Below are 72,089 nucleotides of genomic sequence, written 5' to 3'. Positions count from 1 at the left end.
AAATGAGTGACCTTGAGGAAGTAAGATTGCTAGATGTTTTCGTCAAGGGTGGCCGGCCATTTCTAGAGAGAAAGGAGAGTTTATGTTTTTCCAATTTCCCCAAAAACAACCCCTAATGAATTTTGGCTATAAAGTCACACTTATACCTTAATTCAGTTGAGTGGCAAACTTGTAAATAAGTCCAAAGCCCACTCTTTCTCTAAATGGTCGGCCTTAGGGTATTCATTGGGCTATTTGGGCCTTCGTGAATCATTATTCATTAAGTTGTCACACAACTTAAGTCAATGGACTTGACGTCCGAAGCCCATTGGGCCTTAAGGTCCAAAACTATCCCGAGGTCTTTAACGAACTTATTTGTTTGATTAATTAACATATTAATTAATCCTTGCCATAAATAATTAAACCATTTAATTATTCTTACTCATCTCTGTTGAATCTTCAATCTTTACCTTACACGGTGTACGATCCATTAGGTTCCTTTTAGCGAGGCAGTGGGCGATTCAAACTCTTTCAAATCGATTGTGAATTGAAACTTACTTTCAATTCTCCCGTTAGTGATAATACACTTTTAGGGCTTCCACAAACCATGGTTGACGCCTAGCAGCATGTCATGGTTACCCAAGCTAATCAGAAGAGGTGGAGAACCTATTCAGTTTTAGGATTACAAATGCAATACGGTCTTTCTCTAATACAATACTCTTGACCACATTGTTTGGTTTGATAGTTTATTCATGTCTACTATCCAATGTGAGTCTTGTGCTTATATGATTACCTTGAATGTGATTTGGAACGCATTCCAACATCTCATTCATACTCTGGCCAGAGATTCTAAATCATATCATAGAGTATTCTCCCTCAAACAATTTGAAGGTTAGAGATCCCTTGTTGCGCATTCACTTGCCTCCATGGCTAAGTGGCTTAACCCCGACGATGTCGTGGACACCCTCCTGATGGAGTGACTTTGACATAATCAAAGATTAAGGACCTAACCACAAGACAACTGTGATGCCTCAGGTCAAAGGACTACTTTGCATTATCCCAACCATGAGTTCTCATGTGACATGAATATGAGAACTCTTCGTTGATCGTGTTCAGTGAACTCATTCTCTATTGAGCACCTACGTACTTGTCTTGATGTCACACACACCAATGACTCGAGACTAGTCACTCTCCCTGAGAGAAGACATAGCACGTACTGATCTTAACGGACTGTCAATGCCCAATTGACAATCCTATGATCAGGAACGTTTAGGATGTGTCAACGAAAGAATGGTCTCATGAATCTAACTTCTTTAGATCGCATTCTTCCAATCACATATTCCTTGGACTTATCGTTTAAGCATATAACATTTATATGAGACGACTCAAACAATAATCTTTGCCCTTAATATTAAACTAGATTAGTTTAACATGTGAAATGTCCATAAAGTATCATCATATGATTGGTTTTAGGGCACATTTCCAACAATCTCCCACTTGCACTAGAGCCAATCAGCTTAGTCATCAGTGATGATACCTCTTCTGTAGTCATTTCATAAATGGCTGAGTAGTAGGCCTAGACAATGGATATCTATATGTTATCCATAGAAGCAACTTGAGAATAACGACGTCACCATTATACATGATTCTCAATCATGTGGTTCAGTCTCTCATTTGAATTCGGACCTTGATGAGACCTTGATTCCCTGGCTTGAGCTATCGCCCCATTAGTGTCATACACTTTCTGGTTGGAACCGAATGGAGAGTTCATAAATGAACTTTCCCATCCAAACAACAATGTTGTAAGCTTCTATATGGCAATATATTTTGCATACATGATGGAACACATTAAAGTCATTACTTTTAACGTTTCCACTCAAATATCTCTTTAGTCATAATAAAGAGATATCTCATTATCACTTCATTCATAATGAAGAGATATTCTATGATGGATTAGATTCATAATCTAATACATTTACGCTTCCATTACGTTACTCTGATTCTTCCTCATTCTTGAGGAATCCATCCTTAGTATTTCTTAAATACCTAAGGATTCACTTGACAGTTGCCATGGTTCTGATCCTGGGCTTGCACTGATATCATCTTGTACCGTTCTAGGTACAACTTATATCAATGTTTTCATACAATATGAAATACATAAATCACCTTTCTGCGTATGCATAAAGGATTCTTTTTACGCATTATTTCTTTGGGAGTCAAAGGGTACATTCCCTTTGAGAAGAACAACTTCCTAGTCTCACTAGAATTGTCATTCTAATTGAAGTTTATCATCATATGAGAAACTTCCTAGCATCTCTTGTCTATTTTAGGGATTGATATAATCCAATTATATCTTGAAATCTATCATTATAGATTTCCATCCCATGTATATAGACTATGTCTCCCATATACATTCTATCATTTATAGAATGTTTAAAGTCATAACTTTAACGATGAAGAATTCCTTTCATTTTCAAAATTAATATATATCATGTATATATATTCAAATTTAGGAATATGATTAACTCCCACTAATCTTTTGTAAACCTAGTAAACAAAAGATTCATTTACATCTTTATGAGAAATCAAACGATTTGATCCTTTTTCTCATAAGATGCTTATAGCTCCCACTAATTTGCTTGAGATTCATGATGGATGGATCTCTACAACTTATATGTCTTGAGACGATTTATAAATCCTTCTCGACTACCTTGGAGCTTGTGGTGTAGGAACTAGGTTGTTATATTTGTTGATCATATCAAACAAATATTGCTTATTAGCACACAACCCCAAATCTTAACATGTTTAAGATTTGTCTTTCTTTCCAACTACATCTTATGGAGTTATGAAAATTTTGGAAGATCTTCTAATTGACAATCATATTGTTTTAGAAGTATATATATCCTATATATGGGTAATAGATAACATCCAACGAACTAAATTTTATTCAAGTTCGTTCTTCTCCTAATGGAGAAATTCATTATCTTATGATGCCATTTTTCCTTGATATCTTTCAAGGAAACTCATCTAAAGTGTTATCTTTCCTTGGATCAAATCTAAGGAGGTAAATACTTTAGACGTCTTACTCATCTACTTACATTTCTTGAATTCTTTGAAACCTTTTGCAAAGTATTCGGACTTGTGTTTATTCAAAATAAACTATAGTCCAACCGAGAGTGATCTTCGGTGAATGTCATACAACATGAGTAGTATTATGTTGTGGACAAGTGCCACTAATATCTAAGTGAATTAACCTCAACAACTTTGTGATTCTTTCTTCTTTCCAAAAGAATAAAGATTCGAACATTTCGCTTCTATACAATTTTAACAAGAAGGTATTGGATCCGGATCTAACGATCCACAGCATCCATCTATGACCAACTCGTAACTTATGTTTTAGAGGTATCACAACTCAGTTGGGATTAGTCACTACCTTGCAACCTTTTTGGGTTTTAAGCATCATCGTATTCTAGACAGTTAAACTACCACATCATCTCTACTATAGAGACAACCAATTAAATTACAATAATCTAATTATTGATTAATAAAGAACAATGTTTTGTCAAACAAAACATTCATCCATCTCTACTATAGTGACGGATTTAAGTTCCTTAAAATTGGAATGTAAAGAGAATCTTTAGTATTTTCCAATTTCTTTGGTAGTTCATATGAGGAAGTAAGTTCAATCCGCTTTCGCAGAGATCTATATTTTATTCACTTTCCGAATGTGAAGTACTTTCTCTTCTCTCATTAATCTTCTACTTTTTATTAGCACACTTTTACAACAATTGTAAAACATAGTTACTAATACATAATCAAACATTCAAGTAGAAGAACCAACTGTTTTGAACTATTCAAGAACATTTTACAATACCTTCGAAAGGTGCGTTCTTGACACTTGCAAGACATTTCTTGCAAATACCCCTTCCAATGTCCATCCTTTCATAAAGAAAGTTTGTTCCCTTGGAGTTATTTTGCCTTCTTCATTTGACTTCCCTTTTGACTACAATAGTCATGGTCCCTAAACTCCCACTATCTCTCGTGAAACTTATTTCAAATGTGTTATACACATCAAACGATTTGGAGAGCGTGCGATTATTGTTCACTATATAGTTTACAATAAACTTAGTGAACCATTAGGATAGGGACACAAAGGTGAAGTCCTTGCCTAGTTTCCGTCTCGTTAAGTGGTTTAACACTTCAACACTCAATGATTCAAAATCATCATAAGTCCATATAAATGGACTATTTTTGTCAACCAACCATTATGTTCTAAACATAATAACAAACTTTCAAGAGTTGTTCAAGGCAACTCTCATTTCTTCATACAACAATTTGTAAGTGAAGAATCATGGCACATAAAGTGTCCATGCCCTTGTGCTTACTTCTCAAGTTCCTTGTTCGTGTAACAAAGAGACAAGCACTAGAGTTTGCATTGTCCTCTTCATGGTAGACTTATCTAACATGTTCTTCCATTGATACATTATCAATAGGAAGATTGTGAGGATGAGACTACTTAGGTACTTTTACAATCCATTCAAGACAATCTATGGGATTATGGTACCAAGTTCGGAAACTAAAGCGTTCGGTTTTTCTTTGTCAAGTTTTGGATAGCGTTTGCAAATATATTGGTAAACAAATACATAACGAATATAAATTGATTGATTTTAAGCTATTTGATTCGGGTCTTTAAATCAAAATAGCACCACCCACTATTTTTAGCAAATTCCATATCCCTCATCGGAATTCGAGAGTTTTGGAGGAAACTCTTAGTAGGGTATGGGAGGCTCACTATTACCAAGCCCACCTCACGATGATACGATATCGGCTAGCATTAATAATAATGAGAGAGTACGCTTTACTCATTTACAACTCTTGTAATTACCCATCTAGTTTGACCTCTAGAGAATGTGGCCTCACGATGATACGATATCGGCACCATTGCACTTAGTTAAGTTATTCCCACCATGCTTAGTTCATGAAGGGGTTCAAGAATAGCCTCACAATGATATGATATTGGCCATCCTCGTTGCCTACACTTACCTCATCATATGTTTATGGACTCCTCCTGAGTGTAAGCATGCACTTTGTACTCCCCCATGATAGGGTGAAGCCGGTGTACAAGTCACAAACGATTGGAGCCCACCACGGTGGAAGGCCACGAAGAGATATTCAAAGCATCTCTCGCTTATCAACTTAATAATGGTTTGTTGAGGGTTTTAGGTCTCATCACATAAATATACATTTTAATCCAATTAAAACATTTTGGTCCTATTACAACTATTGGTCCATATGATTGATTTAGTAGTATATAATACTCCCACTATGCTTTTAAAACGGTTTTTAAAGCAAGACTATATGGTACTACTAACATAAGATTTGCATTCATTGATGGACTATATAGTTGCCTTAGGGCCTTAGGATGACTATGAACCTTTGATTCGATTCAACACGAGCCTAGTGTTGAATCACGGTCTAGGGATGGTGATTGATTTTAGTTACGCGTTTAATCACATTAAGGCGTGTTGTCTTATTGGGCGTTGGACCCAACTACTCCAATTTCATGCATATCAAATAAAACAAGAAAGGAGTACTTCAAAGTAAATAAGAGCTTATGCTCTTTTACAACAATTGATCAAATCAAATTACTTTAAAGTAAAGAAGAGCTTATGCTCTTTTACAACAATTGATCATATCAAATTACAACCAAAATTTAATCTACACATTCCCATGGTTCAAACAAATTTGAAACGGCCTTTCACATAGCTCAATTATCGTAGGCTAAGGTTCATAATCACCCTTTCTTTAATTAATTAACGCTTTAACTAATTAAACTCGAATGCAACATTTTCATTTGGTTTTTGTATCCATAGAATTGATTTAAATGGAGCTAAATGAAATGAAAATCCAATTCTCATTTAAAGAGACAAAACAATTTTGTTCTCTACCTAATTTGGGCCAAAATGCTATGACCTCAACTTTTGGGCCATTTTGCAAAACTTAAACTTTTGGGGTCACTTTGTAAAAACACAAAAGTCCACTACTTCATGTAATTACAACTAGAACCCAAAAATTTCCTCAAAAACTAAAACTTCATTAAAGGAGCAAAACAATTTGTCCTTTTAGTGATTTTGGACCTTTACGTAAAAACGTAAACTTTTGGGTCAAACTACAAATACACAAAAGTATCAAAACTTTATGTAATTGCATAAAAGCCCCACAAGGACCCTAATTGAGTAGGGTGGCCGGCCATTGAAGCAAAGTATATAAAAAAATTTCAAAGTTTTGTAAGTGGGGTGTGTGAAATGGAATAAATCATTACACACCTACCCACTAAAATTTCTTTAATTTTTCAAAATAAATATCTAAGATATTTAAACATAAGAAATATTTCAAAACAAAAACTTTATGAAATAAATCAAAACTTTGAATCAAAACACCAAACCTTTTGTTCTTGGCAAGAACATATCAAGAACAATGAAGAACATCCATGAAAACCCATAAGAGCTCCATGAACATTCTTCACCCAAAAACATACCAAAACCACTCAAACTTAAGGGAAATAACATACAACCATACTAGGGTACATAGGGGTTCCAAAAGTCACTTTAAAACACTTTTAACAAGTCAAACAAGAACCCAAAAATCCACCCTTTGGATTTGGCCGAATTTCCCCAAAAACATGGCACCAAATTTTAGCTCCAAAATTCATGCTCATATGAACTACATCTACAACATTTGAGATGGCAAATTTTCTAACAAAATTTACATTCAAAGAAGCAAGAATAAAGCTTGTAACAATTACAACATTCAAATCACAAACTATACTACAAAACCCAAAAGGATTCACCAACTACTAGACCTAGGCTCTGATACCACTTGAAGGAAGATTTGTGAAAAACAAGTTCATTTGAGCAACATCAACAACATGCAATTAACAATTAAAAGGCGGAATCATGTTTATATGCACTCAAAAACAAAACTTAACCCATGAACTTCAAAGCCAAGTAGATAGGTGAACCAAGACTCAACTCAAAACAAAGTGAGTTGAGAAATCAATACCTTTGTAGATTCCTCTTTGCATAAGCAAAGGCTAATCACCCAAAGAGAGGGCCTTCATTCCTTGCATCTTAGATCCATGGATTTGGATGGATGAAAAGGTTTCTCCAAGTTCCCAAAATTGAGAACCTCTAAGTCTCCACACCAAGGTAAGATTGGAGAAGAAATGAGTGACCTTGAGGAAGTAAGATTGCTAGATGTTTTCGTCAAGGGTGGCCGGCCATTTCTAGAGAGAAATGAGAGTTTATGTTTTTCCAATTTCCCCAAAAACAACCCCTAATGAATTTTGGCTATAAAGTCACACTTATACCTTAATTCATTTGAGTGGCAAACTTGTAAATAAGTCCAAAGCCCACTCTTTCTCTAAATGGCCGGCCTTAGGGTATTCATTGGGCTATTTGGGCCTTCGTGAATCATTATTCATTAAGTTGTCACACAACTTAAGTCAATGGACTTGACGTCCGAAGCCCATTGGGCCTTAAGGTCCAAAACTATCCCGAGGTCTTTAACGAACTTATTCGTTTGATTAATTAACATATTAATTAATCCTTGCCATAAATAATTAAACCATTTAATTATTCTTACTCATCTCTGTTGAATCTTCAATCTTTACCTTACACGGTGTACGATCCATTAGGTTCCTTTTAGCGAGGCAGTGGGCGATTCAAACTCTTTCAAATCGATTGTGAATTGAAACTTACTTTCAATTCTCCCGTTAGTGATAATACACTTTTAGGGCTTCCACAAACCATGGTTGACGCCTAGCAGCATGTCATGGTTACCCAAGCTAATCAGAAGAGGTGGAGAACCTATTCAGTTTTAGGATTACAAATGCAATACGGTCTTTCTCTAATACAATACTCTTGACCACATTGTTTGGTTTGATAGTTTATTCATGTCTACTATCCAATGTGAGTCTTGTGCTTATATGATTACCTTGAATGTGATTTGGAACGCATTCCAACATCTCATTCATACTCTGGCCAGAGATTCTAAATCATATCATAGAGTATTCTCCCTCAAACAATTTGAAGGTTAGAGATCCCTTGTTGCGCATTCACTTGCCTCCATGGCTAAGTGGCTTAACCCCGACGATGTCGTGGACACCCTCCTGATGGAGTGACTTTGACATAATCAAAGATTAAGGACCTAACCACAAGACAACTGTGATGCCTCAGGTCAAAGGACTACTTTGCATTATCCCAACCATGAGTTCTCATGTGACATGAATATGAGAACTCTTCGTTGATCGTGTTCAGTGAACTCATTCTCTATTGAGCACCTACGTACTTGTCTTGATGTCACACACACCAATGACTCGAGACTAGTCACTCTCCCTGAGAGAAGACATAGCACGTACTGATCTTAACGGACTGTCAATGCCCAATTGACAATCCTATGATCAGGAACGTTTAGGATGTGTCAACGAAAGAATGGTCTCATGAATCTAACTTCTTTAGATCGCATTCTTCCAATCACATATTCCTTGGACTTATCGTTTAAGCATATAACATTTATATGAGACGGCTCAAACAATAATCTTTGCCCTTAATATTAAACTAGATTAGTTTAACATGTGAAATGTCCATAAAGTATCATCATATGATTGGTTTTAGGGCACATTTCCAACACAAAACTATTATGGGCTCCGAAACTCAAAACTAACTCAAACCCTAATACAAAACTTTTCATATGATTAATTAATTAGTTAATAAATCTTGACCATGCTTAATTAAACTATTTAATTGCTTATCCATCTCATTGGTATTTCTTCACATTAATCCTTACTCTGTGTAGCGAGGCAGTGGGAAATTGCAACTCTTAACGATTGATTATGAATTGAGAATAACTTTCAATTCTTCCATTGTTGAAGATTGGTGTTTGCTAATCTTTAAGGTTTCCACAAACCATGAGTGACACCTATAGTATATTATGGCTACCCAACCTAAGTAGAAGTGGTTGGAGAACCTATCCAGTTACAACTGCAATGCAGTACGATCATTTTCTAATTCAATACTATTGACCACATTATTTAACTAATACTTTGTTTCATTTTTACGATCCAATGTGATACTTCTCTATATGATTCTATTGAATGTGATTTGGAAAGTACTTTCTAAATCTCATTCATATGCTTTGGCTAAAGATCCCTTGTCGTACATTCATATGTTTACATGAATATGTAGCTTAACCTCGACAATGTCATGGGCACTCTCAATGGAATGCCCTTAACATAGTCCAATATCAATGACCTAACCACTATACAACTATGATGTCTCAGGTCAAATGACTACTCTGCATTATTGCAACTTACGAGTTCTTACAGGACATGTATGTTAGAACTCTCTATTGATCATTGCTCAGTGTACTCAATCCCTTTCAAACACTTATGTGTTTGTCTTAGTGTTTAAGACTTAATGACCTAAGACTAGTCATACTCCCACTTGAGTTAACAAATACTAACCTCAGTGGATTGTCAATGCCCAATTAACAATCCTATGCTTAGGAGCGTTTTAGGAATGAACAAAAGAGAAAGGTCTCATCAATCTAACTTACATAGGTCACTTCTCCTTTACGTTGAATACATTCTTCGAATTCTGTTATTGCTTAAACACATGATACAATAAATAGTGATCAATAATAATTTTTGTCCTTACATTAAACAAATGAGAGTTTAACATGATGAGGATTCCAAAAGCTATTACATCAAATGAGTGGCTTTATGGGTATACTTCCAACAAGGATTTTAGATAATGACTGAGATGCTAAACTAGACCTTTGGTCATAGATCCGTAGGATTTTTCGGTGGTGGGGAATACACGAGTCCGTGATACCTGTGCCTCATCTTCCAAAGGCTGCTTGAGATAGGTTGTGACATTGACATTAGAAGTTCAAGACCTAAGGAGGCAGTATGCGGAGGGTGACCAGATGAGCCAGATCTTATGCGCTCTCCAGTTATCTAGCAAAATGTTTTTGATGCCATCACTTGATTCTTAGCCATCTCAACCACCGGGAGATGCCATACCCAGCAGATTCCCAACCATTATCTCCATAGTAGCTACTTTGTATTAGGATACAACAACAATAGAAACCAAGCCTTATCTCACTAAATGAGGTCAGCTGTATAAATCCTGGAATTCCACTATGCTCAGTTTTGTGCCAGGTCTTCTGTTAGCTTCAAGTACTTCATATCATTTCTTAAGGTGTCTTTCTAAGTCCTTCTAGGTCTACCTCTACTCCTTTGCTCTGGCCCTCCGTACCATAATTGCAGCTTCTAACAAATCTGTAGGTCTTTAGTTTACGTATCCAAACCATCTTAACTAATTTTCTCTCATCTTATTTTAAATTATGATCACTCCTACTTTATCTCAAATATCTTTATTGTTAATCACATCCTTTCTCGTGTGCCCACACAACCAATGAAGCATTCGCATCTCTGCTACACTCATCTTTTTTAAAACTATACATTTGTGCTCGTGAGGTTCTTAGGAGTTCAAACATACCCATTTCAGGTAAGGAAACCTTCGTTTTCATGTCGAACCCGAGAGGTTCATTTTGGAGGACTGTTCATGCACACGTAAAATCATGTGTTTTTGGGAATTTCAGGCTTGTAGGAAGCTTGGTGAGGTCCTTAGGAAGCTCGGGGTAATTCGTTTAAAGGTTTTGAACGTCAGGATCGTGAGTTGCAGGTATGACCGGATTTGGTGGAGTTTTTCCAGCGAGATTCTGGTTTTAGTGCTTGAAAGTGGTAAAGATTTGTTCCTCTAGTTGTAAGCTTCATTTTGGTACCAATTTCATGAAATTTGGGTCAAAAACGAGTGAGATATTACGTTTAGAAAATTTCCCGATTTTCCGGCGACGGCGACGGCGCCGGAGGTTGGCTGGAGAAGACGACGGAATATTCCGTCAGTTTGGACAAAATATTCCTAACGGCGTTAGGTTAACTTTAATGGAATCTGTCAAACATAATGGAATATTCCTAACGGCATTAACTGATGCCGTCAGTGTGCCAGGCACGTGCCTGCGCGTGGGCAACGCATGTGGCCATGCCTTGGTCGGCGTGTGGGGGCGCGTGAGGCGTCGGAAAATTATTTTAAAAATATGGGGATGTTCATGAAGTTGAGTAGATCACGTTGGTGTATTCATACACCCCATTTGAGCCTTGTATGAGAAGTTATTACCTAATTTGGGTTATGTGCTTTAAATTAACGTTTTTATAGTTGTTTCGCATATAGGTGAGACCTATCCCGAGGACGAGCGCAATCACTCGAGGCAAGGGGGTTACGACCCTTCTACATACTAGTGAGTGGGCTTTTGGTTTTCGTATATACCTATATACTTGTGATTTTCCCAGAAAATGAAATGAAACATTTATATGTTTTAAATGCCATGCTTTGCATTTGCCTATTTAATTATGCATTAGTAGTTGCATATATATATATATATATATATATATATGTTTGGTGTTGCGAACGCATAGGTAAGTGCCATGTAAGTTATGGTTTATATTTGTGTGTTAGTAATGATTTGAGATGCATAGAGAGCTCATAACCTGCACCCCCGGTGTTAGTGCTCCCACCCAGAGTAGGGCATAGTCCTTCACGTGATGTTCACCTCCAGCACCACACGTTCATCTTGGATCCAAGTTAGGTGCACAATCCTGTTGTAGAGACCACTATAGGTGGTTCCGACTCGTAGGTGACCCGCGATTATTCACCTAGTCTTCACGTGATCATAGCACTTGAGCGTATTTATTTACACCCAGTCCTGTCGTACAGACCACTTTAGGTGGTTCCGACTCGTGTGCAGGTATAGTTAGTAAGTTGGAGATTCGAGCTCTAGATTCAGCCATATAGGTCACGTTAGGTGACTTCGGCTGACAGATTTCATGGCATTGATTTGACATTACCTGAGTACTTGCATTTTATTTAGAGGCATTCGACATGGCATATTTCTGAGCGTGATTTATATATATGTGCATATTCTATTTTTTGGGAAACTATACAGGTTTTACAGCGAGGGGTTAGTACTTTTAATATTGAAAAGCTTTGTTTTTGCCCACTCACGCTTTCTATTTTGCGCCCCTCCATGTTCTAGTTTGGATAGCTCTGTTGGTGGCTCTCGAGGGATTCACGGCATATCTGACAGATTATCACCAGAGTAGGACCACCTCTGGGTGTGTTTATTTAGTGTTTGTTCCCCCAGACTGCACTAGGTCTTCCGTGCTCTGAATATTGTTTTTCACACTTACGCTTGCACTTGTATGTTATCTACTTAGTGTATAGCTTGGTTTTTATTTATTCGTACTTTTATTATTATTTCTTAACTTCTGCACTGTGCACATGGTTACGTCACTCCCACGTGAAGGCCAGCATGCCTTGACTTCGGTCGGGGTGTGTCAATTTGTATTTTTTATGTTTCAATTCACTAGGTCCGATAGATTCGATACGATCAATTTGGTACAATTTGTATTTTTTATGTTTTAGTCCATTAGGTCCGATGGATTCAGTACAGTCAATTTGGTATAGTTTGTATTTTTGGGTTTTGTTATTTTTTATGTTTTAGTTCATTACGTCTGGTCAATTTGGTATGCATGGTTTGTTATTTTTTATGTTTTAATTCGTTAGGTCCAATAATTTTTGCATTATTGATTCGTTAGGCCTTATACAATAGTTCTGATTTACAAAATGCTATTCAATTTTTGTGTTTGAATCCCTTAAAGAGGTAATATAGGCAGACTAAAAATTACAATAAATTCATAAACAAAAAAAAGTAATTAAATTTGACATGAAATATATAAGCTGGTGTGGATATGATTCAAAGGACTATTTTTAGTTTTTCATTTTACATACGGTATTATTAAAAACATGATCTTTTTTAACGATTAAAATAAAATTTTTTATAAATTAATATTACCAAATACACGTTTTTGGTATTCAATTTTTGAAAAATACACCGTTTATAACATTGGTGATACCATAAATTGACCCAAAAAATACTGTGTGTACGCAAGACTAAAACCAAGGAAACCTCACCCCCGCACGAAACCCAATTTTGGCTGAAAGAGTAACCGAAGTAATTATCTCCGCAACAGCGAATCATGAAGCATAAAGAAGAAGCAGTGCTAGAATTTCAGTGCTTGTACTACTCCATGTATAAATATATTTATATTTATATTAAGTAAATAAATGGGAGAGAACCCTAGGAATGTGGCAAAGCCTGCAAGCTCTCAGAAGTGCAATCCTTGACCCTAGACAACTTTGCCAGATAAAGATATAAGATCATTTAACCCCTTGATCATCACTTGATCGCTTTTGTGGGTCCCCCTTCCACCCATTATCTTGTTCTATTTCATCAATTCATCCCTCTTCTGCTTTGTTGCATATCATGCATGCTTCTCCCTCTTCCTTCACTAAAATTTTGCTCCAATACTCTCTCTCTCTCTCTCTCTCTCTCTCTCCCCCTCCCTCTCCCTCCTATCTCTCTCTCTACCTTTAGATGGTGAGTGTTGGATCGTTCCTTCTAAAGCTTCAATTGAAAACCTAGCAGACTTTTTTTTTTTTGCCGTTTGATCGCCAATCACCGGACGAGTTAAATGGTGCTATATTTTTGTGTTATCATTGATCGCATGTACAGGCCACAAATACCACTTCAAGTCCACTTGATCAACTGGTAGATCGAATTTGTATCTTCCCAAATTTATTTTTATTTTCAATATAAATAATCATCAGTTGGAATTTACCGGCACAGAAAAGCATGGACATCAATATTGATTATGCAAGTAAGCTGTCTCTAAACTCTTCCGGCGGGCAGGATCTTAATCATGATCATGTTAGCATGGAAGATCCCATCCTCCCACATGAGATCTCCTCCTCCTTTGAGTATTCTTCTCTTTGGCCAAACTTTCCTCTCCATCTTCAAGGGCATCATCAAACCCCATCCTCCTCATCTACCCATCATCAGTATGTTCCCTCCCCTTTGAATATTCATGATCATGATCAACTAATCATCGATCACCATCATCATCACGCTCATCAAGTACTACTAGCCGCCGCTGCAGGGAATAATAATAATACTATGATGGAATTAGATGATCAAGAAGATGATCAAGACCAGGCCTCCGTAGCAACTGGTGAAGAAGAGCTTGGAGCTATGAAGGAAATGATGTACAGGATCGCCGCTATGCAGCCGGTGGACATCGATCCAGCTACAATCCGAAAGCCCAAAAGGCGGAATGTGCGAATCAGTGATGATCCCCAGAGCGTGGCTGCGCGTCACCGGCGAGAGAGGATAAGCGAGAAAATTCGTATCCTCCAAAGACTCGTTCCTGGAGGAACTAAAATGGATACTGCTTCTATGTTAGACGAAGCTATTCGATACGTCAAGTTCTTGAAGAGGCAAATCCGGTTGTTACAATCATCTTCCTCCTCTTCCAGTAATGTCAAAAACGTTAGTATCGATGGTCATCATCATCAGAATGATCAGCACCACCCAGCTGCAGCACCCGCAGCAGCAGCTCATGATCAGTGCAATACCAATATTATTAATGGCCCATCAACATCAGTTGGAGTTCCTACTGCAGGGGTTGGGTTGCCGTTGGAATGGCCGCCGCAGCATGGTTCCACCGCCTCCTCCTCGTTCACTAGACACCCTGACAACTAGACCAAGCCCCTACCACCGGATGAAGTTACCTTAATTGCAGCTGTACTACTAGTGCTGCTGCGAGCTTAGTGTGATTAAATAATATGATGCTATTAGAGGTGCGTGGCTCGGATTAATTATCTATAGTTGTGGAAATGATTGATAGTATTTGTGTTCAATGCTCAATTGTAATGAATTATTAATAAGAGAAAAATGTGTGACTAAGCACGTAGGGCAACGGAATATGTGAGTCGTGAAAAAAGTACTAGGGGTTCTGGCTAGCATTAATTAATTAATTGTATTTTGTACCAGCTAGCTAGATCGCAAATGGTTTGTTGGGATTTTGTTGACTAAGGGGTTCAGGAATAATCATAACGGTTTACTTGGCTTACGTACTACAATATATATTTATATATATAATATAGAAATATATATGAAATTATTATTGGCATTTCAAAAATCTCATTCTACACTCTTCACAAATGTATTTTTCTTTCCTAATATAGAAAGTTTGGAGTGTAGAATAAGATTTTTGAAGTGCTAATAACAATTCCCAATATATATATATATATATATATTTTTTTATATATGAACTATCAGTTTATTAGATAATTTTAACGAAAAATTTCCAGTATTGTTCACTTTAACGAAAAATCACATTTATTACTGATTCAGGAAGTTGGCTGGAGAACTTGTTTGCCAGATTATTTCCCAGGAATAAAACAGTGACAAAATTATTAATTATTGAATTTCTTCCTCTCTTCCTTTATCTTTAGAAACTAGCAGATATATGCACACGCTTGTGCGTGAGAGAGACATTTTTGTTAATGCATGCTTGATCTGGGAAATCTCTCATTCCTCCAAAAGATCTAAATAAATCATAACTCATTATCCTAAGATGCAGTAGAAAGAAGAGATCTAACATTTGTTCTACTGACATGAATTGGTAGAACTACTTTTGTTCCATGTACTAAGGAAACTAGAGATTCTGCCATTTGTATTTTCTCTATTGTTTTTTAGGCTCATAAGATATAATAAACCTTTTCCAACCAATTACCTTTCGTTTCATCTAGTATGCTTTTCAGTTCATAGATATTTACCTATCCACCTCCTTTTCTTTGACCATTTGCTTGTTAATGAGCTAGAGAAGAGCAGTGATTTCTGACACCCAAAATTGAATAAAATGTTCTAAACTATATGTAGGATTTTTAGTATCTATGCAAAAAATGGTTAAAATCACATAGAATACTTGCAAGGGTATAAAGTAGTCGTAATATAAATGCTCATGCAAGATCATTCTCTACAAGGATTGGATGCATGATTTGTATTTAATATAATCCTTAATTAAAAATACAAGTCGGTAAAATCATAAAAGAATAAAATGGATTTCAATAAACACTTATGGCGAAGATTAGGAGTTAGTGGTCACCATTAATAATCCTATGCAATTCTACCAATTACTTATGAATTTCCACATACATGCTTCAAGGGTTAGGTTTTCCTAATGCATATTTTGCTCGTGATATTCAAACGGAAATATATATCTAACATAAAATCCATCTGTGATATTCAGATCAAGTATAAACATGCAAGACTCATTAAGTTTGTGAAAACCCTTTGAAAAACCATTCAACCCTTGAGAGTGCAATGTTCACCTTAATTGAAATTACAATAACTAATCACAATAAGCCCTCCTCAATTTCAAGGTAATGTTCTAACAAAAATTTCATCAAATTACTTGTCTAAATATCTTAATAGCGGCAAATCACTAAACCAATTAGATAGTTTAAGCACGATAATTAATAATTCAAAGCAATTCATTAGGCAAATTAATAAAATCACATTTTATGCTAAGACTCGTAGTTTGGCCCTAGCAAAATGAATTAGTTACGCATAATTACACCCTTGTAGTTTGTAGTTTGTAGTTTGCAATTTGCCAGGGATTTAGTGAGTGCTCTTAATATCGCGTAGAGAACCCTAAAAGCTGGTTGGAAGCTTATATACAGCCCTTTATTCATAATCCTACCTACATAACGCCTTCTAAAAACTAGGAAACAAAATAACAAAAAGATAACTTAAAAACCACAATCCATATCTAATTAGGAAATCTGGACAGCTAGCAATTGTCTACGTTGCTGGACCATTCTAGCTCCAAATCAGGCCTAAAAAATCTTGTTTAAAAGCTTAGTGATATGTCACCTTCAACTTTGCAAAAGAGTCAAACTCCAAAAAACACCATCTTCATGCCCAAAAATCATAATTAAGCCTAGAACGTCAATCGCTGGACCTTAATTAATTCACCGTGATCATGTGCCTTGGAATTAAATGTTGAAACTTTGACACAACCTTTTGACAAACACAAGAACCCGCTTCAATTGGAATTACTGAAAAATTTCATCGTTTCATCACTTTATGCCCAAAATGGATTTGTATATCCTACATTTAAAATACACATCAAGGTATCAAAATTTTACCAAAACATACCAAAAAATAGGGTAAAATATATAATGTGGAATCGGCTCATCACTATATACTGTGAGTATGTGACAATCATATTGGATACATGTTTCATGGTCGGTAATGATTATTTATGGTACTACAAATATGCACAGGATGAATTCAAGATAATTTGCTCAGCTGGACTTTTTAATTTTGGTTAGAGACCCATGGGTACGGTACCTAGTCGGTTGATATCAATGGTTTCTTCTCACTTGCCTTTTGAACTAAATTATGTGCATATCGATTCATGATCAGCGATTGTAATCAACTTATGAGAAAATGTGCCAAATCTATAATTGCGCTTTAATTGACTAACCAATTACGTACGGGTCATGCTCAACCAATGTGCCTTTACGAGCGAGACTCCGACATTGCATCCCTCGGCCTAGGACATGGACAGAGCCAACGAAGGCTCACTGGGGCAGATGTCCCACTCAAATAATTCGTTTGTTTAATTACAGACTACAATTATATAATATACACATGTTATCTTTAAAGAAAATATATGTATCTAATATCCAACATACATTCATTTTACTTATACTCCATATCAAATATTATATGAGCAATAGTGCTCTTGTTCTGTCATTCAAACCGAAAAAAACCCTCTCCCACCTATATTTTCTCATCACTTTGCCACTTTCCACTACTATATTGAAATTTTTGTAACATTGAAATTGTAATACATCATCATTTGAAACCATCATTAATATCATATTGCATATAACCATACTATAATAAGATTTTCTTAGTTGTTTTCGGTTGCCCCCACTAAAAGAAATTTTTGACTTCATCCCTGACCCAAGACATTGTATAAGTGAGCTTTTTAATTTTCTTCGATACTACTTCCCATAAGATATGGCAAACCCTGTTGGGAGACCTGGGAATTCGTAGCAACATGGGCCAAATAAAATGTTTAAGAAAATGCAACACCATGGGTCCATAGACAATATAGAGATCTCGTGCGATCAAAAGGTTAAGTTGGATTTCTCAAAGTAAAAAAACAAAATAATAATAATAATACAAATAAAAGATAATATTTTAGGGCAAACCGTAGAATTTCCCAAAACAATTCCCGCCAAATCGAAGTAAGTACCACTCTTCCTTCCCAGGAAAACCTAAATTCCCTTTTCTTTCCCAAATTTGATAAACCAAGATTGGATTCCCAAAAGAATCCCCAAACACCAAGAAAAATGAAGGGAGGGACTATTCAGATCAACTGGCACGACACCAAGCCGGTCCTGACCCTAGATTTCCACCCAATTTCCGGCACTCTCGCCACTGGTGGCGCCGATTTCGACATCAAGGTACTCTCTCTTACCAGATTTCGACATTAATCTGAACAATTTCGCTCACCCAGCACTCAAATTGTCCATTATAGCTTATTTCTAAGTGTTGATTTTAGTTTGTTTCTTTTTGCTAGAGTGATTTCATTTTGTTAATTGTTGGACTAACTGTTTCTTTTTTTCCTGTTTAATATTTACCAGCTTTGGTTAATAAGTTCGAGCGAAACGGAGAAGAAACTCCCAGTAGCTTCATATCAAAATAGCCTTTCTTACCATAGTTCCGCCGTGAATGTTCTTCGCTTCTCTCGTTCAGGTAAGCGAATACCTCTGTCTCATTGTTGTCTGCTTTACTGTAGTGTAATGAATATGCTGTACTGTAAAATTATGATTGAGTTGCATAGCTAGTTTCCGCGAATTCTCACATATTAGATCCTGAAATTCATTAAATGTTAGTAATGCTAACTCCAGACTTGGTGAACAGAATGCATACTGGCTATGTATATTCTGAACTTTCTAGGATTATATTAAGGTGAAAAGGTGTTGTCAATTTATTTTATCTTCCAAGGGTAGCAGTTACTGTTTTATATTTTATCGTAGAACATCATTTCCATTTGTATAAGGGCTCATTTGGAAGTGCTTTTAAAATGATTAAAAGCGCTTTTGGTGAAAATGTTTTTGGAACCAATCCTTAGGAAAAAATTCAAGTGGATCTTGAAAAAGCACTTGAAGTGCTTCCTACAATTTATCCATGTATGATATTGGTGTGAACCTGTCATTGAGGGTTTTAAGCAGAAATGTAATTTCAGTTTTACTATTTAAGTGGTTAGGAATTGCATGGATTTACAAGGAAATGTAATTCGAGATTTAGTATTTAACAGTCAGGACTTGCACATAATTGCTTGAAACTCATTTCATGATGAAATTTGTATGTGTTTGTTTCCAACTGGAACACCTTTTTAGTTTTCAGTGAACGTTCATTTCTCTTTCTTTTCTATCTAGATTTCACTTTTCTAAAGATGATAACTTAGATGGAACTTGCTTCTAATGTGTTGGCTTTGGCATTTGTAATCCTCAGTTCTTGCCTCAAACATTGCTAATGAAGAGAATCAAGCTGCTGATGTAGAAATATGTTTTTGGGGTTACGTTTTCCTTCAACGCACACCTGAATGTATAAGACTAAAAGTTACATTTTCATTCCCATTTACTGATGTCAAATTTTTTTTATGCCTAATTTCCATATGTCATAATTTCAAGGACAGAAATACAACTTGCTGACTTAATTAAAGTATGAAATGACTGGCAGTGAGTTTGTGTGTGTATTTTAAACAACCTCCTCCTTACGGATGACTGGGATAATTTGGCAAATTTGGTTGAGTCTGATCGGGGAATTTAGTTGATTACATTGATCTGATTTGGATGGTTTTGAGGGTTAGTTTCTGGGAATTTTCCATTGATGTTCTTTTCTTCTGCATAGTTACCAGACTCTCAAATCCCCATTTGATCCACAAGTGCGACCCCAAACAGGTTGCTCCTAGGTTTTGAAAAATAAAATAAGCAAGAAGTTTCATGGTGGAATACAGCATGTACTGCAATGTAAAAGTTCCTATACTTTAAAGTCAGAATTTTGAATCAATGAGGATGAATATCTTCTGGGATGAAGAAGTTTCAAGGTTTAACAGCATCTCAACGGGAGGTGTTTTAATTTTAGTCAACGTTATGCTAAAATGACTGGGCAGTGGGCACTTTTGAAGTGCTTAAGCTAACTATACTAGCTATTTTAGATACTCACCAATTTTTTATTACTTTTTGAATTCAACTTTTTTATTTAACAATTATGTTTTAGTTACTCTAGCCACGCATGAAATGTAGTAGTATTAAAGCATTGAATAGCTAGGCACTAGGAGCCACTTTCTCTCTCCTTAAACATAGGAGTTCCGAGAGGTTGAGGTATTTAGGAACTAGATTCTCTAAATGTTGAGAGGTCTGAAGTTTGTACATTTTATAACAATTGGAAAGTACAGAAAATTGTGAATCTAATGAAGAAGAATGGCGTCACAGCTCCCAGAGTGTCAATAGAATATGAAATTATGGCATCAACTTTCCATTTTGAAGTCAGCTCTCATTGATCCCACGATACAGTACATGTGTATTAATTAAAAAAAGGTGTAGAACCAGTAAAGAGAATTTAGAAGTATAGAGGGGTTTAGAGAAGAAGAAGAAGAATGGGACAGAATAAGAGGAACACCAAGGCAATTGGAGATAATAGAAGACAAAGAGATTTATAATAAAAGAACAATAGAAGGAAGAGAGATTAGGTTTTAGAAGGCAGGGAAGGGTGGGGGCGCGTGCCGGGGGGGGGGGGACAAGGAAGGATAATTTCATTCATCAGTTCAGGTTTGTTCTTTTCTTGAATGTCTTTCTTCGATCATATTAGTGCTGAAGTTTCTTTGATTTCTCAATCCCTTCCATATCTGAAAACCAAACTCTGTCCTTCAGATAGCAGCTTCACTTTGTTGTATATCTGAGTAGTATTGCATTGGCTTGTTAATGAAGATTGGGTATGCAATAAGAGAAGTTTCTTTTCAAAAGAAAAAAACGAATAATTGAAGCTTGGGTGATTGTGTTATTGACATGTCTTCCCTTCATCATGGTTATTGTTGATGTTCCAACTAATATCACTTCTTCAATGATGATGCAGGAGAACAACTTGCCTCTGGTGCGGACGGTATGTGAAGCCACTAACAGAACTTAATTTATTTTATATGTATAACAAGACAATCCTGATTCGCCATTTTAGCTGATTCAATGTCCCTTAAGTTACCTGTTCCTGATTCATGTTTTTCTTGTTATCATCAGGAGGTGAGCTCATTGTGTGGAAGTTGCATGCAACAGAAAATAGCAAAGTGTGGAAGGTCCTAAAGACATTGTTGTAAGTTATGCATTACTAGGTGAATAATTTGAATTCAGTTTATGTAGTCGATTTAGTACTGGCAATCTGGCATCTTGGAGTTCAATTTCAGATGTATTTCAATCAAAATGTCAGATCAACTGTTTAGAGCTTTATTAGGCCATTTTTTTCTTGCATGAGTCCTATGTTCATGGCTGACTTTTCTTGAGTTAGATTTCACCGCAAGGATGTGCTTGACCTCCAGTGGTCTACTGATGGTGCATATCTCATCTCCGGGTCAGTGGATAATTCTTGCATCATATGGGATGTGAACAAAGGTAAGAAAGAGAATGGCTAACCAAAATAACTGTAGCAAATATCTGTTAATAGTTCATAAAAGATCAAGAATGATCTTGCCTGTTTCTATTCATCAGGTTCTGTCCATCAGATTCTGGATTCCCATTGCCATTATGTTCAAGGTGTGGCATGGGACCCATTGGCCAACTACGTTGCTTCCCTTAGTTCTGATAGAACTTGTCGCATTTACGTCAAGAAACCTCATTCAAAAGGGACAGGTGCTGAGAAGACAAATTTTGTTTCTCAGCATGTTATTTCGAAGGCTGAACATCCACTTTCGGATGATTCTAAGGTTAGCAAATAGTAAATCATCTATGCATTTCGTTTTTATCATAATAATACATGGAATACAAATGTCCTAAGCTTCTTGACGTTTTCTAATGCAGTCTGCTAAAAACCATCTCTTTCTTGATGAGACATTGCCATCTTTCTTTCGAAGATTAGCATGGTCACCTGATGGATCATTTCTGCTTGTTCCAGCAGGTACTACCTCAATAGAATGCTTACCGAAATGTGGACTTAGTTAGTGTAATTTTCTGTCCATGATGGTCAGTTGTGTTCCAATGGGTATTGTATGTTTGTTACCACCTCCCCCATTTTTGTTGGCAATTATTATTGTATGGATGACATCGCCTCTAGGTGAGGACTGTAACTAATTTAGTAGCATCCATTGGGTTAGTCTACTTTGGAGAAATGTAATTTGCTCCATCATCTTTTCGATGGACAATGTCATATTTATGGATCTCACTGTCAGTTATAAGTTGAGAAGATCTAGCTTAAAGTAAGGCTCATAAATCCAAATGCCAACTTGAGTTAGCACACATGAAGCTAGCCTTGGGTGGTCACCAATGATATGATAGCAAGTAGTTGTGAGGTTCAAGGGCCATGGTTATGGTGACATCTTGGGGCCATTGAGGGAATGGGCCACGTCAAATAGTATATGTGTCATATGAGTGATTTTCTTGTTGGTGAAGACCCAATGGCCTAAAGAATGAGAAACTTTGATACCATTAAATCCCGCATAGGCTATGGGTGGGTAGATTTAGGGTATTTAAGTAAGTTCAAGAATGTAATATTCATTACTTGTACTTTTCTTGATTAAGGTTTTAGCAATTTAGGGGTTGGTTTTATTGGTTTCTGTGCTTTATGTGCTGTAGGGCCTTAAGTATGTCATGCTATTGTTTTTTGTTTAATTGAATTACGATAGCTCAAAAGAACCCATTATTTGCAATCATATTGGTTTTCAGGACTCTTTGAAGTGAACTTAATTTTTGATGATTGAAGTACAAACCATTTTAATTTCCAGTGTTGGTAGATTCGCTCAAGACATGTATGACTTGTATTAGGCTATAAAATGAGCGTAGTGAGACTCTGGAATTTATGGACTGAAGCGTCTCTAGAATAACATACTTCGGTTTTAGACCTTTCCGACATGTGACTACTTTTGCTGGATTTTTAAGGGAGTGTAGGTGCTTGTTGAATTCAATCTGGCAGATAGTGCTATCTTGGTTTAGGGCCTTAGTTTGAATTTTGTTTGATAGGTTAAGCACCTTCTTAAGGCTCATTACTCAGGTTGATTTTGTGCTTTTCTGTCTTGAGTATAAGTATCCTAGACTGCTTTGGAATCATGGTAGATATGTACATGTATGCCTATACGTATGCAAATAAGAATATGCCTATAAGTGTATGTATGTATGGATGTATGCATGCATGCATGCATGGATCCTTACATAGTTTGAACTTTTAATGGGTTATAATTTTGTTTAGGATTGGTGCATATATGTTTTAAAACGATGAAAAGATGATCTGAGATGCCCTATTTAGGTTACTGTATGTTCCTGAAATAAGATGGTCATTTAGACATCCCTCTGAATCCTGACTCCCTACTATCCATAATTAGTTAATTACCACTAATGTTAGGGTTCATTACACCTTTTTTTGACGTAACAATCTTCCAATTTCAGGTTCCTACAAAGTATCACCCACACCAGAAACAGTAAATACTGCTTATGTATTTTCTAGGAAGGACCTTTCAAGGCAAGGCATCGGTGTTATTTTTTAGTTCTGAATATTGTTTCTCTTAAAATGATTCATCATCTATATTCCACCTAAGTTTTGTGTTGGGTATCATAGCATGATCCTGTGCTTTTCAGTGTCACGACTCACAATTGTCAAGTAAATTAACTAAGTTTGAAGGGAACTTTCTTCTTGCATTTATTCTCACATTTCATGTTAACACAGGCCTGCTCTACAGCTCCCTGGTGCCTGCAAACCTATTATAGCAGTTCGTTTCTGCCCTTTGCTTTTTAGCCTGCGGGGGTCAAATCAATGTACGCTTGGTGGTTACATTGTTATTTTGCAACATATATTGTAGCTTTGTTGATGGATTATAGTAATATGAATATTCTATGGTGAATTTGCAGCTGGGTTCTTTAACCTTCCCCACCGCATTGTTTTTGCTGTGGCCACTCTAAATTCTTTGTACATTTATGACACAGAGAGTGTTCCTCCGATTGCTATCTTTGCTGGTCTTCACTATGCAGCTATAACAGACATTGCATGGTAAACTTTGTATCAGTTGTCTGCAGTAAACTATTTATTTGATGTTTTAATTATGATAAGTTGGCCTCTGATGTTTTTTCTTCAAAAGGTCACCCGATGCTCATTATCTAGCACTGTCTTCTCAAGATGGTTACTGCACTGTTGTTGAATTTGAAAATAATGAACTGGGGTCACCTATCTATTTATCAGGTTTTCTGTCCTTGCATTTTCTAAATCTATTTATCACTAATTTTTGTATCCATCAATTCTTCCATTGCTTGGTTTATCCTTACTCCAGTTTCATTCTGCAACAGAAGAAAAGACAGTCGTGGGTCACGAGAAGAGAAGCCAAGTTCACAAGCCGGAGGACATGGTAATTGAAGCTATGCAAAATGATAGTCCTGTTGAGAAGGAAGAGGACATAGCAACTGAAGCTACTGCAACTGATAGTCTTATAACAACAGAGAGTGGAAAATCAGAAACGAAAGGAAAAGAGGTCGTGGGTGAAGAGAACGAAAGCTCAGTTGAGAAGCCAGATGACATGGTAGTTGATAGTATTGTTGCAGAAAAAATGGGAAAATCAGAAGCAGAAAGGAATGAAGGTAAAAATGAATCACCAATTGTAAGTAAACCTTTGAAAAGGCGTATTACACCCATGGCAATTGACCCCTAATAGCTTCCACTCTCACCTCTGTAAACGCTAGTTAATGTAACGTTTCACTTGCCGGGTTCTGATCTCACAGCCAATCTTCAGTTGTAGGATTCACTGTGGTTATTGAATCGTAGTTACTGATGCTAGAAAGGCCATCCCTTTGATCCCTTTTGGAAGTTAATATTGTGAAAGCCAGATACCTTTGGAAATGTTTGCACTCATGAGTAGTAAATTTGATTCTTTTTTCAATCGCAGTGTTTGGTAGTTGGCAAAGGTTTTAGACTATATTTAACACTAGCCAGTAGTTAATTCTTACAATAATTAAGAAGCTTTCTTCACCCTCCCACACAAGAGAAGTGGAATAATTGGTGATGCATTGATGATCGATTAAACATCGGCTTTTTGTTTCCCTAACACTCGAGTTGGAAGGCGATTCGATGTTCAAAGCATTAATTTTGTTATCGGCAGCCAAACGGAGGCTTTTAACATAGGCCTTGATTTCCAACACAAAGCTAACCTGCAATTGTGGTGCTGAACAGAGTAACCCTTATCGAACAGGTTGGCCAAGTAGTTGGCCTGAGGAATATTGTAACAAGTGAACGGGATGGGTTTGAAACCGCCATTCAAGGAGGCAAAAAAACCATCCCCCCACATCAACATCCTTTCCTCCTTGTCGCATGGGAGCCGCATCACACTATCGACAATCTTAATCCCCAAAACCTCCTCTGTCTGTTTCAATCCGGTTTTGTACCCTAAACCATGAAAACTAGTCCCGAATGAGTCAGAAAGCGCAGTGTAATGGTGGACAGACTTGCAGAAGAACTCTACGAAGGACATTGAAGGTACTCCCAAAAAATTAAACTCTTCTTCTACTAGGACAACAATCTTAGGCAATAGTTTTCTCATATGATCCAAGAATGTCCTCACCGATGCGAAGCTTCTGTTGGGCATGTGAAGCTGTGGATCATGCAGTTGCCTATTAACACCGCATTGCCTACTCCAGTTATTCAACTAAATTCTTTTTCTCTGACCTGATCAAACACGAACGGCAAGTTGAGAGTATCAGTGAACTATTTTAGCCTTATCCCGGCTTGGTGAACAGTTTGCTGGTCGTCCACTGTGAAGGCTGTTACTCTGATGGAAGCTGCGGGGCCACCTTTCATTGCAAGGTCAACCATCAACGAAGGCCATTGGCTCCCCTCCATGATGTCAAGGTCAATGACATGAATTTCGTTAACACCTCGCATGGCCTTGAGAATTGCCTGGTTGGCCATGAAATGTGCAAATTTGAGGTAAGGAGAGAGCTCCTGGAGCATCTGAAATGCGGACATTATGTTTGCCAACGGTCCAGGAACTACCGGTTTGTGGGAAATTTCAGGAGCAACATTAAGGCTCTTGTTGTAAAGGCCTTGAATGAAGAACAATGCCAACCTGTTGAAAAGGTTGTCTTCATTTTCCTTAGTATCCATTAATACAACTGTTTTAAGCTTCGAAATTATGTACAAAGCAAGGGGCCGGTCTTCGGCCTCAACAGCTTCAGCACCTGTGAATAAGAGTTCAGTTAAGCTGCTCTCTTCCAACAATTCCACTTGAATTTGATTCCTTCGTGTCAAAAATGAGCATTTTGCTCGGTTCCTTCGTTTACGTAAGAGGCAGATTCAAGACCAATTATATGGTTCTGATTGATGTGCTCTACGTCTGATAGAGATTTTACCACACATGCAAACGGGTTAAAAACTCCTATATTACTTGCAAGAATGAAAAGGTTGTTGTAGTATAAACAGTTCTCGCAAGGTCGTTCTTCACAGGGATTATTAAATAATTCAAAACAAACCAAATTCCAATTAATTATTGTAAAGCAGAAAGTTGAGATGATTGGTTTTATAACCTACTTAAATTAAAACGAATTTAATTAATAAAAATAAACTAATCTGCAATATTAAAAATGAAAGGGAAAGAAAACTGTTTTGGAAAAAATCAAATTAAGAAAGCACTAGGGTTCCACCATCACCTAGCAATCCTATGTATTTTTACCAATTACTTATGATCTACACATGCCACTTTGAAGGTTAGGTTTTCCTAATTTATATTCTACTTGGAACCTCCAACATAGAACGTATATCTAACATGCAATCCGTCCGAACGTTCGGATCAAATCTGAACATGAGAGACTCATTGTGCTTTATGAAAACCTTTTGAAAAACCATGCAACCCTTAAGATGTGGTGTTCATCTTAAGTGAAATTACAATTATTAATCACAAGAAGCCAGCGTCAATTTCAGGGAACATTCCAACCAAAATTGCATCAAATTACTTTTCTAAAGATCTTAATGGTGATCAGGCATTAAGACAATTAGATGGTTTTAATCACGGTGATCAATAATTCAAAGTACGCATGCAATCAATCACAAGCAATTAAATAAAAATTACATATTCATGCTAAGACTCAAGTGACACACCCCGACCCAGAAAGTCCACTTGGACCCTGAATCAAGCTGTGTTGGCCGACACCTGGAAGGTGACGAAGCCATAAAATGTGATAGTGTATAAAAAGTGAATAAATTTGAATCTAAAAGTGTCTAAATACCAGAGTGCGCTACGAGTGGGAGCGAACCCATTTCACATGCGATGTCAGAGCATAAGTAAGGTACAGTAGTGTGGGTAAGAATCATACCCTTAAAAGTAGCCACCAATACTAAGATTAGCTATATATCCTCGTCGATACGAACTCAGCAGTTAAAACATGAAGGGGTACAAAACAGAAAGTGTGAGTAAGCAGTAAAACCAAGCTTCCCAAAACTATTACCTTTCTAACAGTAATAACCCCTCACTGTAATTCCCTTATCGCTTTCTATAGGACAGTACAACATATATACATATATCCAAACCATACTAAGAAATGACCAAAACCACGGTTTGCCATCAACTCCACCATACATTAATAAGTAGGCCAAATGAACTTAATCAATACAAAGTGATATATCAGTCAGAGTCATCTAAAATGACATGTACAACTTATCCATATCTCATCAATCATGGCTAGCATATAAGTTGGAGTCACCTATAGTGACCTGTACGACTTATCCATATCTCATCAATCATGGCTAGCCAATAGCTCAATAAGTATAATTGCACACGAGTCAGAACCACCTAAAGTGGTCTGTACGACAGGACTGAGTGTAAATAAATACGCTCAAGTGCTATGATCACGTGAAGACTGTGCGAATAATCGCAGGTCACTTACGAGTCGGAACCACCTAAAGTGGTCTGTACGACAGGACTGTGCACCTACCTTGGATCCAAGGTGAGCGTAAGGTACAGGAGGTGAACATCACATGAAGGACTGTGCCCTGGCTACGGGCGAGAGCACTAACACCAGGGTGCAGGTTTATGAGCTCTCAATGCATCTCAATATAACATGTGCAACTCATGGCAACCAGTACGACAATATCGAAGTTGCCTAACACATAACTGTAGTCATGCTATAACGCAATTGATTCAACTAATACCATAAACTCACCTGAACTTACATGGGTGTCCTGTGTTCATCTTTGCACTTGAAAGCATTCCCAATAATTATATGCAAGTAATATACATATGGATATACCATGATGCAATCTAATACTCAACCATGTCGTAGCATTTTCAATTATAAACAATATGGTGTGAAGTGTACAATCAATAACGCCCTACTCTCGAACTACTTATTTTCAGGGATAATTATCCATGACAACCCAATTAACACTAATTTAACTAACTAATTCACAAAACTAAAACTTGCCTTTACCAATTTCCTTCGCATTACTCAATTTCCCAAGCAAGGCTTTTGTCTCAAATATTTTATGGATGCATCTAACGTCTCGTTAGACTGCCTACGTACCCTAAATAGGGATCAAGCCATTCGTAGTTCATATAGGTACTTCAAGCATTCACAATAATTATATGAAGGTAATATACCTAATCAATTTTAAAAGTGTCGATAGAACTCTCAATAATATGTACGATAAAAAGGAAAAGATCCACTCACCTGGAGTCCACGCTATGATTCTCTAGCGCACGCATCGAGGCGTCCTGAATGATTGGTCCCTGTGACCAATTATCAAATCACATCTCAGAACTCTTATCCGTAGAATATGTAATTCACATAAAACACAACCTCAACGACATTCTAAAATAGTTTAAGACCCATTGACCACAAGTCAACTGTCGATCAAAGATCGACGGTAAGGTTTACAACCCTGTATAACTTGACCTGGAAGATCCGCATATCAGATTTCCGATCCGCAACTCCCAACGATCCACAATATGTTTCTAGAATAACATATTAAAATTTCATTACGATCCAACGGTTAGATCTCCGCCAATTGCCTAAAACAAGTGGCCGTGAACATTTATTTTACTAACTTACAAATCCAATTCAGGAAGATCCGTAAGTCGGATTCCCGATCCATAAATTCCTATGATCTTTAAATATTACGTATTATAATGTATCCAATTTTGGTGACGATCCAACGGTCGGATCATCAATTCACATTTTTATCAAGTAACGTATCGTAACGAATTTAGGTTCCAACGATCAACCTACGTCATTCAAATGACAAAACTAAATTCAAGACATTCGACATAGCCTCAAAATAGCATTGGCGGCCCACTGGCCACGCGTCGCAGCGAGTGGCGGTCAACCGCCCTGACTCGCCGGAAAATCTAACTATTTCCAAACATTCTCAAACTTCACATAAATGAAGATTTCAGTGAGTGGAGCAACTTTCATACCGGCCACGAAGTCCAAAAGTAGACGGAAGATGGTCAATTTTGCCCACAAAGCCGGCGGGTGCCTAAAACTTCCCGACGTCGATTCGTCGTCTACGGTGGTCCAACGGGGTCAAGGTTGGTTGGGTTTTGCTCCTGGGATGATGGGCTACAAAGCCCAAGTGTTGGCATCAGCCATCGCTTTGCCGATTTGCCGGAAAATCGAAAAGGGTGGCCGGAGCACTATTGATTTTCGTCGACTTTTGTGGCCTCAAACCGCCACATACCATGGTTAATCAAGGTGGTTCTTGGGTGGGTTTTGTAGAGGGGAATGAGAGCTTCAAGATGGTGGTGGTGGCATCGAAAATCTCCACCGGAGTTGGCCGGAATCGGCCTTGGAAAATGGGAACTCGTGGTGGGTGCGGGTGGACGGGAAAGCCACTTCCTTTTTCCTTTTTTTTTTTCTTTTCTTTTCTTTTCTTTCTTTCCTCCATTTCTGATTGGGCTTCACCCCACAAAGTGGGGATTTAATTTAATTAACACTAAACCTTGAATAACCAATTTCGAACGTCCGTAACTATACCGTTATAATCCGGACTCGCAAACGGCTTTCGCCTATACGTTCGTACCAACGAGTACTACGAGGATATGCTAAAAGAATAAGTCCCACATCTCTCAAGTCGATGGTCAACGGAAGTCAAAGTCCTTGCCTCCAGGGCAATTTCGTAAATTCACGCTTTTAAAATAAAATAAAAACGTAAAATTTGGAACGGGTTGTCACATCAAGACTTCACCCTAGCAAAAGAAATTAGTTACGCATATTCATAATTGAAATCATAGAAAATATTATTAAGAATAAAAGGAATGCAAACACCTTAAAGTAGAAAATCTCCAAGAATCCTAGCCAAGTTCTCTGTCTCTCCAAAGTTGCATAAAAGAAAGCCTCCCCTAAACCTAGAACCGGCCAAAGCCTTTTAATATCTCTCTAAAATCAGCGCACAAACCCTAACAATCAAGTATTTTATTCCCACTAAGAAACTAAATAATAATAAAATAAAATAGAAAATAAAGTCCTAATTAAACTAGGAAAAGCTGCACAAAAGCTGCACATAAGAATGTTTTGAACACATCTCCAGAAGGCCACAAACCCATCCGAGGTCATCTTGGGCTCTAAAAACGCAAGTTATGCCCACAACGTCACTATTCCAACAATGCGCATTTATTTTATTGCCAGAAATTCATCGCTTGGTAGAAAAATCTGATATTTTGATACGATCAAGCCAAGTGACTTACGAACGTCCTCCAATTGGAATTACTCCAAAATTAATCCATTTGGCCATGTTTTGCTCCAGAAGAAGTCGAAAGTCCTATATTAGAAATACAATTCAAAGTATCAAAATTCTTCTAAAATATTAACCAAAGTATACTAAGAATAGGGTAAAATATATAATATGAAATTGACTCATCAACGTCCATGAGCTTTTCTTCTATTTGGAGCAGTTCGCTGAGGGGCTGATCAAGGTGGTGCAAGTCTTCATGGACGGCAAACAGGACGAATGAATCTGATGTTGCTGGTGATGTTTGGAAGGTAGTTGCACTAGTAGTTCCAAAGCTACACTGGTATTGATCATGAAGTTCATCAATGTAGCCTAGTTTGAAGTCGAATGGATCATCAATTAGCTCAAAATCCATTGCATTTACGGGAAAAATGCAGCTTCAAATGGCTTACTTACAGACAATTAACCTTAAGCTAAGTATATGTGCTTATACATAGTAACACAACTCACTAACCCTACCAAATAGGTTGGTTTGTTGTTTTTTTTTTCTTTTTTTTTAGAATAAACAATATTATCTACACGGGGAAGGAGATGGGCTTAGCCTCAAATGGGCTAGCAACAATGTAGTTCAAATTCGTCTTCAATAAGAATCGAACCTAAAACCTCTCACTTAACCTTAAGCTAAGTATCCGTGCTTATATATTTTAACACAACTCACTAACCCTACCAAATAGGTTGGTTTGTTGTTGTTTTTTTTTTTTTTTTTTTTTTTTTTTTTGGAATAAACGATATTATCTACGCGGGAAAGGAGATGGGCTTAGCCTCACAATGGGCTAGCAACAATGTAGTTCAAATTCGTCTTCAGTAAGAATCGAGCCTAAAGCCTCTCACTTAACTTTTAATTTTTTCTAATATAAAAAAAAATCAATTTGCTTATTACCCAATAAAAGGGGTCAATAAATATAATGTAGACGTTCTACCGTTTGATAATCAAACTGACTAAAACAACGTATTTTATCTTCTTTACTCAAGTTCGAATTACCATTTTTGTTCTTTAAACAAATATAATGTGGAAGTCCTATCGTTTGTCAATCCTAATCGTAAGATATAGGTGCCTTGTTTTTTAATTACTTAGACTAAACATTTGTTTCTTTTAAAAATTTGATTAAACATTCTCTGATAAATTTGGGGATCATTAATTTCATTTTATATTATTTCCTTTTGGCAAATTATCTTGTTTTCTTTTCATTATTCGTGCATTTACAATTTTAAAAATTGTCATTAGTTCATAAAATTATGAAAATCTGAAATCTTCCAATACTCATACAACACTGGTGTTTTATCTTGACTCATAAAACGTACCTAAAAGACAACTTGCACAAGTTTTTTCTTTAAATAATTGGCAAATACATAATACACACATATAAAATGTAGATACAAACAATAAAATAGAAAGTTACTAAAACATACATATTGGTACATTTAAAATAAGAACGTACCTAAAATTCATCCATACTTTTCGATTTAACATAGGTACATTTTAATTCAGCATGGTTACATTTTAATTTAGTAATGGTACATTTTAATGTACTATGAAGACTTTCAATTCGGCATAGGTACGTTTTAATTTAAAAAAGGTTGTGTTGGTACATTTTAATGTTTTTGTTAAGAAAGATGGTACATTAATTTCACCTAAATCATAGTTGAATTCTAATGAAGAAAATAGAGATTGAGAAAGAATAATAGCCCTTACAGTAGTAAAGATTGTACCAAGTTAGAAACGATTTATGTATATTATCTTATTGAAAATTCTTAATAATTTATGACACACCCCGACAGAAATCAAGGCGTGCTGGCCGTCACGTGAGGGTGACGTAGCCATGTGCGCAGTGCAGAAATGATAATGATACGAAGAAATGTGAATAACTAAGAATCAAGCTAGCTAATTTACACTAAGCAAATATAAGTGCAAATCCCGATATTTAAGTGTGATACACCATAATCAGAGCATAGGCAGCCTAAGTGCAGTCCAACAGGACAAATACTAATTATACAATACCAGAGGTGGTCTTACATTAGTGATAATCTGTCAGAACCGCCGCTATTCCTCGCAAGCCACCAACAAGCACTCCTTCCTAAAACCTGGAGGGGCGCAAAACAGAAAGTGTGAGTAAAAACAAAGCTTTTCAAAACCATTTCAATTATCAAAGGTAGTAACCCCTCACCGTAAAACCTGTATAATTTCCCAGAAATTAAAATACATATCTATATCACAACCCTGCTCAGAATAGCAAAATTCACATATATACCATGTCAAATATCTCAGCATAAAAATATGTAAGTCAGGTGATATAAATCAATGCAAATGATGTGTTAGCCGAAGTCACTTAATATGACCTGTACAGCTAAATCTACAGCTCATCCATCTAGCCGAAGTCACCTAATATGACTTGTACAGCTCAACCAACACGAGTCGGAACCACCTAAAGTGGTCTGTACAACAAGACTAGGTGTAAATAAATACGCTCAAGTGCTATGATCACGTGAAGACTGTGCGAATGATCGTGGGTCACCTACGAGTCGGAACCACCTATAGTGGTCTGTACGACAGGACCATGCACCTAACTTGGATCGAAGATAAGCGTATGGTGCAAGAGGTGAACATCATGTGAAGGACTTTGCCCTGATCACGGGCAGGAGCACTAACACCGGGGTGCAGGTTATGAGCTATAGATACATCTCAGCATAATCATGCAACTCACATCACAATCTATAAAATCACCTGGAACTTACCTGAGCATCCACATCGTCAAACATAATTATGTGCAACTACTAAATGCATATTCTATAAAACATTTGGCATAGCATTTTAAAACACAAGTCCATTTAAACACATTTTTTGGGAAAAAATACCAAGCATATATATATATATATATATATATATATATATATATATATATATATACTGAAAACCAAAAGCCCACTCACTGGTATGTGGAAGGGTCATAGCCCTCGAGTCTCGCTTGATTGCGCTCATCCTCTGGAAAAGTCTCACCTATATGTGAAACAACTACTTAAACATTATTTTTAAGCACATATATGAAACTAGGTAATAACTTCTCATACGTTGCTCAATTTAGGTATTTGAATATACCATCGTGGCCTACATAACCCCACGAACAACCCTATAATTTTAGAAAAATTTTCCGACGTCCCTCGCTCCTGCACGCCCTGGCTAAGGCACGGCCACACTTGCGGCCATGTGCAGGCACGTGCCTGGCACGCTAGACGGAAACCCTAACTGCGTTAGGGAATATTCCATTAAATAATGAAATATACCGTTAAATATATCTGACACCGTTAGTAATATTCCGTCAAAGTTGACGGAATATTCCCCTTCTCCTTCCTTGGTTCGCCAAAGTCCGGCGTCGGTGACCTCTCCGACTGCTGGTTTCTGGAAAAACTTCTAATCGTAACATCCCACTTATTTTAGCACCAAAATCCATGAAATTTAAACCAAAATGAAGCTTAGGATGAAAGGAACACATCCTTACCACTTTTATGCCCTAAAACTCACAGCATCTCGCCGGAAAAATCCTGATAATCCGGCCACCTCTGCAACTCGCCAAATCTGAGCTTCTCGACGTCCAAAACCTTTAAAAATTCCTCCCTGAGCTTCAAGAAGCAGTCCTAAGGCTCACTAGAACCTTAAAATTCAACGAAACCTCCGCGATCACGACGGAGTCACTATGCACCAAATCAGGGTTTCCTTGTTCCTGAGCTTTCAAAGTCTTCACGTCCAACCAAAGGTATAAATGAGTTCCTGGGCTCGTAAAGAACACGAATATCACCTTTATAGCCTCGATCGGTGCACGAAATGGTTGGTTCACCTGTTGACCGTACAATTGTACAGAAAATGAAGAAAAACCAAGAGGGAAGAAGGAGAGTCAACGGGAGTGGTGTGTGTGTATGGTCCAGATGGGTCACCAATCAAAACAATAGAAAAATAAAACCTAAGTTCTAATTGGTTCCAAAAACTAAGGAAAACATGAATTGGACCACAACCAAAATGCAAGTCACACAACACCATCCAATGTCCAAGGGTAAATTAGAAATTTCCATACTCTCGAGGATAAAATAATATACACATTCGAGACGACCTGTCACAACCTACCCCTTTAAGAAAATTTTGTCCCCGAAATTCACATAATAATTACAAACCTCTAATAATCACAAAACAACCATGGATACATATCTCTCATAAGATCCTCCGTCTCTGTAAACACGGAAATTTTTGAAACAAGAATACGTGTACAAAATATATTTTGTATTAATGATTTTGGGGTTACAATCTCTTTGTAATTTGATCCTCTGATTCGATCTCCGTAAGGTGTTGATTTGTGGATGTGCGATTGATCCAAGGGCCGTCGAGGCTTGATCTTGGATGAACGGTTTGAAGTTTCTTCAAGGGCCATTGGGGCTTGATCTTGAAGGTTGAGGGAAGTTTCTTCAAGGGCCTTCAGGGCTTGATCTTTGAAGGTTAATGAACGGGTCTTCAAGGGGCTTTTGGGCTTGATCTTGAATAATGGTTGTGCGGATTTCTTCAAGGGCTTTTGGGCTTGATCTTGAAGGTTGATCGATGAACGGATCTTCAAGGGCTTTTGGGCTTAATCTTGAAGAACGGTTGGATGTGTGGATTTGTTGAGGTTGTTGATCCAAAGGGCCGTTGGGGCTTGATCTTAGGATGAACGGATGATGAACGATGAACACTTTCTTCAAGGGTCGTCGGGGCTTGATCTTGAGTTGGTGGAAGTTCTTCAAGGGCCGTCGAGGCTTGATCTTGAAGGAGGATTTGATGAAGAATGAAGAGAGCTTTCTTGATCCTTTAGGATTTGCTTAAAGCTTTAGAGTTCCAAAGCTTCAAGGTTTTGGTGTGATATCAATTCGTCTCTTCTCCCCCTTTCCTCCTTGATGGAGAAGCCCATTTATAAGCTTTGAAAGTGAATCACCACCATCCATTTTTTTTGGTGAAGTGAGTGGATGTTGTAGGTGAAATGAGTGGAGTTGGTAGGTGAAGTAAGTGTGTGATGTAGGCGAAATGAATGGAGTTTATAAGTGAAATGAGTGTGTGATGTAGGTGAAATGAATAAAGGTTGTAATTTTAATGCATTGGCCAACATTTATTTCACTGAAATTTCGATGTCTACAAATGCCCCCACTTCAAGGCGCATCGTATAGATGTCTTTGTCATGTGTAGAAGATGCGTTTTGAAGTCCCTTAATATAGATGTCGATCTAAGGGCTGTCGAGGCTTGATCTTGAATTGGGCTGGAAATTTCTTCAAAGACTATCGGAGCTTGATCTTGAATTCGATTGGAAGATTTTCTAGTTTCCTCAAATCGTTGATTTTCCACAAGCTTAATCTTGAACTGGGCTGGAAGGTTTTTTAGTCTCCTCCAAAGGTCTAAACTTACTCTTTTTATCTGGAGCTGAATTTGATTCAAGAGTAGTGAGCACTTGATTTTGAATCGGACTTGTGATTTCTTCAAGGGCCATCGAGGCTTGATCTTGAATGAAAATAGGACCATGAACGGTTTCAGGATTCGGACACATGGCAGGCAAGCACGAGGTGGAGGTGATGGCCTGTTTCTTTGTTCAATCTTTCCAATTCATATTGAAGAGGGTTGGGGATGAATCAGCACGTGCAGTTGTTGCGTTTGCTGACGATCCATAAGATTGATGTTTCATTGTCACTCGTCTTATCTATTCTCCAAGCAGATGTGGTATCTTCTTTGGAAGTGTATTAACCGTTAAAGACGACTACTCAAGAGCAACGCTAGGTAAGCAATCAGGGAATAGGTTCCAGGCAGTCGGTTCCAGATTGAAATGCTGATTCCAAGTGCCGGCTGATTACTCTCTTTCTCCTTGCCCTGCAGGTAAGAACAAGGACAATGGAAAGGACATGGAGAAAGCATGATATGAGATACTCTTGCTTTCAACCTTAATGATATAAGATACTTTTGTTTTTGAAGAAGTACTGGCGATTTGATGGCGTCGCGCGACGAGGCTTTGCTTTTTGGCAACGGTGCCAGCAGAAGGTTGTTAAGGCTTCTCGAGCTCTTTGATTAGAACAACGATGTCGAGCTTGGATTTGACTTAAACTCCTCCGTCTAGATTATGCGGTTCTACAGGGGAGGGTGTCGTGCTACATTGATTTATTCTAGCTCATTGTGCTGCATTCTTCTCTGCTTGTTTCTTTTGCATAGCCGAAGTCGTGCGCAACCTTTTGCATTTAAATGGTCCTTCAAAGCATCACTTCTCAGTGACTCGCCTATGCTTGGCAGCTTCAGTGTAAAGAGCCAACATCATATCAACTGTCTTGGAATATTTGTTAAGGAAATTCGAGACCCACCAACAGTTGAAGATGAGCACTCGAGAGCAACGCTAAGTAAGCAACCAGGCAAAGGTTCTGGGTAATCAGTTTCAGATCAGAAGTTTGATTTCGGGTTCCAACTGATTGCTTTCTTTCTCCTTGTCATGCAGGCAAGAGCAAGGGCAAAGGAAAAGACAGGGAAAAACCATGATATGAGATACCTTTGATTTCGCCCCTGATGATATGAGATACTTTTGCTTTCGAAGAAGTAGTGGATGAATCAGCACATATATTTGTTGCGCTTGTCTCCACATGCTTCGATCTATTGTTTCCTTCTGCCTCATCCGTTCTCCAGTCATCTGGTATCTTCTTTGGAGGTACATCAACAGTTGAAGATGAGTACTTGAGAGTAGTGCTGGGTAAGCAATCAGGGAAGGGGTTCCAAGCAGTCGGTTCTAGACGGGAAACTTGATTCCAAGTGCCCACTGATCGCTCTCTTTCTCCTTGTCTTGCAGGGAAGAACAAGAACAAAGGAAAGGACGTGGAAAAGGCATGCTATAAGATACTCTTGCTTTCGACCCTAATGATATGAGATACGTTTGCTTTTGAAGACTTCGTTGAAAAGGTGTTTTCAGGGAAGAAGAAAACTGAGTATATTGAGAAGTTTGGTTGCAGCTGCATTCTTGGCAAGGAAGAAGAGCCAGGCGTTTTGGAAGTGTGCCTTGCCATAGAGGATGAATGTTGACATATATAGGGATTTTAATAGCAGGTAGTGGTGTGGGTGTGGCTTTGTCACCTACGCTTGTCGGTAAAAGTGTGGTAGTTGGAATAGTGGACTCCACGCGTTATCAACTTTGTCAGAGATCTTTGACAAAGTTGCACGTGTTATCTGACAAGCTAAGGTTGTGTCTAAAAAGTGTCGACAGATTTTACGCAAGAAAATCTGGCTTTTGAAGTTCGGAGAATGGTGTCTCTTCGATTTTTTTTTGGATTGGTGGTTGCATTGCCTCTCTTTTTATAGAGGTATCGATCACATCCAACATGCACACTTTGAAGATTGCCTGCTCATGAAACTTGTCCCTAGTGCGTTTCTGAGATTTTACTCCATCTAAACCTTTTCTTTTACCAATTTTTTTTTTTTTTGAAAATGGCCTACCCGTCTAACATCTACTTAGATTTGAGTCTCGGGAATGATAGGAGCGTGCCACGTCAGGGAAATATATGGCGTCCATCCTTCTTATCTTCGAATGGCCCTCTTACAGTTGAAGACTCCGTGATGAGGGATGCAACAGTGACTCAGATAGTAGCTAGGAACCTTCTTACTCCTAGAGATAATAGGCTACTTTCAAGACGGACTGATGAGTTGGCTGTCTAAGACTCCCTGGCTTTCAATGTTCAGTGCACGGGCTCTGTGTCTAATATGGGCCAACGTCTACTTGCTCTAACTCGCCAAGTTGAATCGTTGACGGCCGAGGTGGCTAATCTTAAACAAAAGATCAAACAGATCAAGCGAGAGAATAGAGACTGGCACCTGCTTGCAAATAATTATTCGACGAGCATGAAGAGAAAGCTTGACCAGCTGCAGGACTCCGAAGGTCAGATTCAAACACTAGTACAAAAAACACTTTGCGCAACGCAGGTCCTTCGTCACGCAAAGTCAAAAAACGTTGCGTAAAACTTTGCCCAACAAACCTTCGTCGCACACAAACCGTCGCGGCAAGGCAGTGACAGAAGGCTTTGCGCGACGCAAGTAACCCCCTCGTCGCGCAACATACGTCGCGGAAGTCTCTTTGCGCAACGCATGTAAACCCTTCGTCGCGCAAAGTGGCTTTGCGCGACGTATTTTGCGCGACTCAACCTACGTCACTCAAGATCCTTGCGCGACGCATGCAACCCCTTCGTCGCGAAAGACATTTGCGCGACTTATTTTGCGCGACATAGACTATGGTTGCGCAAAGTGTCTTGTATGTACATTTTCATATATTGTATAATTAAATACTTTTCTTTGGTTAATTAATTATTATTTAGAATTTAATTACAATATTATTAAAAATTAAGAAAGTAATATTTTTTACCAAAACCAAAAATCCGCTTTGCGCGACATACAATACGTCGTGCAAAGCATGTTCCCAAGTTGCGCAAAGATACTTTGCGCGACGCAGTCTACGTCACGCAAAGATACTTTGCGCAACTCGGGAACATGCTTTGCACGACGTATTGTATGTCGCGCAAAGCGGATTTTTGGTTTTGGTAAAAAATATTACTTTCTTAATTTTTAATAATATTGTAATTAAATTCTAAATAATAATTAATTAACCAAAGAAAAGTATTTAATTATACAATATATGAAAATGTACTTACAAGATATCCGAATAAAAAAGAAAAAACTACAAGTAATCTTCTAGGTGAAGTGGCTACTGGGTATCGGCAGGGTGAAGTGGCTCGGAGGTTGAAGGTGTAGCAAGATCAGGTATTGGTAGCGAGATTTGGAAGCCGGTCATCTGTATGGCTCGTATAAGATCTCTCATCTGTCCGGCATAAGTATGCAGCTGCTCGCCTTGGGCCCTTATCTGCTCCTTCATCTGCTCGCCCTGGGCCCTCATCTGCTCGCCTTGGACCTCAAGCTGACCCTTTAGGGTTATCACTTCCTCCTTCAATGAATCGACCTTTGTGGTGTTTGATCTGGAAGAAGAGGCACCAGTCTCACGAAGTCGTGCTTTCCCTATGCACCGAACAACTTTACCGTGACAACGACCGAAGTTCTGATCCAGGACATCAGTCAGGATCTGAAAACCTGCATCCTCAGGTATTGTGACGTCCTCAATTGGGGTCTCTGGGGGAAGCTGCGATGTTGATTCTTGGAGAACAGTAGTGCTCTTTTCCACCATAAGAGCCTGTAATAATAAAGAAAAAACATATATATAAATAATATTTGAACGATTCATACATATAAGAATAATAACAATTACATATACTTACATGAAGCTGCCCAGCGGTCTTATCTCCAGGTCGAACGTAAACGTCCTCGAACATGTCGATCTCTGGGAACTTAGAACCCTCCTGAAGAAAGAAAAAAAACATTAAGAAAATTTTATTAATCAATAATAATAAATAAATTGTATAAAATTTCTAAATTAATATACTTTTACCTGACGTCGTGTCTGAAGCCTATATGAAAAGGGCTTTGAACCGGAATGGTGGAGAAGTGTCTTTGACTCCCGAGCTATCTTGCCAGCAACAGATTTCTTCTGTTAAACACACAATATATATGTTAATGCGACTATTTGAAATAAATTAATAAAAAAAGCTTTAAAAATAACTAAAACAATAATAAATCATTATTCAAATATTATGTACATACCACAAATTTTGGGTCCGTAAAATGTTTGCAGAGCCATTCCCAATCCTCTGGCTGGTCCTTCAACTCGCTTGGGCAACCATGTAGGCGAGCAATCTCCGGAGTATCCCATAGCTTAAAATGCGTGTGAAGATGGTTCTTCCAATGTTTGTACCGGATTGCTAAGGTCTCATCTAAGTAGGCCTTGACCTCGGGGGATATATCATCAAGATCAAAAATTACCTATGAATATGAAAAACAATAAAATAATAGTAAGAAATATAATAATATTAAGATAATATATTTTGGTTTTTAATATTTGTAAACAAAACTAAAAAAATGATATTGAATCCGAATTTGTTTATTTAGATGAAGAAAAGAATGCAAGAATCGGAAAAATAATTTATGAACCCAATGACATTCATGAACAAGCAACTCAGACATGGCATAAAGTACAAGATTATAATAAACAAGAATCGATAAGATTAGCTTATGAATTTGAAAAAGAAACAGAAGAGTTAATTTCAAAAATTGATGAAATAGATCAAAATGAATTAAATAACCAGATAAAAGAGTTGGATGATTTAATTTCATTACTAGATTCGATACATACCTAAGTAATCCAGTGAGTCAAAATGAATATACAGAACATCAAGAAGAACAATATTTTTATGCAGAACCAAGTAGTTAAAGGTTAAAAATTAATATACTAACCGACAACTGGTCTCGCACCAAATCCTTCGTCGAATCTGGAATTTCTGCCCACTTCTCCCATTGCATAGGATAATTTTGTTTAATAACAACACCACAGCTACTAGCGACGATGCTATGTTGTTGTGCTGTAGCCGCTCCACGATGTAGTGGGTCATACTCAATCTTGATCTTGGAGCCAGTCAGACGTACACTCTGTGCTGGCTTCAGCATTCGACTAGGCCCCCTAGTTTTTTTTTTAGCTAGCCAAAAATACTTAAATGGTGAAAACCCAAAGCTTAAATTTGCATAAAAAATTCAACATAACTTCCCCTAATAGTATAGCATTTCCCAAAACCTTAAAACAGTAAAATAACAATAATTCACAACCCAGAACACATTTTCACAATCCAACAAATTTTTAGCATCATAAAAATAATAATTTTAAAATGAAAAAAAAAATACAACGTAGTCATCAAGAATTAGAAAAAAAACTACCTGGATGGGAGGCCTCACCCTCGACTCTGGATGTTGCGGAAGTGTGATCAGAAGGGTCCGGCTCACGATGGCGTCGGTGAGGCCGCCGTGCACTGAGCGGGTGAATGGATACTGATGACGTCGATGAGACAGGCATTTGGGACACCATAGGAGTAGCCTCAGTAAAGGGTGTAGGCTCCCCATTCAATGGAGCACTCACGCTTGGAGCAGTAGATGCTGATAATGTGGGAGGCGCATTGGTCATGCTCCAACGACGAGTGATCAAATGCGACATCTATACACTTTTTGAATCATAAAATTATAACATTAGAAACTAATCAATTAGCATCCAAAGTAATAAGTAGGTTACCAACACTCTTAATTTCAAAACAAGTACATGCAATGTATATTTAGATTGAGCAAGTAACAAATTATATGCAACAACCTTATGAACAAACCTAATCACAAAAAATTATTGTATGTGCTTGTGTATATGTGTGTGGATCAACAATTAGATACACAAAATAAATGTGTCTGTTGTATGGCTGATATTATTCATTTGCAATTTGCCAATGTCTGGTGATTCACTTCTTGTCAGCTACTGTCCAGAGATATCACTGCCAAGGGCCAACTTTTACTTGTCCTAGAGTTGATACTTCATTTTATTTCAAGGAAAAAGGTGATACTTATCAGCTACTGTGCAGAGATATCACTGGCAAGCACCAACTTTTACTTGTCCTAGAGTTGATACTTCATTTTATTTCAAGGAAAAAGGTAATACAAAAAGAGGATGACAACAAAGAAGAAATAATATCTTCGCCAATATGAAGAATCAGAACGAAAAGCTAAAGCACATAAGTTTAACTTATTACAGATGACATTAATCTACAGAAAAAGGTAAAATTTAAGTCATTTTTCGGTACAAGGGATGAAGAATCAAATTCAAGTCTTACTTTCGGTGTTCTAGTTATGTAGTTAAGAATTTTGATATCAAGCAAAGTAAGAAACCCATTAACCCATTTGAAAAGCAGAACTTAAATTACTGATATGGTTAAACTAATCAAACTATTATAAAAATTAAAACAGAACAAGAAATGGAAATTCCAAATTGCAATGGCAAATATTTTGCAATCCATCTTCCAACCAACTAACAGGGGAAATTGACAAAAACCCATTGGACTAAAAACATTAGAATACTGCATATTCATTTCAACAATGCTCAAATGCCGTTTATCATGTCAGGTGTCCCATGTCTTTTGAAATTTAACCCAAAAGCACTTTCTAATTAGTAGTCATTGGTCAGCGCAGCAGTTTCTAGTCGGCGGAAAATCAAGCCAACACATTTGAAAAATAAAAAAAGTTCATTTCAATACATATTGGTTTATAGAGTTGGAGCAAAAGCAGCAGTTTAAAGGACACATCAATTGGTTTGTCACCAAAAAACCAATTTGACAAAAACCCAACATGCAATTTGAGCCTAAACCCTAAATAACAAAAACCCATCGAAAATCAGAAACCCTCACCTTGATTTTGGGACTTAATTTGCGTCAGCTTCGAGTTTTGGCGTCGCTGCCTTGCGAACGAGAGGGAGAAAGATGAGTCTTAAAAATCAAATTCGGATTCAATATATGGGAAAGAGGGAAAGAAAAAGGGAAAAAGGGAAGAAGGAAAGAGGTTTATACGGGAGGGAAAGAGGGAAAAAGGGAAGAGGGAAAGAGGTTTATACGGGAGTACGGGAAAGAGGGAAATAAAGAGGGAAAGAGGGAAAGAGGAAACAGGGAAACAGGGAAACTGGGGTTTTTACGGGAAGGAGGGAAATAGGCAAATTAAGTGGTCTATTAATTATATGGGAAAGAGGGAAAGAGGGAAGAGGTACACATTTAGGAAAATTTAAAAAATGTGCCTATTTTTCACTATTGGACCGCCAAAATTATCATAATTTGCGCGACGTAGGTATACAATTTGACGTTGCGCAAAGTGCTTTTGCGTGACGGTCATGTTAAGGCGTCGCGCAAGGTAATTTTTTTTTTCCAATTATTATAAAAATTACTGAAAATATGACTTTACTCTTTTCAAATTCAAAATTTTTTTACATAAACCCCACAATAATACATTTTTCTAATAAAAACCCACAATAAATTTTTTTTACATATATATTTTTCAATTTCGTAAGTGTTATAATTTGAATTAGAATTTAGGGTCAAACAACAATTTTTTTGGCGCATTATGAGTTATGTGGGATCGTTTAAGTTTGTGCATGTTGTTTAATTAGTTTAATTTGTTTCGAGTTTTGAATTTGCATCGATTTTATCTAGGCATCAGTTGCTTTGATTGAATATTTACTTGAAATGGTTCAAATTGTTTTACCCAGCTTCAATTGTGGATTTGTTGCTTCAAAAGCACTCGATTTGCTTTTCTCTTGGGGGATCCAAGAGAGAAGTTGTGTGATGCAGTGCAAGATCTCAAGCTTGATTCGCTTGTCGTTGGGAGCAGGGGCTTAGGCCCTATCAAAAGGTGATCATTATTCGACTAATATTTCCTCATAAAAACACAAAAGAAACGAGAGAAAATAAGAGTTTTTGTGTTTGATTAAATATTTTTCCTGCAAAATGGTTGATTAATATGTGCGATGAATTTGCAGGGTGTTGCTGGGCAGTGTAAGCATCTATGTGGTGACAAATGCTTCATGTCCGGTTACAGTTGTCAAGGGCTCACACATTCATCCAAACCATAAAAGCTCAAAGAAGCTATCTTTCAAATGATAACTGGTACTTTGAATTATAATGTGTTGAAATTAAAGGAATCAGGCCTTGGGTATATTGTGGGTTTTCCATTTTTTTTTTTCTTTTTCTAATTAGAGTGGTATTTTCCGCATACAAATTTTTATCTCTTCCACACCTCTTGTTAATTTATATGAAGCACTCATCATTCATCCTAAACAAGGAGACTCCAACCCCTTCACGAAACCGAAAAGAGAAACAACCCTTCTTCTCGGTGAATGGTGGAACGCTAACCTTATCGATGTCTTCAGGCAGGCGACGATGACAGGAGGAGCTCCAAATGTTTCTGATGCATACACCATCAATGGTCAACCTGGTGATCTTTACAACTACTCAAGCCAAGGTACCATAATTGCAATTCTATCCTTGATAAAACATTATGATATTGATGTAACAACTAAGTTTAACATTCCACGCACATAATATGTGTTTAAACTTACCCGGTAATTAATGTAATAAGTAAATCTTATGTGCCACGTATAAATTAGTAAATTTTTATTATGATTTCTGTATGCAGACACTGTCATAGTTCATATAGACTCCAGCGAGACGAACCTTCTTAGAGTCATCAACGCTGCACTCAACCAACCTCTTTTCTTCTCCGTAGCCAACCACAAGCTCACCGTTGTTAGAGCTGATACCTCCTACACCAAACCTTTCGCTACCACGGTTCTCATGTTAGGGCCTGGGCAGACCACTGATGTTTTAATCACCGGTGACCAGTCACCAGCCCGGTACTACTTGGCGGCAAGTGCTTATTTCAACGCGCAAAATGCATCATTCGACAACACCACCACCACCACCATTCTTGAATACAAGTATGCCTTTCTCAAATAGAGGAATGTTAGCATGAATGACAAAACAATTTTACGATAGCATAAATAGTGATTTATCTCATCCTAACTACTCTACAAATACTAACATTTTTAACATTTTTAATATTTTTATCTCATCCAAACTACTCTACAAATTCTAACATTTTTAATGCAACTACGCAAATGAAGCTTTTAATGTACAAATTTGAAATATAAGCACCAACCTCTGTGGCAATAGAGACAACACAGAACTCCTCCATTGAGTAATTGGAGACGACCACTGCATTGACTACCATTTCCCAACTGTCAGAGTCCCTGTTTTATCAAAGCACCAACCTCTATGCTAAAAAATGTCAGTAAACGTCCAGACATCAATAAAGTGTCAAATGCCAAAAATGTATCAACCTTCATGACTTAGGTACCATTTGTTCAACTTTTAATTTTAGAAAGGAAAAAAATAAAACCAAAAAGAACGAAACAATTATTAGCCTTGTCATCAAAAAAGGAGTTGGGGAGAACTCTCCCTTAGTGAGAGCTGTTATCAACAAGAAAAGGATCTAAAACTTGGCGAGTATGGCTTACTGACATGGACAAAGTGTATACAGCCACCAATCGTCCAGAACCAAAGAGTCATATGAGATAGATTCCAACTATGAAATGATTGTTGCATATTCAATCCCAATACATACATAAAGAATATCCTTCATACCCAATGACAGATTGCATTTAGTTTTATGTCAAGAGCCTAATCGTTGACAGAACGGAGGCAAAGCGTTTCACTAGTCAGAAATGAAGTGCATAACTTGTTATATTACGGAACATCAACATAAACTATGTTGGTAGCATAGGTCATAATACAAAATGACCAGACCAATACGAGGAGAACAACTTCATAACAAAGGAAAGACGAGAAAACGGACTACACTTGCACCCTCAGACATATGGATAGTATCTAATCAGTAATTGTCTTTTCCTAATAACAAAACAAAACAGGTTTTCGACGTCCTCGGAAGGAAAAGTAAGTAGGAACAAGTATAATGAAGCTACACCAGCAAAAAAACATGAAAATAAAATGCATGAAAAGTTGAAAACCCATATTCTGAATTGAAAAGCAATTTGTTTCCCAGGATAAGGTGGTCTTACCTTATGAGCCTTTTTGAGTGCATTTCCATCCATGATAAGAACACCTTGCCAAGCACCCTTCCCTGTTGCAACCATTACTACCGTAGGGGTTGCTAGTCCCATGGCAAAAAGGCAAGCAACCACTAATACTGCGATACCGAATTGTAATGCCAGCTGAAATTTATCCATGCCTTTTGGTATCTAGTTTTCCAGAAAAAGACCAAATTCTCCAGGGTTGAACCATCCAAGCCATGTCAAAAATGCAACAATGACAACCTGATGTAGGAAGAAAAAAAAAAAATCAATCATGCAATTGAAAATTTGTCATAATACGTGGTGTATGTTGCCTCTAGCTACCAATTAGCCAATTTGTCAAGCAACAAAATTCAACTTTAAACAAAATATGATTTTTGAGGCAAAAAAAAAAATACGCGAAAGTTATTGGATAAAAAGCTCAAAAGCAGAAAACTGGGCAAAAGGAAAGGAAAGAAGCCAAAGACATATAAGGGAAATGAAATGACGAGAAACCTTAAAAGACAATAAGAAGAAAAGCAACGCCTAGAATATAGGTTATTGATCTTCTACATTAATAGCGGCATTTTCATTAAGAAAAAGCATCTCCTGCTGACAGTCAGATACAACTTCGCCAAAACATCAGATGTCTTCCTTTTAGCTACAACTTCTAATTAAGTACTTTCCCAAGAGTATATCAACATAGAACTAGTTTCAAAGAAATCTTGCCCTTCAAATTTATCCAAAGCATATGCTTACACAAGTGGAATATATTCACAGTTTTTTTGAAATTTCAGCATCAAAATAATGCAATTATCAAATGCAACTAAGAGTAAAACAAAAAGAAAGCTAACATAAAACATACAACTTACATGATATCTTTATCTTTATAGAACGGAGACGATCAGACGATTTGTTGGGAATATTAGTGTGGTAGATGAGAAGCGGTGTTAAACCTTCAGCCTCCTGCTTTTTCCTTTACAAGTTTAAATTAATCCTCATCCGAACTACAATAATAACTCTCGCTATCCTCACTACTATCATTTCCGGATTCCCATTCATCCTCATCTTCGTTTGCCTTTTTCGGTGCATTGTATTGAAGCAGATCACCAAGGTCAATTGATATTTCGAATTCGGGAACTCCATGTACGTCAAACGTTTCTTGGACAATATTAGTATCCGAGAGTGTTTCTTCACCAATTTCTATCGAAGATGATAACTATTGGTCAGCGACGTTGTCGTCGTTGTCATCATGATCTAGTTCCGAAATATCATATAGCCCTCTTCGATCAATCTTCTGAACAACTTTCCAACCATTGCCGGCTTTAGGGTCGTCTAGATAGAAATTTGTTTCGCCATAGTTGCCAAAATGTAAGGGTCTTCATCGTACCAATGTCTCGTAGTTTTTATTGATAGTAAACCATGATCTCGCTTAACACTTGTTTGGTTATGTGGGTTTGTATCAAACCAAAGACACTTAAACAGTATCACTTGACACCTATTTTTGTAAAGTAATTGTACTACACTAGTTAGTTTGCCATAAAAATCAATGTCTTCACTGTCGCCCGCACCCGGGACATGGACACCACTATTTTGAGTAGACAACTTGTCATCACGTGTTGGCCCCAAGAACTTGATCCCGTTGACATGACAACCCGAGAACAATTCGACGTGAAGTGGTCCTCTCGCCAAGTTATATAATTCTTCATCGTAAGAGGGTGAATTCAATTCCTTCAATTTGTTCATGTAATATAACATGTACAAAAAGTTAACTTGTTAGTGTAACCAAATTTAAAGACAGGCATGAACAAGTTGGAAAATATGCTCAACTCAAACCACATACAACTTACATGTGTAACCACGAAGGAAACAAGTCACGGTGCTTCTTGGCATATAAATGTGAAGGATGTTCCCGCTTCATCAACCGTTCATGCTCTCGAAGGTATGGCAAAGCCTCGTCACAATTGTTGAGTATGAACCAATGTGCTACCTCCATGTCATTTTTGGTAAATGATTCGCCTTTAACAGGATCGCCGAATGGTCGCGCAATTTGGGCAAAAACAGACAGTTTCTCTTTTCTGACACCACCGTCATTATTGCGTTAAGGACGATTGAAAGTTGTCTCAACATCTTGAAGATACATTGCACAAAAAGTAAGTGACTCATATGCGACCCATGCCTCCACCAGTGATCCTTCGGGCTTTGCCCTATTTCGAACACACTTTTTCAACTCACCAAGATATCTGCACAAATAAAAGGTATGCTACAAATTATTCAAAGCATTCGTTGATCATGAATATATATATATATATATATATATGAGCTTAATTAAGTACCTTTCTATTGGATACATCCATCGACAGTTCACTGGTCCGGCAAGCAATGCCTCATCTGGCAAGTGAATCATCACGTGAATCATACTTGTAAAGAAAGTTGGGGGAAATATCTGTTCGAATTTGCATAAGACGTTCACAATGTCGTCCTGCAATTGTCTAACATCCGACTTCCGCAAACACCTTGCAGTCAACTGCGAAAAAAATCTCGACAACAACACGATTGGTTTCACCACATCAAGAGGCAATAAGTGTTGAATACCAACCGGAAGAAGGCGTTGGAGTATCACATGACAGTCATGACTCTTCATGTTTGAAAATTTACAACCCCTCACGTTCACGCAACGCGAGATATTGGAAGCATACCCATCCGGAAACTTTACAGAAGAAATAAAGTTGAAAAACTCTTTCTTCCCATTCGGCTTAACTGTAAAAAAAGGATGGCCTTTCTTCAATGTACCACCGACTCTCTGCATCCACAAGGATGACCTAATGCCCATTCGTTCCAAATCGAGGCGAGCTTCGATTGTGTCTTTTGTTTTTCCTTCAATGTCTAGAATTGTCCCCACCAAAGTATCAAACACATTTTTCTCAATATGCATAACATCTAGGTTGTGTCTTAATTTTAACTTTGACCAGTACGGGAGCTCAAATAACATACTCTTGTGCGTCCAGTTCAAATGTGTACTTGGTCTGGGCTTATTGACCCCTTTGCCGAAATTACCAAATTCCAAACGATTTAACTGATCCAAAATCTCATCTCCAGACCATTCTCTTGGTCTTAGCCGAGTCTCTTTTGTCCGTGGAAGGCTTTATCATTCTGACGCCACTCGTTGTCCCAAGGGAGCCATCTACGATGACCAAGATAACAAACTTTTCTCGCATGCCAAGACGATGTTACATTCTCCTTGCATATTGGACATGCCAAATAACCCTTAGTCTACCACCCAGAAACCATTGCATACGCTGGAAAATCGTTTACTGTCCACATAACTGCCGCTCGTATGGTTAACATCTGCCCAGTATACTTATCGTATGTACGAACACCGTTTTCCCATAAATCTTTTAGCTCATCAACCAACGGCCGCAAATAACATCAATGGACTTTCCTGGATCTTTGCTAATTAATAGAGTCAACATCATGTATTCTTTTTTCATGCACTTCCAAGGCGGCAGATTATAAGGAAACACGACGACCGGCCAAGTGCTGTGGATTTGGTTTAAAACCCCAAACGGATTAAATCCATCGGTGGCAAGTCCCAATCTGACGTTGCGCGGGTCAGCTGCAAAATCAGGGCACATCCAATCGAATTCTTTCCATGCCTCTCCATCTGCAGGATGCCTCATAACATCGTCATTTACCCGTCCTTCTTTATGCCATCTCATGTCAGTAGCCGTATGCATCGACATGTACAATCGTTGCAACCGAGGCTTCAATGGAAGATAACGCATTACTTTTTGTGGAATCTTGGTCTTTCTATTCTGTGAAGTCATTTTAAACCTCGGCTCATTGTAGATAGGGCATTTATCCAACTGTTTGTTCTCCTTATAAAACAATATACAATTATTTACGCATGCGTGAATTTTTTCATACCCCATTCCAAGACCCTTCAACATTTTTTGGGCACTTTTATGATCTTCAGGTAAACAATTCTCCTTTGGCAGCATCTTCTTGATAACTCCCAAAAAGTAATCAAAACACTTGTTGGACAAACGAAACTTGATCTTGCCATGCATCAACTCCACAATTGTTGTGAGCACCGAAAAGTTCTCGCAACCCGGATATAATTCTTGCTTGGCATTTTTCAATAGTTTTTCATAGTTTTTAAATGCCTCACTGTCCATGGCTGGACGGTCTTCATCTCCCCCTTCCTGATTGGTGTTGCTCGAGGCGTATGGATAAACATCATTTACAATATTCATAACTTGTTCACTAGGATCCACATTAGATTCAACAGTCTCCACTCGTGTCACATATGAAGACGAAGCTTGGTCTAATCGTTCTCCATGATGATACCAAGTAGTATAGGTCTCCATCATCCCATTTCTTACTAAATGAAATCGAACATTTTCGAATGTCTCCCACATTGAGTTGTTACACCTCCTACACGGACATCGGATATGAGTTGAACCTCGGCTGTGTCTAATTGCAAATTTAGTGAACTCTTCTATTCCATCCAAGTACTCAACATCACATCTATTATGATTATGTATCCACTGTCTGTCCATTTTGTCTGCAATCCCAATAAAAGTACAAGAGTTACAACAACTTCAACTACTGTATTGTCACCTTATTCCTCCGGTAAGGGCCCTATCCCATTTAGGAATGCATAGTTATGTGCCGTAATTTACGATTCCAATGGATTAAATTTCGACATGGGTTAATTTCGGCAGCATCACCTTACAGTTCTTCAAGTGCACGCCGTAGATACATAATATCCACCGTGTACTCGAAGAACAATAGGAAATGTTACCAAAATTTCCACTATCGAAACCTAATCCGTGAACCGCACACTACAACACATAACTATGCATTCCGAAACTGTCCATAAAATGGGACAATTCAAGAATTAATTGGACCGCAGTCATGCTTTTGCATCCATACACGAAATCCAACTAATTCTCAAATGGGAAACTAAGCTTTTCTTGACAAAAGTGTACGAAGTTAAGTAGTATTAATTTCGTACAACACAAAACAATTTTGTACGTGACGTACAAAAATTTGTGCATACAAATAAATTAAATCCCAATAATTACTAAAGCTAAATAAAATAGATAAAATTAATAAAGATCAATTACAAATTCAATCCCAAAAAACTCTAACATAACCAAAAAAGGGCATAGCACGCAGGCAAAAGTACACAATAACAAGTATAAGGAATCTGAAGTTAGTTGCTCAAAAATTGGTGTTCATATGTGATCAGGGGAATAATATAGCTATATAAAATAGGTTAAAATGAAAACCAAACTCTTGACCGAAATTTTAGATCTTTACAATCTTCCTTAAAATATTGCTTTTGCTTTTATTTTTTTATGGTAATTTAAAAAATTTCCTATCCATGAGGATTAAAAGCTCCTTTGCACCATTAATAGATTCCGTAAATCTTCATAGAGGGCATGATATGATATGCTATAAACTGTAAAGATGAAAGGATTGTTCATAAATTTCCAAAGAGTGTCCTGTTTGTCGACCATTCTTGTTTCATATATCGAACTAGACAGCTATTTTATAATGTCAGTTTTGATATATCAGTAATCCAGTGATCATTTCGTTTAATTCAGATTGTTTGTTCATGTAATGGTATTCGACAGGTAGATTTTCTTGTGGGACACTAATATCTGTCATATGTGTGATTTTCTTGTTGGTAGATTTAGAGTGCTTAAGTAAGTCGTATAATGTTTATATCCATTATTTGTGCCTTTTGTGAATAAGCTTTTAGCTGTTTAGTGGTTGCTTAGTTTTATTTGTTTCTGTGCATTATGTGTTCTAGGGCCTTAAGTATGTCATGCTATTGTTTTTTGTTTAATTCAGTTACGCAAACTCAAAAGAGCCCATTATTTGCAATCACCTTAATTTACCAGACTTTTTCAAATGAATTTAATTTATGATGATTTGAAGTAAACGTCATTTTAATTTCCATTGTTGGTAGATTCGCACAAGACATGTATGCTTGTATTAGGCTATAAAATGAAAAGTTTTCCCTTCGTTCAATTTCACGTTTTTGCTCACGTTTTAATCTCTCTTCCTTGCCTTACCTCTCACGCATCAACCTCTCTTTTCTTTTCATCTCTCACGTTTTTCCATTTCCTTGTTTTATAAACAGAAAAATCAAAATATCAGCATATTAATTGCTATATATGCTTCAGAAAAAATTGTTTAGGACTTAAAAATAGAACCTTTCTCCTCAGAATTTCTTGTTTCTCCAGCTCCTTGCGGATCCGCAACTCATGAGCTTCAACTTCTTTAGTGATTCTCGCTTCTTCACCTACAAGATGCAACTAGTTAAGTCCTTGGTTGACAAAATATAATATACTAAAGTTAACAAGTATAACTTGCGTTTCCTCTCAATTCTCAGGATAGAGTCATTAATTTGGCCTTCAGATAATACGTTAGAGTTTTCTAGTGCAGGTGCAACAATAGGGGGATCACTAAACTGAGTATTTACCCTCACGTTAGAGAAGGAGTCCCTTTGTGCTACACTGCCATCATCAATAGGAGATCAAAATTTTCAATATATTGGGAATTTACCAAACTGAGTATTTACCCTCAATCATATATGCATGATAAGAACAAAAAAGATCAAAATTTTCAATATATTGGGTAATATTAACAAAAATTTCAATACAATCATATATATAAAAAAATGGATGAATAACATAGATGTTTTTAAATCACCTGAGTGTGATCAGGTGGCTATGGAGGTCTGCAGGTGAGGAAGAGGGGAAGGCAGCTATGGAGCTTTTGACTTGGGTTAGAACACTGGAAAGAAAGACAAAAAGGGACATTTTCGTGTTGACTTTGCGCGACGTAGTGAACCTGCGTTGCGCAAACTTGGAAAAAAGCAGTAAAACATCCATAGTTTGGCGCCAAATCTTGTGCGACGCATACCTACGTCGCGCAAAACAGGTTTGCGTGACGCACTTAAACCTACGTCGTGCAAAGTTTTTTTTTTTTTTTTTTTTTTTTTAATGAGTACAAAATAAATAAAATAAAATCTACTTACTAAATACATATACCATTGAATTTGATAGGAAACACATTATCCGAAATTAGTTTTAACAATCCAACCGTCAAACTTGTTTGTATATACTTGGAGATCCCATACGCCAAAAATCACAAAAAACAAACATGCAGAGATTAAGTAATGGGACAAACCTTTTCGATGGCTACAAACGAAAAATCACGATTTAACGGTTATATTAACTCCGATTTTGATGATTTTTGACAACTTCACTCATTGACCCTACATGAATACAACAAACTGGTTCGATTTTCAATTTAAAATATTTACAAAAGTGGATACCACAAAATGTTATGTTATACTTAATGAAAATATAAATAAACTCCAAGTGTTAGTGAATCTAATGTTTTGATGGGATACGCATTGTACAAAACTAGTTTCAACGATCCAACCGTCAAACTTGTTTGTATATGCATTGAGATCGCATACGCCAAAAATCGCAAAAAAAAAACGTGTAGAGATCAAATAACGGGACAAACCTTTTCGACGGCTATAAACGAAAAATCACGATTTAATGGTTATATTAAGTCCGATTTTGATGATTTTTTACAACTACACTCCTTAATCTTGTATGAATCCAAGAAACTCATTTGATCGTCGATTTCAAATATTTACACAAGTGGATACCACAAAATCTTATGTTATACTTGATGAAAGTATAAATAAACTCCAAGTGTTAGTGAATCTAATATTTTGATGGGATACGCATTGTACAAAACTAGTTTCAACGATCCAACCGTCAAACTTGTTTGTATATGCTTTGAGATCGCATACGCCAAAAGTTGTAAAAAACAAACTGAAGGAAAATTTGTGAAAAACAAGTTCATTTGAGCAACATCAACAACATGCAATTAACAATTAAAAGGCGGAATCATGTTTATATGCACTCAAAAACAAAACTTAACCCATGAACTTCAAAGCCTAGTAGATAGGTGAACCAAGACTCAACTCAAAACAAAGTGAGTTGAGAAATCAATACCTTTGTAGATTCCTCTTTGCATAAGCAAAGGCTAATCACCCAAAGAGAGGGCCTTCATTCCTTGCATCTTAGATCCATGGATTTGGATGGATGAAAAGGTTTCTCCAAGTTCCCAAAATTGAGAACCTCTAAATCTCCACACCAAGGTAAGATTGGAGAAGAAATGAGTGACCTTGAGGAAGTAAGATTGCTAGATGTTTTCCTCAAGAGTGGCCGGCCATTTTGGAGAGAAATGAGAGTTTGTTCTCATCTTTACTCCTTAGAAAAACCCCTAGGATGAAATGGCTATAAAGATGTCTTTATACCACCTCACAATGGAGTGGCAAACTTGCAATTAAGCCAAGTTCACTACCCTCCTCTAAATGGCCGAATTTAAGGGGATTTATTGGGCTATTTGGGCCTTTGTGAATCATTATTCATTAAGTTGTCATACAACTTAAGTCAATGGACTTGACGTTCGAAGCCCATTGGGCCTTAAGGTCCAAAACTATCCCGAGGTCTTTAACGAACTTATTCGTTTGATTAATTAACATATTAATTAATCCTTGCCATAAATAATTAAACCATTTAATTATTCTTACTCATCTCCGTTGAATCTTCAATCTCTACCTTACACGGTGTACGATCCATTAGGTTCCTTTTAGCGAGGCAGTGGGCGATTCAAACTCTTTCAAATCGATTGTGAATTGAAACTTACTTTCAATTCTCCCGTTAGTGATAATACACTTTTAGGGCTTCCACAAACCATGGTTGACGCCTAGCAGCATGTCATGGTTACCCAAGCTAATCAGAAGAGGTGGAGAACCTATTCAGTTTTAGGATTACAAATGCAATACGGTCTTTCTCTAATACAATACTCTTGACCACATTGTTTGGTCTGATAGTTTATTCATGTCTACTATCCAATGTGAATCTTGTGCTTATATGATTACCTTGAATGTGATCTGGAACGCATTCCAACATCTCATTCATACTCTGGCCAGAGATTCTAAATCATATCATAGAGTATTCTCCCTCAAACAGTTTGAAGGTTAGAGATCCCTTGTTGCGCATTCACTTGCCTCCATGGCTAAGTGGCTTAACCCCAACGATGCCGTGGACACCCTCCTGATGGAGTGACTTTGACATAATCAAAGATTAAGGACCTAACCACAAGACAACTGTGATGCCTCAGGTCAAAAGACTAATTTGCATTATCCCAACCATGAGTTCTCATGTGACATGAATATGAGAACTCTTCGTTGATCGTGTTCAGTGAACTCATTCTCTATTGAGCACCTACATGCTTGTCTTGATGTCACACACACCAATGACTCGAGACTAGTCACTCTCCCTGAGAGAAGACATAGCACGTACTGATCTTAACGGACTGTCAATGCCCAATTGACAATCCTATGATCAGGAACGTTTAGGATGTGTCTACGAAAGAATGGTCTCATGAATCTAACTTCTTTAGATCGCATTCTCCCAATCACATATTCCTTGGACTTATCGTTTTAAGCATATAACATTTATATGAGACGGCTCAAACAATAATGTTTGCCCTTAATATTAAACTAGATTAGTTTAACATTGTGAAATGTCCGTAAAGTATCATCATATGATTGGTTTTAGGGCACATTTCCAACAATCTCCCACTTGCACTAGAGCCAATCAGCTTAGTCATCAGTGATGATACCTTTTTTGTAATTCATTTCATAAATGGCTGAGTAGTAGGCCTAAACAATGGATATCTATATGTTATCCATAGAAGCAACCTTGAGAATAACGACGTCACCATTATACATGATTCTCAATCATGTGGTTCAGTCTCTCATTTGAGTTCGGACCTTGATGAGACCTTGATTCCCTGGCTTGAGCTATCGCCCCATTAGTGTCATACACTTTCTGGTTGGAACCGAATGGAGAGTTCATAAATGAACTTTCCCATCCAAACAACAATGTTGTAAGCTTCTATATGGCAATATATTTTGCATACATGATGGAACACATTAAAGTCATTACTTTTAACGTTTCCACCCAAATATCTCTTTAGTCATAATAAAGAGATATCTCATTATCACTTCATTCATAATGAAGAGATATTCTATGATGGATTAGATTCATAATCTAATACATTTACGCTTCCATTACGTTACTCTAATTCTTCCTCATTCTTGAGGAATCCATCCTTAGTATTTCTTAAATACCTAAGGATTCACTTGACAGTTGCCATGGTTCTGATCCTGGGCTTGCACTGATATCATCTTGTACCGTTCTAGGTACAACTTATATCAATGTTTTCATACAATATGAAATACATAAATCACCTTTCTGCGTATGCATAAAGGATTCTATTTATTTCTTTGGGAGTCAAAGGGTACATTCCCTTTGAGAAGAACAACTTCCTAGTCTCACTAGAATTGTCATTCTAATTGAAGTTTATCATCATATGAGAAACTTCCTAGCATCTCTTGTCTATTTTAGGGATTGATATAATCCAATTATATCTTGAAATCTATCATTATAGATTTCCATCCCATGTATGTAGACTATGTCTCCCATATACATTCTATCATTATAGAATGTTTAAAGTCATAACTTTAACGATGAAGAATTCCATTCATTTTCAAAATTAATATATATCATGTATATATATATATTCAAATTTAGGAATATGATTAACTCCCACTAATCTTTTGTAAACCTAGTAAACAAAAGATTCATTTACATCTTTATGAGAAATCAAACGATTTGATCCTTTTTCTCATAAGATGCTTATAGCTCCCACTAATCTTTTGTAGTCACCTTAAGCTACCAATTAGCTGTGAAGGTTTCATTATTTCGGGTCAAATGGTACTTTACCATTTCCTTGAGTATATATCGTATATACACTTAATGTAGTCATAAGGATTTTCATTCTTATTTCTTTCGAATTAAGAGGTGCAACTCTATGACATAGTCATAAAGTTCAAACCATTCAACTGAGACGGTTTATAAATCCTTCTGGACTACCTTGGAGCTTGTGGTATAGGAACTAGGTTGTCTTAGAAGTATATATCATATATATATGGGTAATTGATAATGTCCAACGAACTAAATCTTATTCATGTTCGTTCTTCTCCTAATGAAGAAATTCATTATCTTACGATGCTACCTTCCTTGATATCTTTCAAGGAAATTAATCTAATGTGTTACTTTTTCCTTGGATCAAATCTAAGGAGGTAAATACTTTAGACGTCTTACTCATCTACTTACATTTCTTGAATTCTTTGAAACCTTTTGCAAAGTATTCGGACTTGTGTTTATTCAAAATAAACTATAGTCCAACCGAGAGTGATCTTCGGTGAATGTCATACAACATGAGTAGTATTATGTTGTGGACAAGTGCCACTAATATCTAAGTGAATTAACCTCAACAACTTCGTGATTCTTTCTTCTTTCCAAAAGAATAAAGATTCGAACATTTCGCCTCTATACAATTTTAACAAGAAGGTATTGGATCCGGATCTAACGATCCAAAGCATCCATCTATGACCAACTCGTAACTTATGTTTTAGAGGTATCACAACTCAGTTGGGATTAGTCACTACCTTGCAACCTTTTGGGTTTTAAGCATCATCGTATTCTAAACAGTTAAACTACCACATCATCTCTACTATAGAGACAATTAATTAGATTACCATAATCTAATCATTCATTAATAAAGAACAATGTTTTTTCAAACAAAACATTCATCCATCTCTACAATAGTGACGGAATTAAGTTCCTTAAAATTGGGACGTAAAGACAATCTTTGGTTTTTCCAATTTCTTTGGTAGTTCATATGAGGAAGTAAGTACAATCCGCTTTCGCAGAGATCTATATTTGATTCACTTTCCGAATGTGAAGTACTTTCTCTTCTCTCATTAATCTTCTACTTTTTATTAGCACACTTTTACAACAATTGTAAAACATAGTTGCTAATATAGAATCAAGTAGAAGAACCAACTGTTTTGAATTATTCAAGAACATTTTACAACACCTTCGAAAGGTGTGTTCTTGACACTTGCAAGACATTTCTTGCAAATACCCCTTCCAATGTCCATCCTTTCATAAAGAAAGTTTGTTCCCTTGGAGTTATTTTGCCTTCTTCATTTGACTTCCCTTTTGACTACAATAGTCATGGTCCCTAAACTCCCACTATCTCTCTTGAAACTTATTTCAAATGTGTTATACACATCAAACGATTTGGAGAGCGTGCGGTTATTGTTCACTATATAGTTTACAATAAACTTAGTGAACCATTAGGATAGGGACACAAAGGTGAAGTCCTTGCCTAGTTTCCGTCTCGTTAAGTGTTTTGACACTTCAACATTCAATGATTCAAAATCATCATAAGTCCATGTTGATGGACTATTTTTGTCAACCAACCATTATGTTCTCAACATAATTACAAACTTTCAAGAGTTGTTCAAGGCAACTCTCATTTCTTCATACAACAATTTGTAAGTGAAGAATCATGGCACATAAAGTGTCCATGCCCTTGTGCTTACTTCTCAAGTTCCTTGTTCGTGTAACAAAGAGACAAGCACTAGAGTTTGCATTGTCCTCTTCATGGTAGACTTATCTAACATGTTCTTCCATTGATACATTATCAATAGGAAGATTGTGAGGATGAGACTACTTAGGCACTTTTACAATCCATTCAAGACAATCTATGGGATTGTGGTACCAAGTTCGGAAACTAAAGCGTTCGGTTTTTCTTTGTCAAGTTTTGGATAGCGTTTTGCAAATATATTGGTAAACAAATACATAACGAATATAAATTGATTGATTTTAAGCTATTTGATCCGGGTCTTTAAATCAAAATAGCACCACCCACTATTTTTAGCAAATTCCATATCCCTCATCGGAATTCGAGAGTTTTGTTGAACTCTTAGCGGGGTATGGGAGACTCACCATTACCAAGCCCACCTCACGATGATACGATATCGGTTAGCAAAAATAATGATGAGAGAATAACACTTTACTCATTTACAACTCTTGTAATTACCCATCTAGTTTGGCCTCTAGAGAATGTGGCCTCACGATGATACGATATCGGCACCATTGCACTTAGTTAAGTTATTCCCACCATGCTTAGTTCATGAAGGGGTTCAAGAATAGCCTCACAATGATATGATATCAGCCATCCTCGTTGCCTACACTTACCTCATCATATGTTTATGGACTCCTCCTGAGTGTAAGCATGCACTTTGTACTCCCCCATGATAGGGTGAAGCCGGTGTACAAGTCACAAACGATTGGAGCCCACCACGGTGGAAGGCCACGAAGAGATATTCAAAGCATCTCTCGCTTATCAACTTAATAATGGTTTGTTGAGGGTTTTAGGTCTCATCACATATAAACATACATTTTAATCCAATTAAAACATTTTGGTCCTATTACAACTATTGGTCCATATGATTGATTTAGTAGTATATAATACTCCCACTATGCTTTTAAAACGGTTTTTAAAGCAAGACTATATGGTACTACTAACATAAGATTTGCATTCATTGATGGACTATATAGTTGCCTTAGGGCCTTAGGATGACTATGAACCTTTGATTCGATTCAACACGAGCCTAGTGTTGAATCTCGGTCTAGGGATGGTGATTGATTTTAGTTACGCGTTTAATCACATTAAGGCGTGTTGTCTTATTGGGCGTTGGACCCAACTACTCCAATTTCATGCATATCGAATAAAACAAGAAAGGAGTACTTCAAAGTAAATAAGAGCTTATGCTCTTTTACAACAATTGATCAAATCAAATTACTTTAAAGTAAAGAAGAGCTTATGCTCTTTTACAACAATTGATCATATCAAATTACAACCAAAATTTAATCTACACATTCCCATGGTTCAAACAAATTTGAAACGGCCTTTCACATAGCTCAATTATAGTAGGCTTAGGTTCATAATCACCCTTTCTTTAATTAATTAACGCTTTAACTAATTAAACTTGAATGCAACATTTTCATTTGGTTTTTGTATCCATAGAATTGATTTAAATGGAGCTAAATGAAATGAAAATCCAATTCTCATTTAAAGAGACAAAACAATTTTTGTTCTCATTTTGTTTTGGGCCAAAAACAATGACCACAACAATTTGGGTCACTATGTTAAAACAAAAACTTTTGGGGTCACTTTGTAAAAACACAAAAGTCCACTACTTCATGTAATTACAACTAGAACCCAAAAATTTCCACAAAAGCTAAAACTTCATTAAAGGAGCAAAACAATTTGTCCTTTTAGTGATTTTGGACCTTTACGTAAAAACGTAAACTTTTGGGTCAAACTACAAATACACAAAAGTATCAAAACTTTATGTAATTGCATAAAAGCCCCACAAGGACCCTAATTGAGTAGGGTGGCCGGCCATTGAAGCAAAGTATTAAAAAAAATTTCAAAGTTTTTTGATAGGAGCATATTTATGCGACTTAAATGGCTTGTTCTCGTACATTTACGTTATGTTTCTTTAGTTATTTTAGTACTTTAAGCTATTTTCGTGTGTTTGTAGGTCCAAAGGGCTAAAGGAGCAAAAAGATGCATTTTGGAGACTTTTGGAGCACTTTTGGGCTAAGGACGGATAGCTTATGCTTGAAGCCAAAGTGTTGGACGAAATTGAAGACCTAATTGGAGCCAAAGTGTTGGAACCTTGTTCTCTTTAGTTTTAGGACATTTAAACCTTTCCTAATCCCAATCATGCCATGCATAACACACATCCATTCTAACACATTGTCATTGCACATGCATTTCCTTCATTAGTTAACCCACATGCACTTATCACTTATCATCACCACATATCATATCACTTAATCACTTATCACTTATCATCACCACATAACCACTTATCATATCATAACCACATATCATATCACTTATCACTTATCACTTAACATAACATCCACCTACTTCACCTACAACATCCACCCACTTCACCTACAACATCCACCCACTTCACCTACAACATCCACCCACTTCACCTACAACATCCACTTCACCTACAACATCCACTTCACCTACAACATCCACCTACTTCACCTACAACATCCACCTACTTCACCTACAAATGACATAGCCATATGTTCCCTCCACTACTCCTATAAATACCCTTGCATTCATTCATTCATGCACATCTCATTTCATACACAACACACCATTTTTCCATTTCCCTTGTAATCCAAACACCATTTTTCCATTTCCCTATTAATCCAAACACCACTCCCCAAACCATTCACACCATCAAACTATCCTTAGACCTTGTGCTACAACAACGAGGAAGAGAAGAGTGCCTAAACGTTCATACAATTCAAGTTTGAGTTGTTGGAATGTTTAGGTGTTTCTTTGATTTCAATGTTTAAATTCAATTCTCTTTGTTTGTACGTATGAGGAATGGAAGAGAAGAGTGCCTAAACGTTCATACAATTCAAGTTTGAGTTGTTGGAATGTTTAGGTATTTCTTTGATTTCAAAGTTATAATAAACTAAACCCCCTTTAGCTAGGGGGTGATTCGAAATATATGTTTATGCTTGCATTTTGATTTGATTACTTCTAATTGCATTTCATAAGTTGTTGATTCAATTTGTTTAACCGTTTGATTGATAACTTATTTATGTATGTTTATTAAGAATGCGCGCTTAATTTTCATGCATGAATATGACGCTAGAATATAAGTGATTTTCACCTAATCGTTATGAACTTATATTCACAAGTAGTGGAGGTTGCTTATAAACAATCGCGTTAAATGAATTCTTGGCACGAGTTTCATGCTCATCATAGTAACGAATGCCTCGTCAACACTTATAGTTTTCATAATGCTTAATGATCTTTGATTGTATCTTTATTGTGCTGTTCACGTAAAGGACTTTTGGAGAATGTTGTGAATTGCGTTGCGCTAACCCATCCAATTCATTAACTTAAGGAAAACTTGACGGTTAATTTAAGCGGACCTAATTAACCCGGGGTGATGAGTTTCATAATTTATTGAAATGTAATTGGAAATCTTTTTATTATGCAAGTGTAACATATGTGGAGATGACCCCCTTAGCTAGCATTCATCCATTCAATTCCATCACATTCATATTTACATTCTGTCTAGTTTATTAACTTGTTTCGTTATTTCAATTTTCGTAAAACCTAAACCCCCCTTTACTTTCTTGTTCTTTAATGCTTAGAATCTGTTTAGTTTATGTTTTAAAGTATTTTTGAATTCTTTGAGTCTAGTTTAGTGTTTTATATTGTGTTTTTATGTTTTTGAGTCAAATCCAAGTGATTAACAATCCCTCCTAATCCCCGGTCCAGAACGATCCCTACTTATACATATACTACAATTTGACGAAAAGAGGGTTTAATTTGTGCGCGTATAATATACGCATCAAATTTTGGCGCCGTTGCCGGGGATTAGAAAATTTGCTAATCCCTTGGATTGTTTGTTTCTGTTATGTATTTTAGTTTTAGTTTTTGATTTGTGTTTTGTTTGTTGAATTCAAATACTAGAGAAGAACAACATGTCACTTGATAATGCTTCTCTTTTGTCACAGCTCATGGAAAGGTCTCAAATGCAAAGTGTTGATATATTTGATCTTCAATCAAGGAATAATGTGTTTTCCAATACTTACAGTTCAGATTGGAGTGATCATTCAAACTCTATGTGGTGGGAACCTCAACATGTTCAAGAAGAAGGATACTGGCAGCCATATGAGGAGTTCTATTCAAGACCTATGCACCCATCACAACCTCATATTCAATATCCCCAACCAAATTTAAGTTCGTCAATAGATTATAATCAAAAGCTTAACGAATTAATTTGTTTGGTGCAGGGCTCACAAAATCAAGACAATGAGGCTCGACAAGAAGACAAAAGGTTGGACCACTTGGAAAAGCAAATTGGGCAGATAGCGGAGTTTGTAGGACAATTTTGCGACCAAGGCAAACTCCCTAGTTCAACCATTGTAAATCCGAAGGGAGGATTTGAAGCACCTTTGCCGGAAGCACTTATTGCTCCTACGCCATCTAATTCAAGTAAGGTTGTTCCAATTAGTTCTAACCCCATTCCACCTAATATCCCTATTCCTTGCAAGTTCATGAATTCCAAGGAAGAAGAAAGTGAAAAAGACATCTTGGAAGACCTTCCAAAGGTGCAAATTAGGGAATTTCATGAATTCATCAAAGAGGACGTTCTTGAAACCACAAAATCCAAAGAAGTTAAATTTGATGACATTGGACAAGTCATAACCATCACTTGCAATCTGGCCAAATCCAATATCCCTGAAACTTTCAAAGGAGTGGTGTTTGTCATTGAGTTCTTATCGGACAAAACAAGTAAGTTTTTTTTTCCAAATTCCATTAGATTTTATACTAACTTGCTATTTTTTTTGAATCAGGCACCTACACTAGAATTCAAACCACTGCCGGTTCACTTCAAGTATCACCTTCCATTCAAGGACCAATTTCATGCCGTTTGATTTTATTTATGTTAATAAAAAAATAAAAAAAAAAATAAAAAAAAAAAAAAAAGAAAGATACTAAACATGGAGAAAGGTGGAGCTTCACAAAGGTTGTTTGCGTGAAGCCCCACTACGAGGCGCAGAAGCGGAAGGCATAGAAGCGGGAGGCATAGAAGCGGGAGGCATCGGAGCGGAAGCCATCGGAGCGGGAGGCATCGGAGCTAGAGCATTCCAGGCCTCAATACTTGGCCAAGCGCTGGATGACCCAGGAAAAAGGTGCCTCTGGAGATAAGACGCAAGCCTTTGACGGTCACTGTGAATTCGACCCTCAGATTCTTGCAGCTCATCAAGCTTCCTCTTCATCCCCGACGAATAGTTATTTGCAAGCACATGCAAACTTCTATTCTCGTACTTAAGCTGCTGGATCTCTTGCTTAAGTCTTTCCACCTCTGCCATCAACGATTCCACTTGGCGGGACCGAGCAAGCAGGCGTTGGCCCATGTTGGACACAGAACTCGCACACTGAACACTAAGTGCGAGGGACTCTTGAACGGCCAACTCATCGGACCGTCCTGACAGCAGCCTACTATCTTTTGGAGTGAGGAGGTTTTTAGCTACTATTGTAGCTGTTGTGGCGTCCTGCATCACAGAGTCTTCACCTGAAAGAGGACCGTTAGAAGATAAAAAAGAAGGGCGCCATACATTACCTTGACGGGGCGCAACCGGATCGCTGCTGAGACTCAAATCTAAGCTAAGGTTCGATGAGTTTGCCATTTTTTTTCAACGATGTTCAAAGAGAAGGGGTGGATGGAGTTAAAATTTCACAAAGGGCCGGAGTCGAGTTTCAGGAATGGGAAATCTTCAGAGTGTGTGTGTTGGGGTGATTGATAGCTCTATAAAAAGCCAAGACGACGCGTCCACCGATTCAAAGAGCCGGATTTTCCGGCGTAATTTAGGCAACGCCCCCTCGGCTTTTCAAGAAAACGCGTTCAACTTTGTCAAAAGATTTCTGACAAAGCTGAAAACACGTGGAGGCCATCATCGCATCTACACATCTTTAGCCGACAAGCGCAAAGTTCGGCGACGCTTTCTCTGCTTTTTAGAAGACGCGTGCAGCTTTGTCAAAAGGAGCCGCATCTGCACTACCACGTGTCGTTCAGAAAACGAAGGGGCGTCGTTCAGAAATCGAAGGGGCGCCTGCTCAGAAATCGAAGAGGCGTATTCAAAGATCGAAGAGGCGCCACTATTTCAAAGAACCGGATTTGCGGGATCAAAACGTTTGTCGACAAGGGTAAAAAGTACCACCACTTGATATTATCTCTATATATGTCGACCTTCGTCTTTTATGGCAGGGCAAACCTGAAGAAAATGCCCAACTCTCCCTCACCTCTGAGGGCGCACTCCCAGCAAAGCCTTTCAAAATACTCAATTCTTTCTTCTTCCCCAAAGATGATACCAGATGCCTGGAGTACATATGACCCAGGAGGAAACGGCGGATTGAAGCATGTGCTGATTCATTCACCGCTTCTTCAAAGCAAAGGTATCTCATATCATCAAGGTCAAAAGCAAAAATATCTCATATCATGCTCTTTCCCTGTCTTTTTCTTTGTCCTTGTTCTTACTTGCATGGCAAAGTAAAAGAAGCAATCACCCGGCACTTGGAGTCAGTCTACCGATCTGGAGCCAACTGCCTGGAATCTATTCCTGATTGCTTACCTAGCGTTGCTCTCGAGTAGTCATCTTCAACGGTTTATACACTTCCAGAGAAAGGACCACTCCTGCAAAGATTGAACAAAGAAACAGATAACAGGAGGAAGCTCAGACCTTCGGGGGAAACCAAAAGAACCATCCTGCTGCCCAGTTCAAGAAGTAGCACAAAGGAAAATCAACGATGGGCAGAAACCAGTTCAAGAGTAAGCCTGTGGAATCACAAAGATCAAAGCCTCAATGCAATCACCAAGGAGAAGAGGGAATTTACACTCCATAACCAGATTTGCGTCCCTAAACTCTTCTTTTTGTTAATTACATTATGCCATGTTTAAAATGTTTAGTTGCTTTTTGTGTGTTTACTTATGTTTTGTGTGAATCTATGCTTAAAACATTGAGGACAATGTTTGATTTAAGTGTGGGGGGGTAACTAAAGTGTTTTGATGCAAATTCGTAGGGTTTTATCCACCATAACTTCTAATGTTGTTCCTTGCTGTTTTAAGGTGTTTTTAAGTTGTTTTAGGGTGTTTTAGTGTGTTTTGTTTTATAATTCGAAAATCCCATAAAAATTTGAAAAATTGTTTTGAAAAACCCAAAAAGAGTTGTTTTAAAAGTCGTTTTTGTGTGTTTGTGTCTTAGGGTACCTTCCAACACAATGATAAGGATTTGGTTTATAATTGCATGACGGTTAGAAAGAGTTATAAACATAGAGAAAAGTTTGATTTACTCTTGGTATATGCTTGGTTATGGTTATAATGTATGACTTCACATGCAATCATAAAAGAAAAATTCGTTTTTGTAACATGCTTGAAGGAAGAAACTCAAACAAACGCTACATCCCTGTGAGACTCGAGCCATTACTTTCTTTGGAGAGTTATTTTCTGTGATTCTTTATTTTCTAAAGTTGTTGCATGATCTCATTATTCCTTGCTTGGTTGCTACTTAGAATGCAATTGTATCATGATAGAACTAAATGCTAGAACTCATGCCCATTTCATTCAAAGCATGTTATTGATTTGCATAACACATATTCAAGAAGAAGTTGTGTAGTGACCACCACCATAGCCAAATAGCCTTACTTCCCATACTTCGTATATGTTGTAAGTTTTAACCCCGTTGAGCCTTGTTTAGCCTTTATTCTTTGTTTACCCACATTTTCCTCACCTGGCCTAGTTTAGGACAATCCCCACCCTTGTTCTTAAAAGATAGTGAGCATGACTTAATTGAATTCCTTTTGAGTTACATTATGAAAGAAAATAAGTGTGGGGGAGAGAACGTTTAAGTGTTTATGTTTTGAGATTCAAAAGAAAAGAAAAAGAAAAGAAAAAAAAAAAAAAAAAAAAAAAAAAAAGAAAAAAGAAAGAAAGAAAGAAAAAAGAGCTTAAAAAAAAAAATGAAAATAAGTGAAAATGAACTCACGAGCGTTGATGGTTGAAGAAAGGGTTCAAAAAAAAAATGAATATGGCCCTAAGTTCTGTGTAATTCCCCCTTGGGTGATCAAAGTTGACTTCTGCATTCTAAAGGAAATTCTAAGTGCCTAATTCAATACTTTGCTCACTATTGCTTGAAGAACGTTTGTTATCCTTACCTTTCATTTTTAGCCAATTACCCCAAGCCCCGTTACAACCCTTGACTTCTATATTGAGTGTTATGTATTTCAATTGTGGAGTTTGAACTTGGTATGAGCTTATGGTGTCACTGGTTCTCGCGTCTAAGTAGTAGCATTCCATTCATGAGATCATATCTAAACATGCTTATTAACTCCAGAAAATGCTTTCCTTATTATAACATATGTGAGTGTTCGTCTACATGTTTACATCAATCTTCTCACATATACCTAGTGCAGGGTGTGTAGTCAGAAAATCTGTGTGAAAAACGAGAGTACATCTAGTAAGAAATTGAGGGAATTCTCTAAGGCATGTTACTACATTCAAAACATGGTTTTAAATGCTTAATTGTGAACTAGTATGTGGTGACTATGATTAAGAATGTACTTAAGTGTAAAGATGGCTCAAATCTGTGAGAATAATGATTTTTAACTTGTCATGTGCATTGGAAGTCCTTGATACGATTGTTGGAAGGTGTAGGTTGTGTTTTGTTCTTTTTGTTTTGTTTTTCTGTTTTGCTCGAGGACTAGCAAAAGCTAAGTGTGGGGGTATTTGATAGGAGCATATTTATGCGACTTAAATGGCTTGTTCTCGTACATTTACGTTATGTTTCTTTAGTTATTTTAGTACTTTAAGCTATTTTCGTGTGTTTGTAGGTCCAAAGGGCTAAAGGAGCAAAAAGATGCATTTTGGAGACTTTTGGAGCACTTTTGGGCTAAGGACGGATAGCTTATGCTTGAAGCCAAAGTGTTGGACGAAATTGAAGACCTAATTGGAGCCAAAGTGTTGGAACCTTGTTCTCTTTAGTTTTAGGACATTTAAACCTTTCCTAATCCCAATCATGCCATGCATAACACACATCCATTCTAACACATTGTCATTGCACATGCATTTCCTTCATTAGTTAACCCACATGCACTTATCACTTATCATCACCACATATCATATCACTTAATCACTTATCACTTATCATCACCACATAACCACTTATCATATCATAACCACATATCATATCACTTATCACTTATCACTTAACATAACATCCACCTACTTCACCTACAACATCCACCCACTTCACCTACAACATCCACCCACTTCACCTACAACATCCACCCACTTCACCTACAACATCCACTTCACCTACAACATCCACTTCACCTACAACATCCACCTACTTCACCTACAACATCCACCTACTTCACCTACAAATGACATAGCCATATGTTCCCTCCACTACTCCTATAAATACCCTTGCATTCATTCATTCATGCACATCTCATTTCATACACAACACACCATTTTTCCATTTCCCTTGTAATCCAAACACCATTTTTCCATTTCCCTATTAATCCAAACACCACTCCCCAAACCATTCACACCATCAAACTATCCTTAGACCTTGTGCTACAACAACGAGGAAGAGAAGAGTGCCTAAACGTTCATACAATTCAAGTTTGAGTTGTTGGAATGTTTAGGTGTTTCTTTGATTTCAATGTTTAAATTCAATTCTCTTTGTTTGTACGTATGAGGAATGGAAGAGAAGAGTGCCTAAACGTTCATACAATTCAAGTTTGAGTTGTTGGAATGTTTAGGTATTTCTTTGATTTCAAAGTTATAATAAACTAAACCCCCTTTAGCTAGGGGGTGATTCGAAATATATGTTTATGCTTGCATTTTGATTTGATTACTTCTAATTGCATTTCATAAGTTGTTGATTCAATTTGTTTAACCGTTTGATTGATAACTTATTTATGTATGTTTATTAAGAATGCGCGCTTAATTTTCATGCATGAATATGACGCTAGAATATAAGTGATTTTCACCTAATCGTTATGAACTTATATTCACAAGTAGTGGAGGTTGCTTATAAACAATCGCGTTAAATGAATTCTTGGCACGAGTTTCATGCTCATCATAGTAACGAATGCCTCGTCAACACTTATAGTTTTCATAATGCTTAATGATCTTTGATTGTATCTTTATTGTGCTGTTCACGTAAAGGACTTTTGGAGAATGTTGTGAATTGCGTTGCGCTAACCCATCCAATTCATTAACTTAAGGAAAACTTGACGGTTAATTTAAGCGGACCTAATTAACCCGGGGTGATGAGTTTCATAATTTATTGAAATGTAATTGGAAATCTTTTTATTATGCAAGTGTAACATATGTGGAGATGACCCCCTTAGCTAGCATTCATCCATTCAATTCCATCACATTCATATTTACATTCTGTCTAGTTTATTAACTTGTTTCGTTATTTCAATTTTCGTAAAACCTAAACCCCCCTTTACTTTCTTGTTCTTTAATGCTTAGAATCTGTTTAGTTTATGTTTTAAAGTATTTTTGAATTCTTTGAGTCTAGTTTAGTGTTTTATATTGTGTTTTTATGTTTTTGAGTCAAATCCAAGTGATTAACAATCCCTCCTAATCCCCGGTCCAGAACGATCCCTACTTATACATATACTACAATTTGACGAAAAGAGGGTTTAATTTGTGCGCGTATAATATACGCATCATTTTTGTAAGTGGGGTGGGTGAAATGGAATAAATCATTACACACCTACCCACTAAAATTTCTTTAATTTTTCAAAACAAATATCTAAGATATTTAAACATAAGAAATATTTCAAAACAAAAACTTTATGAAATAAATCAAAACTTTGAATCAAAACACCAAACCTTTTGTTCTTGGCAAGAACATATCAAGAACAATGAAGAACATCCATGAAAACCCATAAGAGCTCCATGAACATTCTTCACCCAAAAACATACCAAAACCACTCAAACTTAAGGGAAATAACATACAACCATACTAGGGTACATAGGGGTTCCAAAAGTCACTTTAAAACACTTTTAACAAGTCAAACAAGAACCCAAAAATCCACCCTTTGGATTTGGCCGAATTTCCCCAAAAACATGGCACCAAAATTTAGCTCCAAAATTCATGCTCATATGAACTACATCTACAACATTTGAGATGGCAAATTTTCTAACAAAATTTACATTCAAAGAAGTAAGAATAAAGCTTGTAACAATTACAACATTCAAATCACAAACTATGAACTACAAAACCCAAAAGGATTCACCAACTACTAGACTTAGGCTCTTGATACCACTTGAAGGAAAATTTGTGAAAAACAAGTTCATTTGAGCAACATCAACAACATGCAATTAACAATTAAAAGGCGGAATCATGTTTATATGCACTCAAAAACAAAACTTAACCCATGAACTTCAAAGCCTAGTAGATAGGTGAACCAAGACTCAACTCAAAACAAAGTGAGTTGAGAAATCAATACCTTTGTAGATTCCTCTTTGCATAAGCAAAGGCTAATCACCCAAAGAGAGGGCCTTCATTCCTTGCATCTTAGATCCATGGATTTGGATGGATGAAAAGGTTTCTCCAAGTTCCCAAAATTGAGAACCTCTAAGTCTCCACACCAAGGTAAGATTGGAGAAGAAATGAGTGACCTTGGGGAAGTAAGATTGCTAGATGTTTTCCTCAAGAGTGGCCGGCCATTTTGGAGAGAAAGGAGAGTTTGTTCTCATCTTTACTCCTTAGAAAAACCCCTAGGATGAAATGGCTATAAAGATGTCTTTATACCACCTCACAATGGAGTGGCAAACTTGCAATTAAGCCAAGTTCACTACCCTCCTCTAAATGGCCGAATTTAAGAGGATTTATTGGGCTATTTGGGCCTTTGTGAATCATTATTCATTAAGTTGTCATACAACTTAAGTCAATGGACTTGACGTTCGAAGCCCATTGGGCCTTAAGGTCCAAAACTATCCAGAGGTCTTTAACGAACTTATTCGTTTGATTAATTAACATATTAATTAATCCTTGCCATAAATAATTAAACCATTTAATTATTCTTACTCATCTCCGTTGAATCTTCAATCTCTACCTTACACGGTGTACGATCCATTAGGTTCCTTTTAGCGAGGCAGTGGGCGATTCAAACTCTTTCAAATCGATTGTGAATTGAAACTTACTTTCAATTCTCCCGTTAGTGATAATACACTTTTAGGGCTTCCACAAACCATGGTTGACGCCTAGCAACATGTCATGGTTACCCAAGCTAATCAGAAGAGGTGGAGAACCTATTCAGTTTTAGGATTACAAATGCAATACGGTCTTTCTCTAATACAATACTCTTGACCACATTGTTTGGTCTGATAGTTTATTCATGTCTACTATCCAATGTGAATCTTGTGCTTATATGATTACCTTGAATGTGATCTGGAACGCATTCCAACATCTCATTCATACTCTGGCCAGAGATTCTAAATCATATCATAGAGTATTCTCCCTCAAACAGTTTGAAGGTTAGAGATCCCTTGTTGCGCATTCACTTGCCTCCATGGCTAAGTGGCTTAACCCCAACGATGCCGTGGACACCCTCCTGATGGAGTGACTTTGACATAATCAAAGATTAAGGACCTAACCACAAGACAACTGTGATGCCTCAGGTCAAAAGACTAATTTGCATTATCCCAACCATGAGTTCTCATGTGACATGAATATGAGAACTCTTCGTTGATCGTGTTCAGTGAACTCATTCTCTATTGAGCACCTACATGCTTGTCTTGATGTCACACACACCAATGACTCGAGACTAGTCACTCTCCCTGAGAGAAGACATAGCACGTACTGATCTTAACGGACTGTCAATGCCCAATTGACAATCCTATGATCAGGAACGTTTAGGATGTGTCTACGAAAGAATGGTCTC

General features: G+C 37.2%; 5 protein-coding genes across 5 annotated transcripts; 3 read left to right on the top strand and 2 right to left on the bottom strand.

The window, feature by feature from the left end:
• The first annotated feature begins 13,532 nt into the window (after positions 1 to 13,532).
• On the top strand, positions 13,533 to 14,945 carry LOC137719484 (transcription factor HEC3-like). Its single transcript, XM_068458525.1, has one exon. The coding sequence runs from the start codon at positions 13,795 to 13,797 to the stop codon at positions 14,698 to 14,700; it is 906 nt and encodes a 301-aa protein (XP_068314626.1). The 5' UTR covers positions 13,533 to 13,794; the 3' UTR covers positions 14,701 to 14,945.
• A 3,217-nt stretch (positions 14,946 to 18,162) lies between these two features.
• LOC137720760 (chromatin assembly factor 1 subunit FAS2) lies at positions 18,163 to 25,150 on the top strand. The gene is made up of 12 exons (XM_068459876.1): positions 18,163 to 18,485; positions 18,666 to 18,777; positions 21,163 to 21,189; positions 21,321 to 21,393; positions 21,586 to 21,689; positions 21,786 to 22,000; positions 22,095 to 22,191; positions 23,673 to 23,745; positions 23,950 to 24,038; positions 24,132 to 24,270; positions 24,359 to 24,459; positions 24,564 to 25,150. Exons 1-12 carry the CDS (start codon positions 18,372 to 18,374, stop codon positions 24,920 to 24,922), a joined length of 1,503 nt encoding a protein of 500 aa, XP_068315977.1. The 5' UTR covers positions 18,163 to 18,371; the 3' UTR covers positions 24,923 to 25,150.
• Positions 25,151 to 25,342: 192 nt separating this feature from the next.
• LOC137719934 (protein NODULATION SIGNALING PATHWAY 2-like) lies at positions 25,343 to 26,370 on the bottom strand. Its single transcript, XM_068458914.1, has 2 exons — positions 25,982 to 26,370; positions 25,343 to 25,877 (listed from the first exon to the last, which is right to left on the bottom strand). The coding sequence occupies exons 1-2, from the start codon at positions 26,368 to 26,370 to the stop codon at positions 25,343 to 25,345; spliced, it is 924 nt and encodes a 307-aa protein (XP_068315015.1).
• Positions 26,371 to 44,844: 18,474 nt separating this feature from the next.
• Positions 44,845 to 45,420, top strand: LOC137719933 (laccase-12-like). Its single transcript, XM_068458913.1, has 2 exons — positions 44,845 to 44,926; positions 45,101 to 45,420. The coding sequence occupies exons 1-2, from the start codon at positions 44,845 to 44,847 to the stop codon at positions 45,418 to 45,420; spliced, it is 402 nt and encodes a 133-aa protein (XP_068315014.1).
• A 3,027-nt stretch (positions 45,421 to 48,447) lies between these two features.
• On the bottom strand, positions 48,448 to 49,659 carry LOC137721549 (uncharacterized). The gene is made up of 2 exons (XM_068460645.1): positions 48,869 to 49,659; positions 48,448 to 48,775 (listed from the first exon to the last, which is right to left on the bottom strand). Exons 1-2 carry the CDS (start codon positions 49,522 to 49,524, stop codon positions 48,634 to 48,636), a joined length of 798 nt encoding a protein of 265 aa, XP_068316746.1. The 5' UTR covers positions 49,525 to 49,659; the 3' UTR covers positions 48,448 to 48,633.
• Between the last annotated feature and the right edge of the window lie 22,430 nt (positions 49,660 to 72,089).

This window comes from Pyrus communis, chromosome 16 (assembly GCF_963583255.1).
Source record: "Pyrus communis chromosome 16, drPyrComm1.1, whole genome shotgun sequence".
Taxonomy (NCBI): Eukaryota; Viridiplantae; Streptophyta; class Magnoliopsida; order Rosales; family Rosaceae; genus Pyrus; species Pyrus communis.
This window is presented reverse-complemented; position numbering and strand designations above follow the sequence as displayed.

What these genes read in the sequence shown, in the direction of transcription:
- LOC137719484 (XM_068458525.1), top strand. Translation starts at nt 13,795, where the DNA reads ATGGACATCAATATTGATTATGCAAGTAAGCTGTCTCTAAACTCTTCC.
- LOC137720760 (XM_068459876.1), top strand. Translation starts at nt 18,372, where the DNA reads ATGAAGGGAGGGACTATTCAGATCAACTGGCACGACACCAAGCCGGTC. An exon ending in CACTTTCGGATGATTCTAAG is followed by an intron (nt 22,001 to 22,094) that starts GTTAGCAAATAG and finishes TTTCTAATGCAG; the next exon opens with TCTGCTAAAAACCATCTCTT. An exon ending in TCTAGGAAGGACCTTTCAAG is followed by an intron (nt 23,746 to 23,949) that starts GCAAGGCATCGG and finishes ATGTTAACACAG; the next exon opens with GCCTGCTCTACAGCTCCCTG.
- LOC137719934 (XM_068458914.1), bottom strand. Translation starts at nt 26,370, where the DNA reads ATGGATACTAAGGAAAATGAAGACAACCTTTTCAACAGGTTGGCATTG. An exon ending in GTTCACCAAGCCGGGATAAG is followed by an intron (nt 25,878 to 25,981) that starts GCTAAAATAGTT and finishes CGGTGTTAATAG; the next exon opens with GCAACTGCATGATCCACAGC.
- LOC137719933 (XM_068458913.1), top strand. Translation starts at nt 44,845, where the DNA reads ATGACAGGAGGAGCTCCAAATGTTTCTGATGCATACACCATCAATGGT. An exon ending in TTACAACTACTCAAGCCAAG is followed by an intron (nt 44,927 to 45,100) that starts GTACCATAATTG and finishes TTCTGTATGCAG; the next exon opens with ACACTGTCATAGTTCATATA.
- LOC137721549 (XM_068460645.1), bottom strand. Translation starts at nt 49,524, where the DNA reads ATGTTATTTGAGCTCCCGTACTGGTCAAAGTTAAAATTAAGACACAAC. An exon ending in TGGATGTATCCAATAGAAAG is followed by an intron (nt 48,776 to 48,868) that starts GTACTTAATTAA and finishes TTATTTGTGCAG; the next exon opens with ATATCTTGGTGAGTTGAAAA.